Source organism: Tachypleus tridentatus, unplaced genomic scaffold, assembly GCF_004210375.1.
Source record: "Tachypleus tridentatus isolate NWPU-2018 unplaced genomic scaffold, ASM421037v1 Hic_cluster_2, whole genome shotgun sequence".
Lineage (NCBI taxonomy): Eukaryota > Metazoa > Arthropoda > Merostomata > Xiphosura > Limulidae > Tachypleus > Tachypleus tridentatus.
The window spans coordinates 42,814,667-42,886,755 of NW_027467782.1; the positions used below are offsets into that span (position 1 = coordinate 42,814,667).

The 72,089-nt window shown below is 33.6% G+C and overlaps 2 long non-coding RNA genes and 1 other non-coding gene across 4 annotated transcripts; all 3 read left to right on the forward strand.

The window, feature by feature from the left end:
• Positions 1-25,868: 25,868 nt before the first annotated feature.
• Positions 25,869-33,025, forward strand: LOC143242657 (uncharacterized). The gene is made up of 3 exons (XR_013023043.1): positions 25,869-26,003; positions 32,574-32,681; positions 32,833-33,025. It is a non-coding gene; the product is annotated as an uncharacterized LOC143242657 (long non-coding RNA).
• Positions 33,026-41,708: 8,683 nt separating this feature from the next.
• Positions 41,709-49,061, forward strand: LOC143242659 (uncharacterized). Of its 2 annotated transcripts, none has more exons than XR_013023044.1 (3): positions 41,709-41,934; positions 48,293-48,400; positions 48,552-49,061. It is a non-coding gene; the product is annotated as an uncharacterized LOC143242659 (long non-coding RNA). The 2 variants fall into 2 exon arrangements; XR_013023045.1 differs by lacking the exon at positions 41,709-41,934 and adding an exon at positions 41,945-42,103.
• On the forward strand, positions 43,128-43,213 carry TRNAY-GUA (transfer RNA tyrosine (anticodon GUA)). The gene is given in 2 exon segments: positions 43,128-43,164; positions 43,178-43,213. It is a non-coding gene; the product is annotated as a tRNA-Tyr (tRNA).
• Positions 49,062-72,089: the final 23,028 nt, after the last annotated feature.

Genomic DNA, 72,089 nt, shown 5'->3' on the forward strand with positions numbered 1-72,089 from the left:
GCCACAGTAATAGAATTACTAGATGAAGAGGATGAAGACGATTCATTGTCTTCTTTGTAAGATAACTCTTCTGTTTCCTATTTTGCTGGTGATGTTGCACCAGAAAACCATCCCTATGAGGTACTTGTTTTTTGCACATGCAATATCTGGATATTTCATCTATTATTTAGTTTTGCCTGAGTATCCGGAAACATTAGTCATGCAGAACTGAAAGTCATTTAGACGAGAACTGCAAATGGTATACTTATTATCTTCTTATTCAGCCACTGTGTCAAGCATCATATGTAAAAGTGTGCAACACACATGTGGAGCCCAATGTTTTTCTTGATCACCAATTACACGCAAAAAAACGGTAATAAGCTATCTTAACCTTGCATGTAATTGTTTTTTTTTTTGGTGAAGCTGTAATATATTTTCCACAAATTGCTCAAGTGATTTTTGCACTTTCGGACGTCACTTGAACTGGAAGCAGTTAACATTTCAAATGATTTTCTTAAAAAAATATGTTTACAGAACCAGAACTTATAAGATTTAAAAAAAAAAAACAAAGTTTTGTAGAATTTGATTTTATAGTGGGTAAGATGCGAGGAGCGAGACGAAGTGACCAATTAAGTGAATGAGAGGCGTTTTATTCCGCTCCTATTATGGTCAGCCGAGATACTTCTCAGATCTTATAGCAGACTGAGCACACGAGGGTTTGATTACAGATTGGAACAGATGAGGGTGGGAATGAAGTAAAAGTGATGCATTCGCTTCAGAAGTATCGAGAACAAATAACACACATGAATTATACATTTGTAATTTTACACCAAAACAGTACAGTTAATATTTAAAGCTGTCAAAACCGTTTGTTTTTTTACACATTAAACTGGGAAAATAAACTTAATTTCACAGCATAAATGTGTTATGCTGCGTTGTTTGTATGGTGTTTCAGATAGTGTTAACAAAATATTGAGATGTTACATTAATTCAAAATCAAAAGGGGATGCATAAATTCTGATTCAATGAGCTCCATCAAATAACCCAAAATCACTCGATTTTCCTCTAGTTCCAAATGTTTCGTTGTTTAGTGATACAGATAGTGATCACGACCACACTTCATTCAGTTTCACCTTGCAGAAAGGTGCTGACACTACTCCCAACAAATTCTACGTATTTATTAACACTGATTGGCGACACTGTAACAGTAAACTACAGTTATCTCTTGGAAATAAGTATCAGCGGACACCATTGTTAAACATACTACAGTCATAAACGAAGCTATAACAAGAACCGCAACAGGCTCTCACAGATTAAACAAACCACACCGGAGCACATGAAAACTCTTTCCCTAAAGCCCCTCAATTATTAAGCAAAAAGGAAACCTAAGACCATAGCCACTTGTGATATATACATGAAAACTTTCATCAGTAGTTCCAAGTCCAGTATCAACAAACTTATTAAAGTACAATAAAATATCCCACTGGAGAAACACAAACAGCTCACCATTATTCTGAGGGAAAATTAAATAACGTATGTAAAGAAAGTACTCACACCCTAACCTATAATAACTCAATCGCTGTAACCGATGTCGATAAGACAAACTCCTCGCCGATTAGTATTAGTTACCTTCACTGCTCCATCCTGACATTCATTAAACTCAAGTAATCAAAACAATGTTAACGAATACACAAATTTAAGTAAGTTAAGTTTAACATACAATTCCTAGTTTCACTCAACGAAGCTCACCGTCCGACATGCAACAACATAGCCAAACCGATTTCACCTACTGTAATTAAAAAAAAAAGTCCTCACCTAAAGAACAATGTACCAGTTAGCAACCAGGTAAATAATCTAATTCTTAAAAAAAAAAACTCGTTCCCATTACTACTGCTCCACTTATCGCATCTATATGATTTATGTTTACTCTCCTTCTTTCTACAATGCTGGAAAATGGATATCGTTACAGTAATGCTCAAGAAAGGCTACAAGTCCAGCAACTCGAGCAACTAAGGACCCATGTGTTTGTTGAACTGTTTGGATAAATTATTCGAAAAAATAAATTGCATCATAGCTGATTTGGCATCTAGAGAATAACAATCTAATCAGTAAAGTATAAGATATAAATAGAAAACAGACAGACTGGAAACTACTAACATAATTGACATTCCATTGATCCAGTTGCAACCATGATATTGTAGCCGCGTGTCTTGATGTCAAAGAGAAGTTGATAATGTCTGGCATGATGGCCTTAAATTCAAACTTACAATATTCTATTTAATTTTATACAAGTTATTTTTCACAATTGCTCCGCTAGTGCTCGTGTAAACAAATCAATATTTCGAACATTTACATTGTACGAGTCAGTTCCCCAGTGTTTTATGCTAAGCCTTCTAATATGTGTACTATACGTAAACGAGTTATCTGAACCAGATAACTTATTCACATATATTTCACGACTTGCTGGCGATATCGCCGTCTGAAGCATCTTAAGCGTCCTGTAGAGTCTAAAAGCTACACCATAAAATATTAACCTTGTGTAATAAATAGTGCATCAAACTAAACTCGCTAAATTTGCAGGTCATTCATTATCTTTCACAAGCGACTCAACAAAAAAATACCACAAGATTAAAAATGTACCCCTCAAGATGAATCAGTCTTAAATAACTTTAACTGATAATATCAAGTTCCTTGATATTATTTTTAATTATAAGTTCTTCTGGAAACTGCATTTCCACAATATCCTACGTAAAGTTAGTATAGGATTCAACTATCTTCGCAAGAAATGTTACAGCGCATAAGGCTGCAGTTCCTATACTTTCCTATTGTACTATAAAGTATTCATCGTCCAATATCGGAAGCAACGGTAAAATGTACCATGGATAATGATTGACACGCACCACCGGATGTAAACACTCCAAAACCACGCCCTACGTTTCGCCATTTTCCTTCCCCAACACACACTTACACAACATGCCAAACGAAATAATGAACTATTTACGATTCAAACAAGAATCACTAAGGTCGCCCATATATTTTATAAGAAACACTGCGTTCGAAACTCTTTCACATCTTAATTATCTGCCTAAGTGGCCACACTTTCCTCGCGGAACAGATGTATTTCCTTATTTAACCTTATTAACCATAACTCACAAGTAATCACCTTTCCACATCTCATATTTCTGTAAGTTGCTAACATCTGTTTATCAGTTTTTTTCTACATTTCTCCATCTCAGCATCTCTGGCATTACTTGGGTATTTAACTCAGACTTGGCTAAAATAAGTGGGTTTACTCGAGGCATTTCAACTCCAATACCACATCAACAGTAGCTTTGGATCTACTGATCAGCTGCCATTTGTTACAATATTGGCCGAAAACACACTCGTTGTTTCTCTCTTCCTTCAGTTACCTTTGGCCTGGCATGGCCAGGTGGTTAGTGTGCTCGACTCGCAATCCGAGAGTCCCAGATTTGAATCCCTGTCACAAAAAACATGCTCGCTCTTTCAGCCATGGTGGCATTATAAGTTACAATCAATCCCACTATTCGTTGGTAAAAGAGTATTTTAAGAGTTGGCGGTGGGTGGTGGATGGTTAGCGAAGATAACCCTCGTGTAGGTTTGCGCAAAATTCAAAAACAAACAAACAGTTACATTTATGCATGTATGTACGCATACGCACTTGAACGCCTTACACAATATACCGCGAGTGAAATCAATATTTGACGGTTATCCACAGAGCAGCTACAAAAAGATATGTCCAGATTTCACCTATTTCTTTTATTTTTCTATTTCAAAATCGAGTTATCTTTGTCTGTTAAGTCTTTCCTATGATTTATTTAAGTACTCTTTTTTATTTCCCTCGTATCTTCCTCCCCAGTATCTCAGCGGCATGTCTGCGGACTTACAACATTTGAAACCGGGTTTCGATATCCTTGATGGGCAGAGCACAGATAAAACTTTAAGTAGCTAAGTACTTACCTACAAGCATTCAGTCAGTCACTGGGTGGTTTCATAAACACGGGCAAATATAAACATAAACAAGATGTTACTTTTTGTTTTGTGCCATTCAGGAATTTTAAAGCAATAACACTTTGTTTCCATATCTAACATTTATAAAGCTATAAAAATATTAACAGATGTGTTTAGAATGAGTCATATCCACGGCTCAGGATAAAGCCAGAAGTTTTGTTCCAGTTAAATTGAATGAAAGTTAAAGATGTTTGTGAACTGTTTTGGTTGAATGAAATGTGGATGTAGAAATTTTTCGTGAGAAGAGGAAAAATAGGTATGTTATAATCTCCTTTATAAAATTCCAGTATGAAGAGTAACGAGGGAAATTGCAACGGCCAGGAGGTTTGGTGAGAACCTGAAACAAAGGAATGTCCATGAATCATTGCAGGATTACCCTTGACGCCATCACTAATTATCACAGGGTTATTTTTGACGTCATCACTAATCATTGCAAGGTTATCTTTGACATTATCATTGGAATCCTTTTTAAAATTGAGAATATATATTTAGCCTAGTCACGAAAACAAAAGGTTCAAGAGGTTAGAAATATATCTTAGTTCGACACCGGAAATATATTATGAGACAATAAAGTTAGCAAGCGTTCTTATAATTAATATTCCATAGCTTTTATCTATTCGATGCTGGTTACTGAGGTATTCGACTTGAAATTAATTTGGGCATTGTGTGAAACGCGAGAGTTTGTTTAAATTCTGAATCCATTGGTATCAGCAATACATTTATTTGCAGGATTGACAGAATCATCACTTAATTCATTAAAACATTTTAAATTACTTTTAGTGTATTTCACAGTAAAATCGAAAATTTAAAGCACGTGTAGTTCTATTTGTTAAAACAGTAATTTTATTAACATTTTTTTTTTAAATATTCAAGTTCAGTTTGTATTTATTTTTATAAAAGCACTTTCTTAATCAAAAGTTTCCGTTATAACCTTCAAACTCATACTTTTATATTCAGCTTAAATAAAATGCGCTTCTAGTTAATTCTCTGCCACTAAGTGTGAAACGAGGGAAATAAAAATAGTGCTCAAAATAAAATTTATCAGTTTGAACCTCTGTTCGATAACCAAATATATATATATATATGATAAAAAAGTAAAATGTGGAGGTTCAAGCCCACAACGTTCCACAGCCATCTCATTCTTCATTGTCTACATACAACTGTGTGAAAGAGAATGCTCTGAGAAAAACCTAAGTGATAAAAAATAAGGTCCTAGTTAGTATTAGGGTGTTGAGTGAAAAAACCTTACCTCCTGAAGTTGGCATTCCAGCTCCCCACTATGGTAAAAAAAAGTTCAAAGTTACCTCGTAATAGAACAGTGGACAAAAACAGTTTATATTTAAATAAAATAAAATTCCTACCGAATCATCTGAACAAGCATATAACACTTATTCCACATCCCTAAAGCTAAATATTAACTGTTTAAATAATGTTTATTTGTTAAATATATTTCAAAAAATATATATATAAAACACAATCCTTGTATCAACTTAATAAATTAAAGTGCACTAAAATGAAGGTTTTACTAGCAAGTTAAACTGGTTTTAATGAAATATTATTTAATTGGAACTTTTCAAGACATGTTTTATCATCTTATGGCATAATATAATTTAGAAACGTGTTTTACTGAGCTATTTTATTGTTTTTCTTTTTTTCCCACAGAGAATGTATAACAGTAATGTTAAATTAGCAGCTCAAAACATTTCCTATCAAGACTCCTGCAGAATCTTGTACATGAAACTCTTGACAAGAGAAGAGTAAACACTTTAACAACAGCAGATGATCGTAGGTATTTCTTATTAGGCCTAGCCCCCAGTTCGGTGAGGTACTTCTCTAGTTATGATGCACTCCGTTAGAATTTTTTTTTTTAACAGATAGCTTTGCAGAAGCAGTTGTAACCAGTTTGTGACGTCATTGAGATGTGATGCCCAGTAGTTATGCTTGACAAGTGACACTTCAACGACTGGAACTGCCTCAATGTTGGAAAAGTTTACTTAAACTAACTTTGTGAGATAAATATTAGTGGTCAACCGTAATACATGCTGTAACATAAATATGTCTGAATTCAGTTGTAGGTCTGTGCTAACACAAGTTTACGACCGAAACAAAATAAAGTAAAATAGTTAGTGATATCTAGTTATATTTAACTGTAAAATAGTTAGTGATATATAGTTATATTTAACTGCTTTGTGACTATGTTCGAACTCTTTAAATACTTTCTGCATACTATTCCTTACTTTGATCCTAAGTTCTTTAAAGAAGATATGTATTTATTGGTTGAAACTATCAGAATAGATTTGTTTAATATACTAACTAATCAAGTTATGACAAGACTATAAATAAATAAGCAACGAAATTATAGAGATTACGTAACTCTTAAGCTAATTGTGTCTTGTAATCGTTGTGACTTTTTAATAAACATGAACTTAAGTTACATCTGTAAAACAGCTTTTGTTGGATTCCAGCTAATTACTTTAAAATAATAGTAAATTTAAATAACAAATAAAAGTTAATAGCGTTTTCTAACAATGCTCCTAATAAGTACCGTATTTCCCGGCATCGAAGACGCACCCCTATTTTGATTAGCTAAATATCGATAAAAAACATAAACATAAGAATAAGGTCGCAGCACTTCCACCAATCTTATCAAGATGTTTCGTGGATTGTTTAGTGATTTACGGTACATAAATTCTCTTACCCACTTCTCGTTTTTTTGTGAGCCAATGCTTATCTTATATACCTTTGAAAGTGTATACCTTATATTACCACTGAAATATCTGATTATTACCACTAATAATGTTATTCCAAGCCTAGGGAGTTAAAAAGAGTGCCTGTATTATATGTACGGTGACCTGTTCTTGTTTATTTATTTGTTATTTAATACTAAGTAACATATACATTTCATTCTGGGTCATACAGAGAGGCTTGGATTACTGTCTAGTATCAAAATGCTTCCTCTGGCTTAGGTTTAGGCCTATGATCAACGTAACCTTCGGCCTGGAAGACACAGGGTAAGTTTTTGAGACTTATTTTCGGGAAAAAATAACGTCTTCAACGCCGGGAAATACGGTAATTTTTTTCCTGTGCTTACGTCTAAGAAAAGTTTAAGTTTAGCTTTCTTTGTACTAGGTAATAAATACACTGTTTCAAAATTAATTACTAACAAGAATGAGATTTTCATATTGATGAAATTAACAAGAATATTTAAGTTTCAGCCGTGGCATAGCGGCTCATAGAACGACTCTGAGGTTTTTTTACAAGTATGAACGTTTTGCTCATAACTCCGGCACCTCTTAACCGATCTGAGTTTTTGACTCAGGAAGTCAAACCCTTTCGACTGCTGTATTTGACTATACCCGAGGTCTCATAGATTAATTTACTTGACTATACCCGAGGTCTCATAGATTAATTTACTTGACTATACCCGAGGTCTCACAGATTAATTTACTGCAATCCTGCCTAAAATAATTTCAGTTTGAGACCCAAAAGAATGATGAAATCGAATCGGGTATTCAAGCTTCCTATTATTTGTATTGCTGGCTCTCAAAAGTATAGCTAATGAAAATGAAATAGATCAATTTACTCTAATCTTGCCTAAAGAAATTTCAAGTGCCGTGGCTATTGAGGATTCCTTCTTCTCTTTACTTAGCGATATTGTTTGTGTGACTCGACTGATGTAACAGTAAAAACATTATGGTTTGAATGTTAACATTGCCAATCAGGATCCAAGGGGGTCTTTACACTACAATTTATTGAATATTAAAACAAGCGAAACTTCCAATCAGAGTTGTTTTAAACATATCTTTTCGAGAAAACTTCAAGTCAAGTTTACATTTGTGAGTTGATATTTTTTGAACTAAAACATTTTGAAGTCCCCTTATTAACTGGGAGTAAATTTAATATCACATTTGTTAGTTTTATCTTTCAACTGAGATACAAATGATTTCATCTACGATTCGGTAAGGAAGATGAAAGCATCACAATAGTCAGCAGTAGGATGAGCAGATAGTAAGACTTTTAAAAGTAGCTACAGTCATAATACTGTACTCAACTTGCTGCACAATATCTTCCAAGGTGGATATAAACGGTTCCTGAATACCTCTGTGTGTCATTTGAAGTCTTCCATGACTTGTATGCTTGACTGTTAAGCTCGTGATGCACTTACAGACTACAGTCACCTTACCACTTTAAATCACTTTTCGCAGCCACGACGCTGAAATAGAACGGAAAAATGTCTTCTTTTAGCCAATGAGTTGTCAAGAATATATCACTTAAACTTAGAAAAATTGAATTGGATAGTTTTTTTTTTTCTGTTTTTTCCACCACTGGCTCGAGAGGGTGTTGTTATAACAAACATTTCTAATGTTAGGTTCATAACACATTGCACTTCAGTGTTTGTGAAAATTTTCATCTTTGCGTTAAGACATAATTTACATTATGTCTTAATACAAACGTATTAAGTAAAGTGTTTTTTTTTTTTACTTTTGTTAAAAATTGTTTTTAAACGCAAACACTAGAAGAAACAACAACGAACATTTTTCAATTATCCATAATGGATGTCTGACGTCTCCTTTTTCAATCTTATAGGGAGTTTGTCAGGGTTGTCTGTTATTCCCTTTGCTTTATGCGTTGGTAATCGAGTGGTTGCTCTATTGTCTGTATCAGTCTTTTCCAGTACGTGGCCTCCAATTGTTGGGGGTATGAGTGTCAAGTATACGAACTCAACATCTACAGGTTTGGCCTTGGCCATTGTTCACCATTACTTTCAGACCAGTGTTGCTCAGCTCAATTATGCCATGTCTTGGGCGCGGTGGTTGGGCAAATGGGGCTCGCTGCGGAATCCCCGTTTGCACTAGACTGGACCTCTTAACCAGTCACTTGCTTTCGTGTTCGTTCTCTCGCGTACCCAGAGATGGACAGGGGGAGGTGGTGTTGGTTCGACAGTGTAAGATTACCCTACTGCCCTGCTAAATTGTTTGGAAGGGCAGAGGTGGTGAAGAAGAGGATACTCCTCTTGGTCTTAAACCTTGGCTCTGGATGACTGCACTGCATGGGCTATTGAGTGCCATGTCTTCACCTTTCTCTAGAGTGGCAAGCCTGAGGCTGTGTCTCGGCTTTCATTGATCCTATGGCCTCACAGGGGAAGTCTGGGCATCTCGTGCTCAAATCCAGGACCATTTTTTATATCACGTGCCAGTCCCTGTTTCCAGCCATTTGACCTTTTCTTTCCGATATACGTTAACAGTATTTAAGTATGTCATGTTGCTTGTTCAGAACAATGTTGTTTTTGAGCAGGCACCAGAGTCATACTTTAAGATACTTGATAAGGCTAGGTATAAGTTGTTACTCTGTCTCGAGGCGGACTTTCAGCGGCGCATCTCTGTGGTACATTTCTCTTCCTTCACGGCTGTATGTGTTGTTTGTTTTGTTGGGGGTTCAGATTTAGATCGGGTTCTGTAACTCCTAACTCAGCTCTCGCTTTTCGTAGTTCTTATATATGTATGTTTTGTTTTCCTTTATTATTATCATTTTGTACATATGAGTGTATTTATGTTTCTTATTATTCTTTCTCTTATTTTCATTTTCTATATATTTGTATGATTATCATTTTCATTCATTGTTAATTTTTTCACTTTCTATATATATGTGATTAAGTTTGTTCTTGTTACTATTATTATTTTAACTCTGTATATATATGTACTTTGTTGTTATTATTCTAACGTTTCTAGTTTGTTTATATATGTAACTGAGTTTCCTATTCTTTATTATTTTGTGTATATATTTTGTACCAAACTATTTTTTATTTGTATTACTATTTTTACTCCCACATATACATATATGTACAGTGTATATACGTTGTTTGATATATATTTGTGTTATTACTATTTTTACTCCCACATGTATATATGCACAGTACATTTACGTTTTTGATATATAATTTTTTCACAGTACATATCGCGTTTTTCTTCTTCTTTTGTCATCATTCATTGTTCTAATATTTTTGCTGTAAATAAATTCAAAATTGTAAATGTGGATGTATTTTTCTGATTATTATTTACCTTAAGATGTACATACATGGTAATGAGTTGTATGGTTTGATTAATAAATATTTTTGTTCTTTTTGTCAGACTAGTTATGTCTAGATAATGATCTATAGATAGCTATATGCAAGTAAGGGTAATATATTAATTAACAAATAATTAAATGGAACTTGTCTAAGTTTTATTTAATATGGAAAATTATGAGTCTTATCAATCTAAACGTCTTTACGAATATTTATATTGTTTCTTCTAAACCTTTTCACAGTTAACTCTATCACTTACAATGACAGGGTGAACCTAATATATCTTTATATTTTAGCTTTAACAATAATATATTTTATTGAAGTGTAAGCTTCACTTAGCCTACTAGCCTTAAATGTTTTACCATATCATCACAACTGATTTACATACGACTTCTTTATACTGTAGTCTTGGACGTTCTCAACAAGTGTTATCGATATTATGTGTGATGCTGGTGTTTGGTTATGATATTCACGAAACGTTGTTGTTGCTCCAATGTCCTTGTTTGGCATTGTAGTATGTCTTCTCATACGGTTCTGTATGTGTTGGGTTCCGTGTGGCACAAAATATTTGTTTTTTACTGTGAATTCCCCAAATTAAAATAGTGAAAAACGGAACACAGGTAAACGACCACGTCTTCAAGATTCTGAGCAGCAGTCTTCAACATCTGTAACACCTGTACCTCTGACATTAGTCTTTGTATGATAAATACCTAGGACAAATGTTTTCCTGCTTATTGAAAATGGCTTTCCAATATACGTCAAACACTACGTTCTGGAGATATCTTGGTGGAAAATCTGCTACTAAACAGGTTGAACTCCTATTGCGTTCGAATATCATTGGGATATACCAGTTGCGGTTACTCTCCACGCTACTTTGAATTCGTTACGAGGAGTTATTTTTGGGAGGGATTTGGACAAAATCTCGGAGTCGGAGATTCTCGCGGGTTTCTCCACCCATGGAGTTTCTGCAGTGATAAATGTCCGTTTGCAAAGATGGAATTATGATGCCATACAGAGTTCTAATTTTGATGTTTACATCACTTCTACTTGTCAATATCAAAGTAAATTACTTAAATTCCAAAGAAATGCCATATATTCTGAACCCTCTAAGAAGTGTCAACGGTTCTGTAACTCAAAGACATCATGTCGCGGTTCCTTGACATGTAATCGTTGCAGAGGGAAGGACCATGATACCTACGAGTGTGAAACCGATCCTCATTGTGTTAACTCTAGTGACTTTCACCCAGCTGTTTTTCGTTCATACCCACGATGAGTCGGAGAAAAAGATGTCGAACGTTTTGAAACAGTTAACAATATTTCTTATCCTGAGGCTCCACCACTCCATCTTGGATGTATGCTGCTGAAATCTATTCCACTGTTACAATGAGTGTGCAAACAGAACTCTCTGTGCATCCAAAATAATCGTGTTTAAAAACGTGGAAAGTCTTTTGCACTCCATACTTAAGAAAGTTGATGAGTCAACATTAATATCTACCTCTGTCTTTACTATTCAGATCCACGGACCCACTTCCTTTTGTTCCAAGTTCGGGCGTCTTCCCACGTTCATTTCCTTTTCCATCCCCAAAATGCAGGAAGATTATTCGTAAATGCCCTGAGTCCCTGAAATATTCTTTCAGTGACAGACCTGCCCACTCCACCCAGGACAGAAGGCATGGAGGTCAAGAGACTTCTTTCTATTCAATAATGTAAAGAGAAAATACGTGGTCGTAAACAGAAGGGCTTTCCAACCAGTTATCCTCTAAGTAAATGTAAATGGCCACATTGATAGTGGAATTGACGACGTTTATATTGTAATTTAAATTATATTAAGGCACTGACTGATGACTATCATCCTGTGTTTTTTTAGAGGAAATATTTTTGAAACCTGCTGATACAGTCACCCTTCAGCAGTTTTTGTAAAGAAATGACAGATTGTGTACATAGAGAGTTGAAACTGCTGGTCAATCGACTTAGAGGTCCTAGACATCTGTGTTTCCATGGGTCATACCATTACTGTTTGTTCTTTTTACCTGTCTCTTGGAATCAAATCTTAATGCTTTCTGGGGGACTGTGTTGGACATAATCCCGTCTGGGGAGGTGCTCATATTGATGGCAGGGGGTGCTACATAGATCGTATACTTACCGATCACAACATTTCTCTCTTGAATAAAGGTGTTTATTCTTATTTTCATGGATCTAGTCAATCTTTTACTGCTATTGATCTGTCTTCTCTTCTTCACTTTTTCCTCAATTTTCTTTCACTGCTCTCTCGTAACTTGGCTTACTGAGTATATGTAGTTACTGACTGTATTGTCACACCAGCTGCGCAATATATACCTAAACCTAAAACATTTTTCACATTATATTCGTCTTTGGTGGAATCCTGCCAGTCACATGGCAGGGAAGGCTCAAAAACGGTCTTGGAATACCTTTCGTAGATATTCTACAACTTCGATCTGAATCACTTTTCATTAGACCTATGCACATGCTCGATGCTTAAGACGTCATAGCCAGATGAGATTTTGGATTAAATTCACAACCAAAACATTTTCTAACGCTAGTTCCAAAATCATATAATAATAAATAATAATAAATTTATTAAGCAATAAATTAGACACAAAAAATCAAATATCAATATAAAACCATCAACAAAGAGTTAACTCGTCCTGTGATGGTTAAACACATAATAAAGTAAAATCAAAACTTACAAAATCAATATAAAGTTCCCAGAATATTATCATCAGTATTTAAGATCCATTGTTTTAAGTATTTCTTTTGATTAACACGATTAATAGAAGATCTTATACTATAAGGAATAAAATTATGAATACGAGGTGCCAAATAAAGATATTGATGAAGTGTAACTGTTTTACGTGGTGTGGGTACATTAATTGGAAAAAAAGATTGAAGTCGTGTAAAATATGAAGTGACTTTAAAAGGCCTATTAAAAGAAACATGCAATGTAGATAAAGCTAAAAAATATAAATAAAGTTTATCATATGAAAGAGGGAGTTAAATTTACTGAAATCGGTATCAAGCCTATGAGTAAAAATAAGAGAGAAAACACTTTTTTGCAACTTGTGAATAGGAATTAAAAAAGTCTTATATGTGCCACCCCAAACTGAAATACAATATTGTAAGAAAGATTGAAAGAGAGCATAATATACACTTAACAAAATATGATAAGGAGCACAATGACTAAGTTCAAAATTAGCATAGAACTATATTTTAATTTATTAACTAAAGAATTAATATGAAATTGCCAATTTAATTTTCGATCTAAAATAATTCCTAAATATTTAACAGAGGAAACTTGAGTCAATTTGGGACACTTACAATTAGGGTAAGTATAACAATCACTAGAATGATAAAAAATAGAAGGAAAAGCTGGAATGACACCATAAAGGTTAAACTGAAGAAGAAAAGATTTAGATATATTTAAGGATAAGCCATTACAGAAAAGCCAATTTTAATTTTATTAAGATCACTAGAAATAATGGCTTCATTAATTAGATTTGGCTTACTATAAACAACAGCAATATCATCGGCATAGGCTTGGATATCTCCAAAAAACTGTTGGTAAAGAATATCATTTATATAAATGAGAAATAATAAAGGGCCCAGAACAGAACCTTGTGGTACTCCAACATTAATTGTAAGCCAATCACTATAATTATTATGGATACAAACCGATTGCTTTCTATTGTGAAAGTAAGAAAAAACCAATCAAAAACAATGCCTCTAAAACCATAATAAGATAATTTATTTAACAATATTTTATGATTAACAGAATCAAAAGCTTTGGCTAAGTCAAGAAAAACAGCAATTGGATGAAGATCAGAATCCAAAGCTTCTGTAATACTTCCCACAAGTTTAGCAACAGCAACCTCCGTTCCAAGCCCAGGCCGAAAGCCAAATTGAGAAGGAGACAAAACTGAATGTCTATCAAGAAATGATAAAATTCTAATCTTCATAGATTTTTCAAATAGTTTAGAGAAATGTATTAATAAGGAAATAGGTCTATAATTCGTAAAATCAGAAATATTACCAGATTTATAAATAGGAATGACCAATGATAACTTTAAAGCATTAGGAAACTTCCCTTGAGTAAAAGATAAATTAATTAAAAAAGTCAAAATTGGTGCAAAAGATTAGCATTAGCTTTCAAAATCTTAACCGAAACACCATCTACACCATTAGAAGCTGAATTTGATAAGGAGAAAATATTATTCATAGTTTCAGATACAGTAACAGGATATAGGTAACAAGAAGAAGAAGGAGCAGGAGGCATGCCCTGAGAACAAAATTTAGGATTGGAGCAAGTAGATTTAGCAACATTAACAAAAAAATAATTCAAATCAGATAAATCAGTAGTACCAAAATTACTAAATTTCTTTTTTTTTTTAACATCAATAATAGAGTTAACAATATTCCAATTCTGTTTAATAGTTTTAGCATTCTTAAACAGGTTATGATAATAAGTCCATTTAGTCTTACGGGTCAAACTAACAACATAATTCCTTAAACACTTAAATCTAATCTTTAGATAAATATCATCAGGAAATTGATGTACTTTCTTTTTTAACTTATCTCTTTTAATCATTAACAAAACCAATTCACTGGTAATCCATGGCTTAATTTTTCTAAACTTTCGTGACACAGAAACAGTAGTAGTACAACTTTGAATACAATCAGTTAACACTTCAGCAAAATTATCATAAGCAACATTAACATCAGAACAATTCATAACACAGGACCAATCTGAAAAATTCAAACAAGAACTCAATTCATTAAACTTAATCTTTTGAACATTTGAGACATGTTCTAGATCCGATAAAATGTCTATACATAAAACAATTGGAAAATGATCGGTCAAAAACTCTCAACAATATAAGAATAACAATTTTAACAGTATTTCCACTAATTAAAAAATGATCAATACAAGAATTAGTAACATTGGTTATCCGTGTAGGAGAAGAAATAATAATACGAAGATTGTTCTCAGACAAAAACTTAAAATATGCATTCTTATAACAAACATCATCAAATGTCAAAACATCTATATTAAAATCACCAGTATATTAATATCATATTTGTATAAATTCAATTCTAATGAAAGCTCATCAATAAATTTCAATACAGGCTATCTAGGAGATCGATAAACAACAAAGAGATTAAATTTCTTATTTTGAATCATACAAAATAAAATTAAAGCATCAGACTTAATGTACTGTACTTCTTTTATCATAGTCAGTATCTCAAATTTAACAAAAACTGCCACTCCACTAGCCTTATTTAGACCAGAAGATGAAGAATAAAAGGAGTAACCTGGAATCGAAAAGGAAACAAATCCATCCTCAACAAACCAAGTTTCAGAAAAAGCTATTATATGAAATTTAACAACGCTTGATTGTAAAAAAAACAAGAAATTGGTCAAAATTTTGAGTAAGACTTCGAATATTAACATGTATTAAATTTAAATGACCAACAGAAAAACATTTGGTAAATCAGAAAGAGAAGACAAAGTTGGTGTAACACCAACAATATCATCAAAATCATCAGCCATTGCAGTATTTATAAATTATTAAGATCAATCAAGCAACGTAAAACAATGGGCTGAGTAGTTTCTGATTTCTAATAAGAATATTACCATTCGATACCCAAAGAAATTTATAGCCAAGATCTTTCTGTTTTCGTTTTGCTTGCATGAAAATATCACGATAATATGGGGAGAGATGTTCGTTAACATAAACTGGATAAGATTCATTACAGACCTTAATATCATTAGTATTAAGAGAGCGAAATTTAGTTTTCTTAAGTTTAAGCAGATCAAATTTAATTTGCTTACGACAAAACTTAACAACAATCTGTCTCGGACTCTTATTTTCAGTTGTTTTCTTTCCTATACGATGAACAGTGTCAATATCTGTAGGAGCACAGTCAACCCCAAAAGTAGTTGTAATCTTCTCAACAACTTCTTGCAAATTCTCATTAGGCTTCTCTGGAATACCTCCAATCAAAACATTATAGTTATAAGAATATTGTTCCGCTTCACACATCTTCCTCCGAAAACTTGCCATCTCCTTCCACAATTCTTCATTTTCATGCTTTAATGTTTTATTTTCCTGTTTACACTCCTTAACTTCAGCTCTCAAAGTTGTGATATCCTCACTCATAGTTTCTACCTTCTCTGAATAAAATTGAAAGGAAGTCACTAATTCTTCGACCTTTACTTTAATTAAGTGAAAGTCATCAAGTCTTGACAAAATTTCAGTAACTTTTGTCTTAAGCCACTTCATATCTGCCTCCCCCCATATTTAAATCAAGCTCACTATTCTCAACAAGATTCACTGTCTCCCCCTCTAACGAAATGGACACAGTCCTTCTTAATGGAGTTTCACTATTTAGGCTTAACTTTCTTTTTCTCATACAAAAATCACATTCATAACTTTTCCCAATTTAATTTAAATATTCCAAATCCTGTTCAGTTAAGTTCTTACATCTTAAATGATACCATTTTTGACACTCACCAAAGCAATGAAGGGCTTTATCACCAACTTTAATATAAACTTTACATTGAGCACAAAATCTACGTGGCATACTAGTCAGCCATTTGTAAATACTGAATATGTGACAAGATTCGAAAGATCAGCAGGTAGTATACTTCTGTCCCATTTTGATCTTTCTTTCTAATGACCAAAAAGTTTCTGATGCCCAGATCATCGCCAATATTCGGTGAAAGGTTTTGATGGGTATCTAGCATTTCTCCATTATCCCCTACCTCTTTAGCCATCAAGACTTGGGCAGAGCAGTCGCTTCTTTTCTTTTGGGCTGATCATCTCTGTGACTATAACTGCCCCTTAACCCTGGCAGGTTTGCTCTTCATCAAGCTGGAAGTAAATCAGTCGGAACTGATCATATACATAGGAGATGTTGCGCCATATCTTTCCTGCTTCTCTTTCCATTCTTCTGATTGTTTTTTAACCAGATCTGGCAGGAGAATGCTTTTCTCGATTCTTGGCGCAGAGCTATTGTCCTGCGTTTTCTCTTAGCCTGGGAGGGATCCCAAGATTCCTTCAAACTACCGTACAATTGCTTTATATTTAATATATATTAAATATATATTTAGCTAAATATATTTAGTTACCCAAATATTTTTACATGGTTTCACCTATTAGAAGTTAGTAATATATAGAAGTGGTATCGTTCATTTCTTATTATAACTTTCTAAAGATTCATTCATGGAAATATGTCGTTTTGGAAACTGAGAAACAGATACATAATTATATATATGTATATATATATATCTTTCTGGTTTATCACATTCTTTAGAATTACAGGAATGTGGGTTAATGTTGTTTCTGCATTCTGGTTGTTTGTTATAATTTTTATGTGTATAGTTATTAATTTGGAACTGATTGACACACTGCCATCTGTTGAACTATTCTGGTGTAACTGAATAACTGAACTGTCGCTCTTATTGGTGCATCCACAGTCCCAAACGAGATCTATTAATTTATTACTTATTGAAGAATGAGACAAACCATCAGATTCACGGTCCACTCTAACGGATTTACTAATTTACTCTCATTTTAATATCTATGTTTGTATACGCTTAATATATATTTAGAAATGCATGCAATTTATAGGCTTAGATATGAGTTGAGAAAATTCCAACTATTCTGCAAATTTGAAGATTCTGGATTGTTATAATACAAAATGTACTGTGTGTATGTAAATACCAGTTATGTTGCGAACCGAACTTTGGAGAACCTCGTCTTGAAGTTTATCAGTTGCAAAACACGCGATGAGTCAGTTTCATATTGTTGGTTTGATACAGCGGATATACTGTAAATCTAGGAAGCTATAATTGTACCTTTATCAATAGGGAACGTGCAGATAATTGACCAGGAATGTTTATAGCTTTTTAACGTTACAAATCGGTTAACTCCAGTCAATTAACCTCGGACGTTAACATTCTTACGAGGACATTATATATCTTCATCTGTGAAAAGACTCGCATGTGAGCATTAAGAGATAGCTTACCGAACTGTACTGTTATCAACATAAATTCATTCGCTCAGCGTAAACCTTCGATAACATATTAAGTTCCAAACCAAATATAAACTCAGTATTGTTAATGAGTTTGGAAAACTATTGTATAAAAATCTATATTTGTAATAACTGTTATTAAAATGTCATTGTTCTTTGTGCAATAATACATGTATTTGTGTTAAAAATAAAATTCTATGTATCAATTTTGTTCGTTAAAATTAAAATTAAAGTTTTGAAGTTTGAAATCGTAATACGTAAAATGCGTAACATAATGATGAATTATACTACATAACGAAGCATTCAGAGTCCAGGCATTCCAGTGTAGGAAGCCACACAAGCTCTTGTATGTTCTGAGCCTTCAACAGAATTTTCAAGCATCTTTTATACTGCACACATATTTCTGCAAAATATGTTGGAGTATTTCAGAAACATTAGTGATAACTATGATAAAAACACAATCAGTGCTAGTTAAGTTCTGTAATGCTATTTGTAACAACAGTATAGTTCATCTGCTACTCCTGTGATGAGATGAAGAGTGTTTGTGGGATAGTGTCTCTGGTCTGAGTTTTCTCATAAATTCTTTCATTGTCTACGAGTTATACAACAATAAAAAACTTACGATCATATGTTTATGAAACTTAACACCTCTCTGATGTGAGAAAACTAGGTATTTATAAATCTTTTTTTTATACAAATAAAAATTAATTTACTGATTCTACTTTTCACTTTATCAATCTAATATTCGTATATACCAAAATAGCACGATTCTTATATGCACAAGTTTTTTGTTAGTTTATATGGTAAAATAATCGTCAGCCCAACAACACTCATATATTTATTCACTGTATATATAAACTATTAAAAGTGTCTTTTAACTAGTTAGCAATAAATTCAAAAATCATTGTTGTTGTTTTGAATTAAGCACAAAGCTATTCAATGGGCTATCTGTGCTTGCCCACCACGGTTATCGAAACCCGGTTTTTAGAGTTGTAAGTCCGCATACATACCGCTGATCCTCTGGGGGCTTCAAAAATCAACGAACAGTACTTAGTCTGATTAGTTTCAGAAAAAAATTTATATAACGAACTAGTTAAAAGTATGTCCAACAAATGTTTTACTATCTTGTTCTTTTCATTTTGCCAAATCTCCACTTAGGCCTATTCATTTACTTTAGAATTTCAGTTTACAAGTCAAGGTTTTTTTCTCCATTAGTATCGAAGTATAGTTCATTTATTTTAACGTCGAATTACCACGGTTGTTTCCTATATTTACATAATCATCTTTTTTTTTTGTATTCTGAAGAATCATCTGTCTATTTATCAATGTCTCTTGAAGATACTTCAATTGTTTTAGAATTGTCATTTACGAAATAAATTATTTTTCTTACCTCAACACCGTTAATCTCACTCTAATATATTAACAGTTAAGCCTATATTAATCATTGAGCTTCTGTTTGTACGACGTTAAAGTTTGCGTGTAACTTTTCTTTTGGAGAAATTGTTTCTCGTAACTTCTCACCTTCTCTCTCTTCGTCTGTTTATTTTTTGTGCTCATCTTAAGCTATTTGTATGCTTATTACTTAATCGTATGTCGTTTTATTTTCGGAATTAGTAAATTTTACGCGACAATCTATATTTCTGTGTGAATGACTTTTAAACTTAACGTACGACCCTTTCCAGTTCACGCAACTAAATTTGTCATATGACTTACTTTTAAAAACCTGCTTCAAACTTTCTCGAAGGGAAGCGTAAAATATTCATTCAGAAATGGAATAAATCGATAATACCTGATCAAACAGTCTCCCAAATTATGATATATTGAGATCAGTTTGATGAACTTTATTTACAATGTATATCATAAGAGCACATTTATTGAATTAAAGGAACTTCGAAAACAAAATAATTTAAGTCCAATAGAATATTTTAAAAACAACAAAATATATATGTAACGTAGCTATAATATTATTTTATATCAAACTTAAAAGCAGTTATTTTGAACGCTAATAGTAAATAATTAATAGTTCTGCAAGTTTAACAAGTAACAAAGAAATTAGATTAATGTTTATCTTTAGGAAGTAGCATCACAATTACGTACAATTTTGTTTGCGAAAGTATATTATTCTACAAAGTAATTATTTACCCCATAGTAAATATGCAAGCAGTAACATTAATTGCGCAGTTCATGCCAAACATAAGTTGATCTATGAATTAAATATTTACTTTTTTATAAAATTATACCTCCAAACAAGCTGGAATTTTTAATATAATGTATCCACACATTTTTTTTTCTAAATAATTTATTATTTCTACAAATTAATTTAATGAACCTAAATGTATCAAGTGTTTCACTATTCTTAAAACCATGTTTATATTGTTGCTTTTGTTGACAGTATGGTTGAGAAATGTGTTTGTCAAAATTAATTTAACAAGAAATACTTGTAGCTCATATGTTGATACACAAAATAAAAATGTAAAATTATATATAAAAATGAATTAGATTTGTACTATTTTATAGAAATAAATACAAAAATATTTAATTCTTCAAACACAATGGTTAAACTAACGAATTAAATGTTATAATTCACGTGAAAGAAGCTATAATAAAATCAAAGCTATGTTAAATATAGAAATACATGGTGTCTGGCACAGTGATCCTTTATTTACAAGGTCCGGTATTGCCAGGTGGGTTTAGGCGTTCGACTCGAAATCTGAGGGTCGCGGGTTCGAATCTCCGTCGCACCAAACATGGACGCCCTTTCAGTCTTGGGGGCGTTATAATGTGACGGACAATCTCACTAGTTGTTGGTAAAAGCGTGGCCCAAGAGTTGGAGGTTGAGTGGTGATGACTAGCTACCTTCCCTCTCGTCTTACACTTCAAAATTAGGAATAGCTAGCGAAGATAGCCCTCGTGTAGCTTTGCGCGGAATTCAAAAACAAACAAACAATCCTGCTACTGTCTAAATACTAAGAAACACTCGGAATATCTGTCACGATGAGGAAAATATGAATTTTTCGATTTCCAATTTTGAAAAAAAAACGTTTGTTATCTTTGTTTTGTTAATATGGATACAAATTCAGTATTCTTGTTATACACCCGTCAAAAGGTGAACATGAATCCTCTTTATTTCTTTTGATCCTTTTTCTCATCGTCAGTGAAAGATGTGATTCTATATTTCCAGTGTTGTAATAAAATGACCTACTAGTGATAGAACTCGTTGTAAATCTAAGTATTCTAAAATGGATTTAAAAGGGTTTTCTCGAAGTGTTTTAGAACTCGTAGTTACATAATGAGGAACGATATTTACTAAACTTTCTTCTTCTTGAACAGGAATAACAGGAGAATTCTTCACAAAATGATTTTAATAACCAAACAATGGCCACAAAGGATTCTGGACTGATGTCTTATTGTTAACTGGAAATATGGGTGAACTTTGAAATTCGTTGACAGTAAATTCAGACTTGTTAACTTTTAATTCCTATAAATATGACCTTTAGCGTGATCTTTTGATCGTTGCCCTGACAACATCAATAGAGACAGTGGACGAAATATCATTCATGTCTGGGACAGAAACTGTGTTCAATTGTTGATATTTGTTGGATTGAAGAATTGTCTACTTTCACTGTTGCTTTACTGTTACATCGGGTAATGAGTTGTGAACACGTTTCAAACTACTTTCTTTGATAAATATAGCAGCAGCATCTATCTGGGGTGCAGAAAGTGAGAGGCCATTTCACTTTGATAACCACTGCACCATCTTACTTATTTCAGAACATGTCACATCAACTTGCAAATTGGAAGAATGAACTAAAGGAATAGGGAAGCAGGGAAGTTGTTAACTCCACCCTCGACTCCATTAACCCTCACAACATCTTCCCTTACTACGGGTATGGACTCTGTAGACCCCTTCGACGTCGTGCTAGGTAGACTTGGAAGATTTTGAAAATGCTCTTTGTATTGTTGAGTAGACATATGAGAAAAGAAAAGACATTGGGAGGGCAAGTCTATCGCCCTTCCGTTTGCTTCGTCATGAGCATTAAAGAGAGTGCCTTCTACAGCATGTTGTTACTCATGTCGTAGGCTACACCTCCTTCTACACCATCACTTGTGGCGTGGGTTGTACCTCCATTGTAGAGTGGACCGTCGTCGTTATCTGGAAAGTGAGCTGAACCTCTGTCAGCATCAGTGTCACCGATGACTTGAGAAGACTTGGCTGTCCACCAAATTATCAAACCATCTCAAATCATGTACATAGTCCAACAATGTGCTGTTTGGTGCAGCACATGTTAAAGCCATACAGTTTGTTAAAACATTATATAAATAAATGACGTTTTAAATTTGTGAAGGTTATCTGAACCTATTCAGTCATTACGCTTAGGTGTTGTGGTGCTGCTCAGGGTTTCTTCATATGAAACTGCATAGATTGGGTTTAGACAACATAGTAGGAAAAGTGGGGACACTGGATTATTTTATGTCTGTAATACTCAGGCGAGTATCCAAAATGAAAGTAAGAGTCTCGCACAGATTTTCACTTACGTTCATCTCGAAATTTTGTTAATGTGCAGATAATTTTGGAAAGTTAAATTTCATGTGCTTATAATTTTTACACAAAACAAAACTATACCAACTTCTACTAACAATGATTGAGCAGTCCCATTATCATGTAAAACACGTATTAGTATGGTATTAGTAGTGTTATTAGTATGGTATTAGTAGTGTTATTAGTATGGTATTAGTAGTGTTATTAGTATGTATGTAGTGTTATTAGTATTAGTATGTATTAGTAGTGGTATTAGTATGGTATTAGTAGTGTTATTAGTATGATATTAGTAGTGTTATTAGTACGATATTAGTATGGTATTATCAGTGTTATTTGTCACAGACACAGAACATAAAAGACACTAAAAGTTTTAATTGTCACTAACTTCACAGTCTTTCAGTGATGTCGAGAAACCCACTTGTTGAGAAATTTATATGCAAAAACGTCTCGTTTGGGTTGAGAAAATATTTTACATAGAAGAGCTAACAACGTTTCGACCTTCTTCGGTCATCGTCAGGTTCACAAAGAAAGAGGTAACTGACCGGAAGCTGACCACATGTTTGAAAGGGGTTGTGTAACTGAGTGTCGGAACGTAGAGGGCGGTGTTAGATGTTTGAATATATAATTTTATTTATTTTATTATATTAATATAGGTGTAAAGGCGTTCCTTTATATTGGTTTATTTTGGGTTTATGTTGTTGTATAAGTAAGGCTTCTTTAATTTTGCATTTGTTTATGTTTGTTTCTTTATTTAGTATTTGAGTGTTTTCTATGGTTATGTTGTGTTTATTTGACTTGCAGTGTTCGAAAACGTGTGAAGGTGACTTTTTATGTTCTTTGAATCTGGTTTCCATTTTTCTACTTGTTTCTCCAATAAAGAAGTCGTGGCAGTTATCACATTGTATTTTGTAAAAAATGTTGGTGTGGTGTTTGTCAGTGTAGTTTTTACATAGTATAGACCTCAGTTTTGTGCCTGGTTTTTGAATAAATTTGGTATTAACTGGAATGTCATATTTTGTTACTAATTTTTGCCAAATGTTGGTTATTTGTTTGCTGATGTCAGGAATATATGTCAGGAAGAGCGTTGTTCGCTCTTCTATGTAAAATATTTTCTCAACCCAAACGAGCCGTTTTTACATATAAAAATTCATCAGTCTTTGTATATGTGACCAAATCAACAACATTAGGTGATCTGGTGAAACTACGTCCATATGTGGACACAAACACTGGGCGTTACCTGCGTTTCTTTTCCGTTCTTCAAAGGAAAACTATCGGACATAAAATGACCACGGTTTATTCCAAATGTTTAAATAAAGAAAAACACCTAAACCAATGATTCTAACAAAGAATGGCAGTCTTGTTTGATAAAGAGAAATGAGAACAGTTTGTCTGTTTAATATAAGTACAAACCTGGACACTAGAGGAATCAAACCTCAAACTTTAGTTTTTAAGATCTCGCACTTTTATGTGATAAAGTGGAAAGTGTGTGGGGAAACGTTATGATGTTAAAAGTGTGCAATGACAAGTCCACCAATTTTTAATACAGCCGATAAAGTCGGCATTTTGAGATTGCAATAATTTACTGATCTGAGTAACAAAATCAAAGAATGATTTTAATAAACTAGTCACCATTATATATAAACCAGTTTTATGTATCAATTATTAACAATAGAGCTTTTCTTACATCTTAGACTATCTGTATGTAACCAATTGATTGGATCTTGGTAACTGGAATATTGTTAATAAATTAAATTATAAATCTGACGTAAGACATTTAACACTTTATTAACATCAGTTGACACTTACATTGTACCTTTCATCCTTTTAATTTTGTGTTTTAGTTATTACATTATGTTTTGGGTTTGTTTGTATTCAAATCCGATTTTAAGCGTTTAGAGCCTACAATCTTACCACCGATGTTGTGGACATGAGGTATTACTATAATGTTTAAGTTTAAACACCAGAAGATAGAAAACATTAAGAAACCGTCACACCTAACTTGTGTAATTACTTGTGTTTTTATTACCAATAGTAGATATTACAGTGAACTAGTTTTAAACTTTATTTTTCAAGTTCAGACCAGTTATATGAGATATTTAGATACATTACTGTTTATAGTAATTAGAACATGTTTGTTCATGATAATTGGCTAGATATAACACACTACATTACTGTTTATAGTAATTAGAACATGTTTGTTCATGATAATTGGTTAGATATAACACACTACATTACTGTTTATAGTAATTAGAACATGTTTGTTCATGATAATTGGTTAGATATAACACACTACATTACTGTTTATAGTAATTAGAACATGTTTGTTCATGATAATTGGTTAGATATAACACACTACATTACTGTTTATAGTAATTAGAACATGTTTGTTCATGATAATTGGTTAGATATAACACACTACATTACTGTTTATAGTAATTAGAACATGTTTGTTCATGATAATTGGTTAGATATAACACACTACATTACTGTTTATAGTAATTAGAACATGTTTGTTCATGATAATTGGTTAGATATAACACACTACATTACTGTTTATAGTAATTAGAACATGTTTGTTCATGATAATTGGTTAGATATAACACACTACATTACTGTTTATAGTAATTAGAACATGTTTGTTCATGATAATTGGTTAGATATAACACACTACATTACTGTTTATAGTAATTAGAACATGTTTGTTCATGATAATTGGTTAGATATAACACACTACATTACTGTTTATAGTAATTAGAACATGTTTGTTCATGATAATTGGTTAGATATAACACACTACATTACTGTTTATAGTAATTAGAACATGTTTGTTCATGATAATTGGTTAGATATAACACACTACATTACTGTTTATAGTAATTAGAACATGTTTGTTCATGATAATTGGTTAGATATAACACACTACATTACTGTTTATAGTAATTAGAACATGTTTGTTCATGATAATTGGTTATAGATATATGATAATTGGTTACACACTACATTACTGTTTATAGTAATTAGAACATGTTTGTTCATGATAATTGGTTAGATATAACACACTACATTACTGTTTATAGTAATTAGAACATGTTTGTTCATGATAATTGGTTAGATATAACACACTACATTACTGTTTATAGTAATTAGAACATGTTTGTTCATGATAATTGGTTAGATATAACACACGGTTCGTTGTTGGTCATTTTGCACACGAATCTTTTTCTCGATGCAAATAAAAACTTCCACCACAGGCAGGTTAGACGGAAATTACAGTTAGAAGCAGAAGAGATAGTGTTTTACTAGTGACAATAATGACGGACACAACTTGTAAATGTGGAGGTGGGGTCTAGTTTATGTTGTGCTGTAAATAATAATCAGGATGTATATATTAGGTATTTGAGTGTATGTTAAATAATATTATAAACAAGTAGGGGGAGTTGAGGAACAAATTGTAGACATGAGTAAATAAATGTTGGTGATGTTGTGTATGTCAGACTGGTTTGGATAATGTTTGTGAAGTATTTTGGATATGTGAAGTAAGGGTGATGTAGTAATAAACAAAACTTTATAAATAGTACTTTAAAAGTTTATCGGTTTAGCTTTAATGTGAAATATCAACATAAATAGGCTTGGTTGGGTTTAAGCTTTTCTTACGATTCACTCGATTACTTGCAATGATAGTAAACCTACTATATCTATTTGTAACACTACCAATAATATATTTTATTGAAACTTGTATGTGTTTTCTCAAATCAAAGTCACATCAGGCTATCTGCCGATTCGGCTAGGGAATTGAACCCCTGATTTTACCGTTGTAAATCCGAAGACATACCGCTGTACTACCGGCGACCATTTATTGTACCTTTAAGCTAAACATAAACCTTAATTTTAACCAAACTTTTTAAAATGTAATTAAATGTTAAACTCCCAATTTTCACCACTTGCATTATTTATATTTAAATGTTTTATCTATTACATACAACCTGTTTCTTATTTTGCTTTTTGTGACAAGAGCTGGCTGTAAGTGTAGTGATTTACTTAACGAATTGTGGGTTAATATGTATTGTAACTACTACACAATAACAAGTGTTTACATGTATATTACTTGTAAACAGCGAACAAGAAAACGTTTCATTACATGAGTAATAATGAATTAACTTGTAGTTCTAATACTATAAATCTGTGTAGCATTCATACCTTACTTATGTTCTACTTGTCTTCTCTTCCATGAAGATCAAATGTGCACGTGCATCAAACAATGCACGTGTGGCAAAGAACACGGTTGTAAGTGCACCACGTGCAACAAGAAAGACGAAACTAAAAAGTTGCAAGTGTGAAGGTACGAAATGTTTTCTTAATACATGGGCAGCTATTAACAACCGTTTACGTAACTAGCACGAGCTATTTAAATTCTAATCTCTCTGGTTTATAACATTTTAATATTCTCTTGGGTTTTTAATTTCTTGTTTTTAAATGTAGCGGTTTTCACCTTTTACCCTCCTATAAAGGGTGAACCCCCTTACCTTGTATACGTCTACTGAACCTTCATTCTACTTCGTAACTAAAACTTATTTCAAGACTACAAGTGCTTTCGGTTAATATCGACTGCACACTTTAACATGTAACGTAACGCAAATCGATATTAAGTAACATGGTAACAACACTGCTAAAAATAGCAGTATCATTGCACCAACAATAATAGTGTAATACGCATAAAGTCTTGCCATACCTCTCCACTTGAGGGGTCTGTCCTGATGCCCCGTCCGGTTTATTACTTTGTGCCGGTTGACTCGGTCTTAGATCAAAGATTATAAATTCTAAAAATGATTCATGCAAAATGTAGATCTGCATACAGACCAAGCTTGTGTGTTCCCAATTCTTCATTTTAGTTAATGGGTAAATAAAGCGATATTGCTGTAACATTCAAATTGCAACTCGTTATCCGAAATTCGGATAACTTGAACCGTACTTATTTAAGTAACTGCCGCTGCAGAAGCTGTGATCGATACCTTTATGGAAATCTTTCTTTTCTGGAAGTGTATTTGCTCCACTTTCTTTACAGTATTTACCACATGTGTAAATTGGTACATGTTGAATTAATTTCGTTCTTTCATTTTAGAAATTCTAGTCAATGTCTAAAGCTGGTGCAAGAACTTGCACATTTAACAGTGAATTTCATACAAATATGAAATTTTGACGAGGAAGACAAAATCAAATGTTTGCATTATTTATCTATACTGTTTGTTTTCATTTATGGTGACCTCTCGAACAAAACCTTACTACTAAACATGCAGCTACTCACCCATAGTTCGACTTGATGTGTTCTTCAAACTGCCTGACGATGCTTTTGTTAAAAGCTACCAAAGAGCAACCTTCGCTTATCACAGTTCTATCAACATCAGCTTTCAAATGTTGACTGCTTTTCGTAACTATGTTTGAACCAAAGATCCGTTCTACCAAAACGAATAATGAAGGTTATTTGTAATTCGATTACTCCTTCCTTGAAGACATTAAATAGATGTAGTCATAATTCGTTTCACCTGCAGCCGATGCTTCAAATCGGTAACCTGCCAATTATACGTGTCTACGTGCAATTTTCCTTCCCAGAGTAAAATTGTATTTCTTCTACACTTCCAGTCGATTCCTTGAGTGACGTCAGAAATCTCGTCGAATTGCTTGGTGTCCACTTAAACAAACTAACATGACTTATCACGTTTTTTTCTTATTGTTGTGAGAACTAGTCCAAGCTTAGATGTATAAATAATAAAGGGGGACAACGTGTGTAGTTGATGTAACAAATAACCTTCCACAAATATTTCTCCTCGGTATGGATTTCTTCCCTTTAGTGAGAGGACCACCCAAGGAAAGTTCAGTATTTACACATCCACCCGCATGTTTCCCGTGCGTGGCAATTCGTGAAATGAAAAGATAAGATCCTCATGGTTGGTGTGTCCTCCTCTAACACACCTCGTTGGCCTTTACACCTATAGATGGGTGGCCTTGCGATATTTCCCCTTAGGACAGTCGGCTGGTCCACTTGGACTAGGGTCAACCAAGTACCAGTGTTGGATGTTTTTATAAGGTGAAGTAAACATTTTACCTGATACTGATGTTTGAGTATAGTGCTCACCAAACTCTGGCGTTGGTCAAGTGACGTTGTTTGACGTTGTAGTACGTCCCGTTACAGGGCTCCATGGTGGGTGGGTTCAGGGGCCACAGAAATTTCCCTCTATAATTGAATTTTCTAACTAAAAACTTCAAATAGTGGCACACTGTCTCAAGGTAAACGAACACATCTTGAAGATTCTGAGCAGCAATCCTTACCACCTGCTCTACCTCCATTTTCTATATCTACGTTCTCTTTCAGACGCCTTTAAGCCAAATGTCTTTTATTCAGAATGAACCTGACGGTCAGCAAGTCACTAAATAAGCTTCAATCTAGTGACATTAATGGTGGTAAGATCCCATTGCAACACGGTGAACTCCTCTTGCATTCAAAGGTAATTGAGGATATACCTATTGAGGTTACACCTCGTGCTACTTTAAATTCATCATGAAGAATTATTGTTGAAGAATTGAGAAACATCAAAGAGTCAAATTCTCGCCGGTGTCTCTGCTAAAGGAGTTTCTACAGTGAGGTCCATCTCCATTCGCAAAGATGGAATTATGATGCTGACAAATATCCTTGTTCTTGCACTTCCATCCCCACGTCCACCTGGCACTATCATAACAGGTTATCTTAATACCAGGGTACGACCATATATACCAAACCTTCTGTTTCCAATATCGGAGGTTCAGTCATTGAAAGACTTCATGTCGTGGTTCCCTGACTCGTGCTAGTTGTAGTAACAAGGACCATGATGCCTACTAACGTAAACTGTCCCTAATTGCCTCAATTGCACTGGCTCTCACTAATCCTACTTTTGTTCTTACCTCTGAACATCCATACGTATTCAAATCGAATGATCTTCAACACCGATCTTTAATTTACACACATTCCAACAAACTACAAACCCCACATTCTTTATTTGTGGATACATGCATTTCCTTCAATACATCTTCCACCCCAAGATGCAAAACAAGCATTCGTTCACTGGAATCTCCTAACAGCAAAGACTTGCCCAATAGAACTAAGGCAAAATCAATGAAGGTCTCCATACCTCCCTCGAATAAGAAAAATTACGTGGTGGTAAACGGAAGGGTTCTCCACCCAATTCCCAACACAGCCACCATAATACAATGGAACTATAGAAGGTTACATTCTAATCTGGATGACATAAAACACTAATTGCTTCCCACCATCCTCTCTCTCCTTATAGAATACATTTCTCAACCTGCCATTAGATTAGTCACCTTCAGGCATTTTTATTTGTACAGAAATGACAGTCTGTGTGAACGAATGCATGGAGGGGTGGCACTGTTGGTAAATCAGCACCTTTATCTTTACCACTCGACACACCCTTGGAGGTTGTAGCCCTACGTGTTTCCGTGGGTCTCACAATGGTCGTGGTCGATGCCACCCCGACCTTCGTGCCCTGGTAGAAGCTGGATCAAGCAAACTAGCTCTTTCACTATCCTTGTATCCTAAGATACAACATGGAAGTATGGCATTTTGCGAAAATGGCCGTTTGACCATGTTTGCTAAACTCTTAATGAACAGGATATTCAAAGTATACGAGGTGTCGCCACTCTAATTCTTCTCTAGAGGAACTTGGAGTCCCTCAGGTGTGTATCTTTGAGTGTCGCACTTTTCAGTTTAAAGATTAATGCTGTCGCTGAACAACTCGCTATTGCAAACGGGTTCTGTCGACGACTTTCGCACCTCATGTCAGTCGTCAAACACGAGGTACATTGACCAGCAGCTACGGACTACCCTCAATCGCTTTCTAAAGTGGACTACAGCAAACTGCTTTAACTTCTCTAAAACCGTCTGCATGTAATTTTGCTTCGATCAATACTAATTGTCTATTTCAATATGTTTATGGTTCATCCTTCTGGTGATCAACATCCGACAATTTGAAAGCAAAGGAAATAGCTTGTGAAGAAAAATGTGTAACTTTCTCAACAGTTTCAAAGATCAACGTACTTTCTTACCTAATCTCGGGAACGTTATATAATGTTGCTTGTTTACCTATCTTGTATAATAATACTTGGGAACGTTATAATAATGTACTTGTTTACCACTACTACTACTACTACTACTACTACGTTGTGAGTGAATAGCACTTGATTTATTCATTAGACCTTGAGATCAACAGTTACGACCACTGCATTATAAACGGAATGTGTTACTTCGGTGTAAGTGAATTCATTCGAAAAAATAAACTAACGTTTTCTTCGAAAAACGTGTATTTACGTGAACATATGAATGGTCAGTGAAATATTAAGTAAATTTTGATGTTCCTTGCCTTTCGTTTTCTAAATACACTATATAAATTACACGGTATTTTGTTTTGTTACGACATCATTATAACTCAGGGAAGTTGGTTAGTTTATCAAAGCACTTTATACCACTTTCATTACCTATAATCAAATTCGGAAACTGTCCCGCTTTGGAAGTAATGGTAAGCCTACGTATAAATAACTCCAGAGATAATCACTATCTTTACCATGTACTCAATGAAACTTAAAACATTGTTATTTCACCGAATTGTGTTTCCTACTTCTTCTATACTGGCCTAGCATGGCCAAGCGTGTTAAGGCGTTCGACTCGTAATCCGCGGGTTCGAATCCCAGTTGCACCAAACATTCATTTTCAGCCATGGGGACGTTATAATGTGACGATCAACCCTATTGTTCGTCAGTGAAAGAGTTGCTGAAGAGTTTGCGGTGGGTGGTGATGACTAGCTGCCTTCCCTCTTGTCTTACACTGCTAATTTTTTTATTGCTAGCGCAGATAGCCCTCGATCAACTTTGCGCGAAATTCAAAAACAAACGTACTCCTTCTATAAATAACTACTAGATATCTTTGAATTATATGAATCTAAATATTCATATTTAGCGGCTTAACTGTTTAACGATACTAAGATTTCCTTCCATGCGATTTCGTTGTTATAAAAATGGCGTTAATGAAATAGTATGAATCCATAACTCAAAATGCTTATCTGTTACCATTTACTGTAAGGTTTTATATGGAAGTAAAATCCAGAAATTTATAGGTGTTATCAAATATTACCTAAACCGCCTTTTAGAACATAACCAGCCCTAATTATCTAGGGGCTATGTCAGTTATTCTTAATATCTGGGTACGTCTTATGTAATATGGAAAGTGGTTTACAAAATCATCTAATACATTTTTTCACTTAGGTAAATAACTTTTATCAAACTACGTCAGTTACTTGTCAAACTATATACATAGAGAATTACCATTATTTCATATGCCTCTAACCAAATCTAACTCTTACCAACATGTATTAAGATAGCTCGTGGTTGAACAATAGTAATCCTCTTACTTTTGCGGAATTTCTCACCTTCTACTGACTTCCTAATTTACCACTGAAACTGATTTCGAAAGCTTAACACTACTTAAGCTGTCACGTTTATTTAAGTGTGATACTGGGACATAAGAGCTAAACCTATTGTCTGACATCTTTAATCTAAAAAAAAACAATGGAAGTTTCATTAGCAGTCTCAACATGGTTAAAACTTCCAGTTCAAACCACACCTTCACCTCTTATCTCAACAATATTTCGTAGCTTAATGACTTGTACTTTACGAAGTGTTATAACTAAACCACACTATATACACTTCATTATTGGATTTAATCTATTGTGGATTACAGAAGTTAAACTGTGTCAGTTGTTTAACTTAACGTCAACCACAAAGTAACGTTTCTGACATAATCAACTATTAATGTGAAGTTCAATGTATCATAACACCTAATTATTTTTTTCACATTCCTCTTTACAGATCCTACATGCACATGTATCGAGAAATGCACATGTGGTAAAGAAGACGGTTGTGAGTGCATCATGTGCAATAGAAAAGCGGAAACTGAGGATCGATGCCAGTGTACAGGTATGTATAATCTTCCTGTTTAGTCCATATTGTATAGAATTCAACTTTAACCCAAAACACTTATATAATTTCGTCATTCAGTACTAAACGTTTATCCCTTGTTTAAACTTCGATTTTTATCATACATGTAATCTCATTTATTTATTTCTAGAAGGAGAAACCTGCAGTTGCACATCATGCACTTGCATACAGTTGAATATCAGAAAGGCGGACTGAATTTCCCAAAACGTTTGCCAGGTTCATATTTAGGTTGCTATTTAATGTATTCTATTTGATTGTTTACTTTGGTATATTTTTTTACTTTTTATTATTCTATTTGCAAATTAATAAATTTTAAAATTTGATATTCCGGTGTAAATTATCAATCTAAAATCACTTAACTAAAGCTTCACGAACATTGACTGTACTTTTTATACTTGCAACTATTGTAGTTGAACCATAATTCTTAAATATCTTATTTCCTCTTGATCTATAAGCTACAACTGAAATGTGACTTAATCGTTCTATAAATACTACCCCTAATTACTGCAGTACCAGGGACTTTCATCCTCTCTTGTAGTATCTTTGTTTGTTTGTTTTGGAATTTCGCACAAAGCTACTCGAGGGCTATCTGTGCTAGCCGTCCCTAATTTAGCAGTGTAAGACTAGAGGGAAGGCAGCTAGTCATCACCACCCAGTGCCAACTTCTGATCTCCTCTTTTACCAACGAATAGTGGGATTGATCGTAAATTTATAACGCCCTCACGGCTAAAAGGGTGAGCATCTTTGGCGCGACCCTCAGATCACAACACACAGCTATATTGTTTATCATCCCCTTCGCGCCAAACATGCTCGCCCTTTCAGCCGTGGGGGCGTTATAATATGTCGGTTAATCCCAATATTCATTAGTAAAAGAGTAGCCCAAGAGTTGGAGGTGGGTGGTGATGACTAGTTGCCTTCCCTCTAGTCTTACACTGCTAAATTAGGGACGGCTAGCACAGATAGCTAGCTTTGTGCGAAATTCAAAAAACAAACAAACAAATTTATATCTAAACGCGTAATAATGAACGCATACCAAATTACGATTGACGATTTTAAAAGAACCCTTCTGCAGGGGGGCAGGTGAGAATAAGTTATATATCCCTGTAATAATAGCTAGAAGTGCAGAATTCTTTGTGATAAAAATAAGTGCAAAGATCAGGCCCGATCAATGCAAATAACGATAAACTAAAAAATTCGAATTTGCTGCCATCTATGGGATTTTACCTGAACTAAGCCTCAATGCATTTCTTAAGGCATTCTTTAATTCATCTCTCAGAAAATTGTATTGCTTAAAACGATTTATCATTTTAAGAGTAAATCATAAACATAATTCAAGTGATTTATCTTTTAGATGTGACTCTATTTAGAATTGTGTTAATTTTAAGACATCTTAAAATTACCACAAAATTGCATGTTCAAATAAAAAAAAATGTTTAAAAATATTACATTGTAAAACCAAAATCGAAAAAGATTAACCACTCGTATATGATGGTGAGTAACTATGTACAAAATGTGCACACTTTTATTTTCTTCTTATATATATTTTTTTTCATTATTATTATTTTATTTTTTAGTTTATATATATATTTAACGGAAAAAAGGGAAAGAAAGAAACAGAAAATAAAAAAAAAATAATAATAACATAAAAAAGCTATGTATATTATACCAGTTCTAGGTGTCTAGTGCTTTCTATTTCTTAAATATATATTCATATGAGAGAGATACTATGTTTATCATGTATGAAGATACACAATAAATCATTTTTATGTCGGTTTTTATAAAAATAGTTTAGTGCATTATGCAAGTGTCTATCAGATACTGTCTCTATTACATCCACTTTCTCTGAAATAATGGCCGAATACACTAATCGAAATAATGTAAACAGTTTAATAGACATAGTCATTAAAATAATTATGAAAAACATCCAAAAATACCTGCCATAGATCTTAACATATATCATGAACTCTATCAACCATGGATAAATTCACAGTACTACACATCAATATCCAGGATGCTATTGTTTCCAAGAAACATGAGATGGAAGACATAACCAACATCATAAAACCAGATGTCTTTGTAGTTAGTGAAACAACCCTCTATAACTACCACATATTTAAAATAAAAGGATAATCTATTATCAGACAAGATTGAAAGGGTAAGAGAGATTCAAACAGAGGAATTTTATTACGGTATAAAACTGAACTTATAGTTCAAGGAGTTTGAATACCTTCCTCTAATGAATCAGTAGTAATAGACGTATAAAATTCAGTAACAGTGGCGGGCATTTACTGCTCGTCTAGCAAAGTATTAGATGTCAGTCTATTACATTCCATATATAACCACAACCTTAATATAGTAATTATAAGAGATTTAAATAGTAAATATCACCTTCAACTGTACATGTACAAACCCTAATGGTAAAATACTTTAATTTCCAACTGAAACTAATATGATTTTGTTAAATGATGCAACACCGACACATATCTCGTACTCACATGGTCACAGTAAAATATTGCACTTACGCCTGTGTTCGTACAATATGTGTCGCAAATTCATAAACTTGTCTGTTGGTCACAATATAGGTAGTGACTACCTTCCAGTCTGGTGTATTTTCAATCTCACCCCCACTTAAACAAAATTAAAGTAAAATATAAATTAAATAAATAAAGCTAATTGGCCACTATTTCAATCAGTCATATCAAATTTTACCAACTGAAGAACTAAACTTTGACACGGACACATCAGATATAGATGTATATAGTCATATAATATCTGAGTGCCTAAAACGTGCAGCCAACAGCTCTATACCGAAACAAAAACACTTCACAACAACACACATATGGCAACCACATCAAGAAATAATACACTTGATAAAAGAAAGAAGAAAACTACGCAGACAGACAAACAAAATGGAAATACGACACTAAAAACACAAATAAACAGTATAAGAAATAAAATAAGACATCTAATCCAACAACAAAAACAAGACAGTTGGGACACAATTAAATCATAAAACAGATCCAAAACAATTCTGGACACACTTCTAAAAGATATACCAACACAGGAAAAACAAACGAAGAGTACCCACCATTCGAATCATATGACAAAACAGCTTACATTAACTATAAAAAGCAGAGATATTTAAAGGCCATCTACAAAACACGTTCAAAACACATCATGAACATCAAAAACACAAAAACAAAGCTCCTGGAGCACCTAACTTATCATTTTCAGCTGGATATTTCCCTGTTTCTTGGAAGGAAGCAGTAATTTTAATGTTCTAGAAAGAAGGAAAGCCAGCGAATAAACCAAACAATTACCGCCTGATTAGTCTAACCAGCTGCATCGGAAAAATTTTAGAAAAAATAATTATTAACCGACTATTTATATACTTAGAAGTAAATTTAAAATTACTCTAAATTCAAAACGGATTTAGAAAATATAGACAAACTACAGACTACCTAATCAGATTAACTGAAACAATTACAGACAGCTTTAACAAAACGAATGTACTTTAGCTTGCTTTGTCGACATTGAGAAAGCATTCGACACGATCTGGCATAACGGATTACGTCACCGGTTAACGGAAACGGATTTATTCCAGGGAATTATTCACTGGCTATCTAACTTTCTGGAACAATAGAACGTGTAAAGTAGATGTGAATGGGGCCCACTCAGGGTCCTTTTCACCTGAAGCAGGAGTCCCATAGGGAGGGGTAGTTACCCCTATCTTATCTATCATGTATGTGAGTAATATGCCATTGTCGGACCCAAATGTAGGTTTTGCATCACAATTTGCTGACGATGTAGCAGTCTGGAAAAGTACCCCCAATCCTTCAATAGTAGCAAGAAACCTCCAACCAGTTAGAACAATACTGCCAGAAATATAGAATAAAAATAAATATTCTGAAACACCAAGTAATACTATTCACCAGATTAAACAATTTGAAAAATATCCACCAAAGATATACATGAACGGATTACTACTACAGACTGGTACCTCGGCAAAAATTTTAGGATTAACCTACGATACCAAGTTAACGTGGATATAGCATAATAACAATATACTAGCTAGAATCTGGAAAAGAGCAAATTATGCAAGAAGCCTATCGGGTAAAAATCAAGGCACATCACCTGATAATATAATAAAAATCTACAAAACATACATTAGATCTATAATAGAATACGCATTACGTTCAAAGGTTTGGCTTGTTTGTTTTTGAATTTCGCGTAAAGCTAGCCGTCCCTAAGTTATCAGTATAAGACTGTAGGAAGACAACTGGTCATCATCACCCACGCAAGTTCTTGGGCTACTATATTACACCGTATAGTTTTTACTTTCAACAGAATTTATATACTAGTCGAAAGATTAACAAAACAGACTACAAACACTGAATATATACAATCATCTAGTGTATGACTTCTCTGAATTCTGATTCACTTCTACTCAAATGAATACTTCATTGTAAATTAATGAACTAATTGTTTAACTGTATGTATATCTATGTACCTAAATATATCTTAGTATAGTTTACTGAATCTTAACTTTATGTTCCCTCCAGCTAACACCTAAATTAAAACATTGAAAACATAATTTAAAACCATGTATGTTTGTGTATATTTGTATGAAATAACTTTTTAAACTCTGTTGTTTATTTTATGGTTTTCTATGAAAATCAAGAAAAGTTGAGCTGTTATGTTTGTTCGATTTCAGCTTCGATTCAAGTTGTTTTTTTATATTTTTCGATTCACATTCCTTTTTCGATTTCAGTTTTCCAGTTCAGATCAGTTTTGATTTTAATTCCAGTTTTCATATTTCTTTAAAATTGTTATTACTTTCTTCTGCACCATTATGCACTCTTTTGGTAACTTGTGACCTTATTATACATGTGCATTCACACCTTTTTTTGAAAGATATCTTTTTCATCTCTGTGTATAAGTTTTTATAGTTAATCTATATAAATTCCACACTTAGTAACTTTATCTATTTTTCCTTCTACTGTCCCGTTTCTTTTCTCTTTCTGAAGGATGAAGCACTGAGTTTGTCTCCTCCTATTTATTATTATTTTTACAGTTACAATATTTTTAACACACATTTAAGACAAGTATTAATAAAATCAACGTATTTAACAGAAAACCACTCATTCTTTCCGATACTGTTTTATTTAATTTTCATAGTGTATTTAAACTCTTTAGTACTTTTCAGCTCACAGTTTTAGAAACACATTAAGTTGTAAAAGAGAAATAGTAAAAAGGAGTTTCTACTGCAATTCCTTTATTATATAAAACATACAAGCATTATAAGCTTACAAGTTGAAATTAGAATGAACAACTAAGATATTCTCAATGTTTTCAGGCAACAAACTGTTTCTTTAGGAACTAAAGATCACTAAATATATAAAATAACCTTTCTACATTGTCTTGTATCACTGAAGCAGCATGCACAACTATAGTCAGTTTGTACAAGTCTTCATGTTCTATTTTCATTGAGTTACACCATGAAGTTAGACTGCTGTGTGCTGGAATTATTTCAGTATTCCCAAAGTTCTTCAGAGCCGAAGCAATGCCCTTTTTTGAAGTACTCGAGTTTTTCTTGCTTTTTATAGCCAATCTAAGCATCTTTTCCAACTCATCCCCTGATGTACTGGATGCCATCTGCTCTTCAGATTCTGAAGTTACTTGAAGTTCAAGTTTAGGATTCATTGCACATAATCTGACGTTAAGTTTGATCAAAGTTCAAGTTTAGGATTCATTGCACATAATCTGCCATTAAGTTTGATCAAATGATTTATGGCTTGTTGCTGTTCTGCTTCACATAACAAAACACTAAATCTATAATCTAGATATATCGATGCTCGTATTACTTCATTTTAAGACGTTTTTTCCTAGCTTTCATTAGTTCTGTGATGTTGTGAGCCAGCAGACGTTTGATTATAGATATTTCACTTTTACAAACAAGCCACACTTTATAGAAGTCTCCAGGAGTTAAATTTTCTTCTTGTAACTGTACTGTAGCTTTTAGCCGGTTCTAATACGAGTTTAATTTATTGTAATTTCTCTCAGGATTGAAGAGAATGTTTTCCACTAAACAGGAGATTATTTGAGCAATAAACGGTGGAAGTTCCACTAAACAGGAGATCACATCACATGTTGAGCACCAAGTTCCACTAAACGGGAGATCACATCACATGTTGAGCACCAAGTTCCACTAAACGGGAGATCACATCACATGTTGAGCACCAAGTTCCACTAGACACATGAGATCACATCACATGTTGAGCACCAAGTTCCACTAAACATGAGATCACATCACATGTTGAGCACCATCGCATCTCCCGTCCACAATAAGCATATGATATTTCTTTGTCTTTGAAATATTCTTTATAGCTGGAGTTCGCAGCTTTTTCGACAGCTTTTACGCCTGAGATATAGTAATTACACACAGTTCTTTATTTAACCTATCTATTACTGCAAGTTGCAAAGTGTAAGCAGCATATTTAACAGAAACAACACTGCCTAGTTTAATATAGTTCACTTTCATCACTAACAGTCACATTTCCGTCATCGGAAATTAATTCCACAACTTTAACCATATTTCTAGCATTATCAGTAGTGATAGAATACACTCAAGTTGTATTTCGATAACACATTTATATCTATTTCTATGATTTTTTTTTTTTTACCAAAATGTCCTGAATATAAGTTTGTAACAGCTAACGTTCTTATTTGAAGAGAGTCGCTATCAATGACTTGGACATTAATGGCTAGCACAGACCTATCCAGACAAGATGCGATGTTAATTTTCAATGAAAACATCTGTTTTGCAGCTCTTCACTTATTTGTTTTACAATTTCTATAGCTTTTTTATCAACTAAATCTACTATTGTGTTAAGAACATTTTTAATTGGATCGATTACTTTAAAACATACTCTCCTATACTGTAGGAAAATGTCTCAAATTTAGGGTTACCAACTCAATCATAGCATTATGAAACCTTTTATGTCCATTGGAATATTTATCGTTGAAAAAAACAACAACTCGTGAATAGTTTTTCTACGCTTGGTGTCGCTGTGGTCTTGAGTCTTCTCATATTGTGAATGTCGTCGGTGTTTGGGTACATAACCTGGAGGGTCAGGTTCTCTATGACCTCTTCCTCCTCCCCGTACTTGGCTGATTGATATTTATGACTGTGAACTGAATTTTATTTGGTCCTTTTCAGGACAATGTCCATGTATTTTGGCTCGTATACAGTTATTATTCTATTAGCAGAATGTCAAGTTTGCTGGTGGCATTTTTTTTTAAATACATAAATAAATAAACTATAAATATATATTTTTTAATTTTTATTTAAAGTTTATATATTTTCTTTTTTTATTTATTTTTATATTTGAAATATAAGTTAACTGGGGAGAGATATTTAGGACTAGCTTCATCATGTATGAGGTACCTGTCTAGTTCGCATAGTAATTCGTTTTTCATCCAATTCTTATTAAAGTACATTATTGTAATATGTAGGAGTCTATCTGGTATGGTTGGTATGTTCGAGTATTTGTGAATGAATTGAGATGATATTGTTCTTGGAACTCTGTATGCAGTTGTGAGGAGTGTGTTTTGGATTGTTTGTAGTTTGGGTTTAATTATTTTATTGCTTACAGTTATCCATGCTGGAGCTGCATAATCTATTACAGGTCTAATATATGTTTTATAGATTTTTAGTATGTTATCTGTAGATGCTCCATTGTTTTTACCAGTTAGACTCCTAGCATAGTTAGTTCTTCGCCAGACTTTATTTTAAATTCCGTTCACATAATTGATCCAAGTTAGTTTTGAATAATAGGTCAGACCTACAAATTTTATCGATGGGGCAATCTGGAGTAGAGTGCCATTCATATATAGTTCTGGCTGTTGTTTTTTGTGTTTTGTGGATTTCGTAAAGACTACGAGTTGTGTTTTTGCTGTGTTTATTCTCATATTGCAGGAGTGTTTTTGTTTGTTTTGAATTTCGCGCAAAGCTACTCGAGGGCTATCTGTGCTAGTTGTCCCTTATATAGCAGTGTAAGACTAGAGAGTAGGCAGCTAGTCATCACCACCCACCGCCAACTCGTGGGCTACTCTTTTACCAACGAATAGTGGGATTGACAGTGACATTATAACGCCTCCACGGCTGAAAGGGCGAGCATGTTTGGTGCGACCGGGATTCGAACCCGCGACCCTCGGATTACGCCTTAACCCACCTGGCCATGCCGGGTCCTTGAAGGAGTGATCTTTTCATAGTTGAAGCTTTGCGTCTTCTTACTAGATTTTCAAATTCTGCTTTATAGTGTCTCTCCATGTGTTATGTTAGATTAATAACACAAGGATTCTTTAAAACCTTAGTGCAACCAGTTACACTGCAAGTTGCTTTTTCGTGTTCGCGAGAACCAGCGATTATGAAATATTAATACAATTCATTAGTTTCGTAACACCCCATATTTGAAAAGAGTAGAAAAACGTAAAAAATAGTGACCAGACAAAATGTGCAGAGGAAAGATCTTCCTGAATACTATTTCTCTCTAACTTTATCTACAGCAGAGAAAACATGCAGATATTTCGGTTTAAGATCTAACTGGTCCCTAGCCGAGGTTATGAGTCAGAATCAACTCAGAAATTTATTTTCTCTCCTACCTACTCGTGACTGGATATTAGATAAAGCTACATGAGAAAAAACAACAAAAAGGACGTGCGAATTCACGTATGTAAATACTTACGTACATTACTGACACGTATAAACAAACAAACTGTGGTTATGGATAATAGGCAAGCAAGCAGCGGCGGAAAAACTGACGACAGGTACCGACTAGTAAGTATCACAAAGATAAACGACCGGTATGGGACTTAGGGTCCTTCAGAGTGGTGTGGGATCTATAGATCCTGTGTCAAGAATCTGGTGTAGGGAAAGTGGTTAGTACTCTATACACTACAAATATATTAAGGAGACTAGTGGGGCGCCACGTGTTGGGTGTTTCAGCTAAGTTTAAGAATTGTTTTTCTTGTTCTGGCTCTTTGATAATATCTTGCGGCTAAATTGTGGGTTATTTCACTAAGTTTAGGTAATATCCGTAGTGAATCTAAGTAGCCTTGGGGCGTATACCTTGGTAAACGATGTGCTACACGGGAAACTCGATATCGTAGTGTTTCTAACTTTTGCATGAGGTCATTGAGCATGCTGCACGCGACTATGTATCCATATTCAGTAAGTGGTCTAATATAAGCTTTGTAAATAGTTGTAGTGGTACTGGCCAAGCGTCCTTTGTGAGTACCTCCAATGCGTCTGAAAAAAAAGTATTACGTTGATTGACAAATTTACAAATTTTGCTAAAGTGACCCGTCTATTATACAGACCGATTGAAGGTGACTCCGAGGTATTTATAGAATTAGTTAATTTTATATCGGTGTCTAGTAGAGTAAGTTTTGGTTGGATTAATTTATTATTTTTCTTTTTACAACATGGGTGAAATACAATTGCCTGTATTTTGTTAGGATTTAAAGCTATACGTCTGCGATCACACAATTCGGTTATGTGATTGAGCGACGTTTGAGCTCTACTAGCTGCGACTAATTATTCTATTGACGTACTCGAAACAGCAGCGTTATTAGCATATTGTGACGCCTGAGTATACCCGAGTTTGAGTTACCGAACGTTGTTGAAGTATATTAAGTTCAAGAGTGAGCTGATAGCAGACCCTTGCGGTACGTCTGCCACCAGCCTGAATAAGCGGGAATGTATTTGATTGAATTGTGCTCTGGCCTGTATGTTGGGGAGAAAACTTGAGATACAGCGAATAATTGTGTGTGGAATTTTGAGTTGGTTCAGTTTGAACGGCAGTCTATGTAATTTTGAGTTGCTACAGTTTGAACGGCAGTTCGTTATGTAATTTTGAGTTGGTACAGTTTGAACGGCAGTCCGTTATGTAATTTTGAGTTGGTACAGTTTGAACGGCAGTCCGTTATGTAATTTTGAGTTGGTACAGTTTGAACGGCAGTCCGTTAGAATTTTGAGTTGGTACAGTTTGAACGGTAGTCCGTTATGTAATTTTGAGTTGGTACAGTTTGAACGGCAGTCCGTTATGCCAAACGAATGTTTTTTTTTAACATTCAGGAATGCTGCAACTGTCATATGTTTAGGGTTGAATGCTTGAAAGATAGTTTCAGTTAATGTAATCACTGGTCTGATGCCGGGCTGCATTTTGAATGTCATTGATAATATTATTAGTTTCTATATGAAATAAGAGTCTGTTATCTTTTCTATAAGTTCCCATCAGATGAGAGCTGAAGGGACTATATAGAGTTTACCGCTCAGTTTTTGAGAGTTCAGTCAGGTCTGGGCAGAGCTTACGACGTCAAGTAGGATTTTCAGTTAAAACTAGTTGGCTTAGTCTACAACATCCGACGATAGCTCAGTTGGTAGAGCGGTGGACTGTAGGAGGTTTATAGTTATCCATAGGTCGGTGGTTCAAATCCGCCTCGTCGGAGGTTATTTTAATCTATCATACAAGGATTTAATAAAAACCACACAAGCCTTTGACTCAGTCTGTAACCAGGACCTCAAGTTTATACTCCTTCAGTTTAACTTCCCGTCCACCTTAACAAGATGAATATCTAACTTTTTAGACAATAGAACAGCTGAAGTAAGAATTAACATTGGTCACCTCTCGACAGGCGTTCCCCAAGGTTCAGTACTCAGCCTTCTTTTATGTATATGTTAACGACATCCCTTTTCCTAAAGTTAAGTACACCTATGCGTCGCGATATGCTGACCTCATAGCAGTATGGAGTACGTCACGCGAACCCCTACTGGCCACCTCTAACGTTCAATTCACACTGAACAGTATAACCACTTGGTGTAACTAACACCTGGCGGGTCGTGCTTAATGCAACTAAAACTCAGGCTATAACCTTTAAACTCAAAATATCGAGAAAAAGCAAATCCATCCCTAAAGACAAACTGACTAAGTTTAAATTCTCCCCCACTATTAAATTTCTTGGTATCACGTTCAACAAGAAACTCACTTGGACTGATCACTTCAGAACCATACTCTCAAAAGTCTACAAACGAATCTTCAGAAGAATCAGTAGAATTGCCAAAGGCAGTAGAACTAAAACGATTCTTACCATTTACAAGATTTACATTCGGCCGATCATTGAATACGGCAACATGATTACTGCGAACGCGCTCCTCAACCACCTTAAAAAAATTGCAACAAGCCCAGAATCTTGCCATTCGACTGGCTTATCGACTTCCCAGTTACATGCCAACAGCTGAGCTAGCCGTCCCTAATTTTGCAGTGTAAGACTAGAGGGAAGGCAGCTAGTCATCACCACCCACCGCCAACTCTTGGGCTGCTCTTTTACCAACGAATAGTGGGATTGACCGTCACATTATAACACCCCACGGCTGGGAGGGCGAGCATGTTTTGGCACGACTCGGGCGCGAACCCGCGACCCTCAGATTACGAAGCACACGCCTTAACGCGCTAGGCCATGCCAGGCCTCGCCAACACAGAGCCACCATAATACAATGGAACTATAGAAGGTTACATTCTAATCTGGATGACATGAAAACTCTAATTGCTTCCCACCATCCTCTCTCTCCTTATAGAATACATTTCTCAACCTGCCATTAGTCACCTTCAGACATTTTTATTTGTACAGAAATGACAGTCTGTGTGAACGAATGCATGGAGGGGTGGCACTGTTGGTAAATCAGCACCTTTATCTTTACCACTCGACACACCCTTGGAGATTGTAGCCCTACGTGTTTCCGTGGGTCTCACAATGGTCGTGGTCGATGCCACCCCGACCTTCGTGCCCTGGTAGAAGCTGGATCAAACAAACCAGCTCTTTCACTATCCTTGCAGAACCTTAGCCCTGTCTTCGTCTGTAAGCTACCAACAGACCACTCCAGTAACAAACTGACTGTATAATACAAGCATTTGATCAATATATTCCTAGAATCTCAATATGCTTTCCACTATATTTTCGTCCGTGGTAGAATCCTACGTGTCACATGGCATGGAAGGCTCAAAAACGAGCAAAAATATTTCTGTAGATATCCTACTCTCGAACCACATCACTTTCCATGCTCAGTGGGTAAGAAATCAAAGCCATAAGGAATGTTGGATTCGGTTCATAACTAGTATATCTTGTACCACCAGTTTCAAAACTGTGGGACAATATTCGAAAGGTCTGTGAGCAATGTAATTTTGTCCCCCTCTTGTTCTTGCTCTGATGGCCAAGAAGTAGCTGATACCCAGACCATCACCTATACAGCAAGTGAAAGCTTTTGCTGGATATCTAGCTCTCCACCTTCCCTTCTTAGCCACCAAGACTCGAGTGAGCGATCACCTTTTCCTTCAAGCTGTTTACTTCTATGATTAATCCACACTCTTACATTGTTGGAACTCAAATTGGCCTTTACTCAATCTCTCAGTACATCTGTTGTGTCTGATGTACACTAACATGCTTCATCTCTCTCTCTCTCGCTTCTCTTGCAATTCTGATCTGGCAGTAGAATGTCTTTTCCTGATGCTAGATACTACCAAACAACTGTCCAATTGCTTTCACGAACTCTAATAAATCTACCTCCTCTCTCTCACCCAGTATGGGTTCCAACGAGAGTGCTCCACCAAAGACCACCTTATTCTGACATAACGTCAGAGAAGCCATTCTCAAACGACATCGTGTATCTATTCTTTGACACTGACAAGACTTGATACAACATGGAAGTATGGCATTTTGCGAAAATGGCCGTTTGACCATGTTTACTAAACTCTTAATGAACAGGATATTCAAAGTATACGAGGTTTCGCCACTCTAATTCTTCTCTAGAGGAACTTGGAGTCCCTCAGGTATGTATCTTTGAGTGTCACACTTTTCAGTTTAAAGATTAATGCTGTCGCTGAACAACTCGCTATTGCAAACGAGTTCTGTCGACGACTTTCGCACCTCATGTCAGTCGTCAAACACGAGGTACATTGACCAGCAGCTACGGACTACCCTCAATCGCTTTCTAAAGTGGACCACAGCAAACTGCTTTAACTTCTCTAAAACCGTCTGCATGTAATTTTGCTTCGATCAATACTAATTGTCTATTTCAATATGTTTATGGTTCATCCTTCTGGTGATCAACATCCGACAATTTGAAAGCAAAGGAAATAGCTTGTGAAGAAAAATGTGTAACTTTCTCAACAGTTTCAAAGATCAACGCACTTTCTTACCTAATATCGGGAACGTTGTATAATAATACTTGCTTTCTTACCTAATCTCGGAACGTTGTATAATAATACTTGCTTTCTTACCTAATCTCGGGAACGTTGTATAATAATACTTGCTTTCTTACCTAATCTCGGGAACGTTGTATAATAATACTTGCTTTTCTTACCTAATCTCGGGAACGTTGTATAATAATACTTGCTTTCTTACCTAATCTCGCTTTCTTACCTAATCTCGGAACGTTGTATAATAATACTTGCTTTCTTACCTAATCTCGGGAACGTTGTATAATAATACTTGCTTTCTTACCTAATCTCGGGAACGTTGTATAATAATACTTGCTTTCTTACCTAATCTCGGGAACGTTGTATAATAATACTTCTTACCTAATCTCGGGAACGTTGTATAATAATACTTTCTTACCTAATCTCGGGAACGTTGTATAATAATACTTGCTTTCTTACCTAATCTCGGGAACGTTGTATAATAATACTTGCTTTCTTACCTAATCTCGGGAACGTTGTATAATAATACTTGCTTTCTTACCTAATCTCGGGAACGTTGTATAATAATACTTGCTTTCTTACCTAATCTCGGGAACGTTGTATAATAATACTACTACTAAGAACGATGTGAGTGAATAGCACTTTATACCACTTTCAGTACCTATAATCAAATTCATAAACTGTCCCACTTTGGAAGTAATGGTAAGCCTACGTATAAATAACTCCAGAAATAATCGCTATCTATACCATGTACTCAATGAAACGTAAAGCATTGTTATTTCGTTCGGGCCTCACCTGGGAATTTCATTTTGGCCCGGCATGGCAAAGGCGTGCGACTCGTAATCCGAGGGTCGCGGGTTCGCGCCCGCGTCGCGCTAAACATGTCGCCCTCCCAGCCGTGGGGTGTATAATGTGACGGTCAATCCCACTATTCGTTGGTAAAAGAGTAGCCCAAGAGTTGGCGGTGGGTGGTGATGACTAGCTGCCTTCCCTCTAGTCTTACACTGCTAAATTAGGGACGGCTAGCACAGATAGCCCTCGAGTAGCTTTGTGAAATTCCCAAACAAAATTGTTATTTCACCGAATTGTGTTTCCTATACTGGCCTGGCATGGCAAAGCGTATTAAGGCGTTCGACTCGTAATCCGCGGGTTCGAATCCCAGTCGCACCAAACATTCATTTTCAGCCGTGGGGACGTTATAATGTGACGATCAACCCTATTGTTCGTCAGTGAAAGAGTTGCTGAAGAGTTGGCGGTGGGTGGTGATGACTAGCTGCCTTCCCTCTTGTCTTACACTGCTATTTTTTTTATTGCTAGCGCAGATAGCCCTCGATCAACTTTGCGCGAAATTCAAAAACAAACGTACTCCTTCTATAAATGACTACTAGAGATATCTTTGAATTATATGAATCTAAATATTCATATTTAGCGGCTTAACTGTTTAACGATACTAAGATTTCCTTCCATGCGATTTCGTTGTTATAAAAATGACGTTAATGAAATAGTATGAATCCATAACTCAAAATGCTCTGTTACCATTTACTGTAAGGTTTTATATGGAAGTAAAATCCAGAAATTTATAGGTGTTATCAAATATTACCTAAACTGCCTTTTAGAACATAACCAGCCCTAATTATCTAGGGGCTATGTCAGTTATTCTTAATATCTGGGTACGTCTTATGTAATATGGAAAGTGGTTTACAAAATCATCTAATACATTTTTTCACTTAGGTAAATAACTTTTATCAAACTACGTCAGTTACTTGTCAAACTATATACATAGAGAATTACCATTATTTCATATGCCTCTAACCAAATCTAACTCTTACCAACATGTATTAAGATAGCTCGTGGTTGAACAATAGTAATCCTCTTACTTTTGCGGAATTTCTCACCTTCTACTTACTTCCTAATTTACCACTGAAACTGATTTCGAAAGCTTAACACTACTTAAGCTGTCACGTTTATTTAAGTGTGATACTGGGACATAAGAGCTAAACCTATTGTCTGACATCTTTAATCTAAAAAAAACAATGGAAGTTTCATTAGCAGTCTCAACATGGTTAAAACTTCCAGTTCAAACCACACCTTCACCTCCTATCTCAACAATATTTCGTATCTTAATGACTTGTACTTTACGAAGTGTTATAACTAACCCACACTATATACACTTCATTATTAGATTTAATCTATTGTAGATTACACAAGTTAAACTGTGTCAGTTGTTTAACTTAACGTCAACCACAAAGTAACGTTTCTGACATAATCAACTATTAATGTGAACTTCAATGTATCATGACACCTAATTAATTTGTGCCACATTCCTCTTTACAGATCCTACATGCACATGTATCGAGAAGTGCACATGTGGTAAAGAAGACGGTTGTGAGTGTATCATGTGCAATAGAAAAGCGGAAACTGAGGATCGATGCCAGTGTACAGGTATGTATAATCTTCCTGTTTAGTCCATATTGTATAGAATTCAACTTTAACCCAAAACACTTATATAATTTCGTCATTCATTACTAAACGTTTATCCCTTGTTTAAACTTCGATTTTTATCATACATGTAATCTCATTTATTTATTTCTAGAAGGAGAAACCTGCAGTTGCACATCATGCACTTGCATACAGTTGAATATCAGAAAGGCGGACTGAATTTCCCAAAACGTTTGCCAGGTTCATATTTAGGTTGCTATTTAGGTTCATATTTAGGTTGCTATTTGATATTTGATATTCCGGTGTAAATTATCAATCTAAAATCACTTAACTAAAGCTTCACGAACATTGACTGTACTTTTTATACTTGCAACTATTGTAGTTGAACCATAATTCTTAAATATCTTATTTCCTCTTGATCTATAAGCTACAACTGAAATGTGACTTAATCGTTCTATAAATACTACCCCTAATTACTGCAGTACCAGGGACTTTCATCCTCTCTTGTAGTATCTTTGTTTGTTTGTTTTGGAATTTCGCACAAAGCTACTCGAGGGCTATCTGTGCTAGCCGTCCCTAATTTAGCAGTGTAAGACTAGAGGGAAGGCAGCTAGTCATCACCACCCACCGCCAACTCTTGGGCTACTCTTTCTGCTGTTTATCATGTTTCTCTTTGTTGTCCATTCAGTGATGATGTTTTCATCAAGAGTGAAGAGTAAAACTGATTCTGATGTAGTTCAATCTCCCTCTAGTGTGTTTACTGAACAGAGATGTTGATAAACTCCCTGGGCTCTTTTTAGATGTATTTTAAAAAGGGATAATTTTGGTAATGTTACACCACTCCATTCAACAGGTCAATGTATAGGATTCTAGTTTTTATATTAGTAAAGGTGAGGTATCATATTGGAACTTATCATTTTCTTACCAATAAAATATATTACTGATTGACACTTATCACACTTTACATCCAATTTAGTGTTTCTGTTTCTAGCATCTAATCTCCAAGTGAGGTTAGACACCAGGAAGAGGTAGTTGCATGAGGAGAGTAAGTCACATGCCTGTTGGTAGAGGATTGTTTATATGCTACAGTACAGCTGAACCACATTAAACATGCTTGGGTAGATAAAAGTATTTAGACTAATGGTGAGTGAAACCTGTAAGTATATAGAGGATATAATAATTGAGAAAAGTTTTATGTAAGGGTTGGTAAGTGTCTATAAGATGTATATTCTCTGTGCAGGAAAATTATAACATTAGACTGTTGGAGAAAAGATATTTTAAAGGAACTTGAGTTTTAATTTTCTTTTGTCATGTTTTGAAAAACTGCTTTTCTTTCAAGCTGGAAACAAAGTTGTTGGTTGATGATAAACTACTGTAGGACATTCTGAAGTACATAAGAACAGAATGTTACAGACAGAAACACAATAAATAATCCATATAGTAATGACAATATAACAGAGCTGAAGAATGTAGTGATGATACTAGTTTACTATTTATGTCACACATCACAAAACAAACCATATAGTAATGACAATATAACAGAGCTGAAGAATGTAGTGATGATACTAGTTTACTATTTATGTCACACATCACAAAACAAACCATATAGTAATGACAATATAACAGAGCTGAAGAATGTAGTGATGATACTAGTTTACTATTTATGTTCACAAAACAAACCATACTATTTATGTCACACACACATCACAAAACAAACCATATAGTAATGACAATATAACAGAGCTGAAGAATGTAGTGATGATACTAGTTTACTATTTATGTCACACATCACAAAACAAACCATATAGTAATGACAATATAACAGAGCTGAAGAATGTAGTGATGATACTAGTTTACTATTTATGTCACACATCACAAAACAAACCATATAGTAATGACAATATAACAGAGCTGAAGAATGTAGTGTAGTCATGATACTAGTTTACTATTTATGTCACACATCACAAAACAAACCATATAGTAATGACAATATAACAGAGCTGAAGAATGTAGTGATGATACTAGTTTACTATTTATGTCACACATCACAAAACAAACCATATAGTAATGACAATATAACAGAGCTGAAGAATGTAGTGATGATACTAGTTTACTATTTATGTCACATCACAAAACAAACCATATAGTAATGACACAAAAGAATGTAGTGATGATACAAACCATATAGTAATGACAATATAACAGAGCTGAAGAATGTAGTCATGATACTAGTTTACTATTTATGTCACACATCACAAAAACAAACCATATAGTAATGACAATATAACAGAGCTGAAGAATGTAGTGATGATACTAGTTTACTATTTATGTCACACATCACAAAAGACTTCCTCCATCAGTTAACACCACTGTCAACCTCTTTATAAATAAATAAGTGTTTATAGAGACTCAGCTATCTATACAATGATAGGAAGAATATAAATGTGTTCATCTGGAGATGAGTACTGATTTTAGTTCCATCTTTTATATTAGAAATATTAATTTCAGTTTAGTATGTTACCTCTAGATTAACAGACAGCTAAGATTCTCATATTAAATAAATGAAGAAAGAGCATTCTTCTTTAGCTAGGAAAGGAAACATTAGCCTTTAGAGGACCTTGGCCATGCTGGACTTGTCCTGACAAAACTGTGGGGTAATGAAATGCTGTATATAGTAAAAAAAGGAACTAAATGTAATAGTTGTGGTGTTTTAAAACGCACCTAGACACACTTCACTATCCTCTAACAATATGATGTACAGGAGAATATCGCTAACTATACTAACAACTTCATTAACTGGAGTACTGTAATAATGCAGTGGATAACATACTAGAACATAATACATAAACTAAGTAACAATACATATACAGTTATTGTATTTGTTTATATATAACACTTCAGGTCCTGTAAGATCACCACAGACCCAGGTACTAAACAAACAGTAACACTGAACAAGTAAAATGATATGGATCTACATGAAAGAGATATTTACACCAACTTAAACATTGTAATTCTGGGATACATACAAGTTATGAATCAGTTGTAATGTGATAACAGAATGACTCAATATAAATTTGTCATAAACTTTAATTCTTGTTCCACAGTATAGTAATAGTAGCAAGTGGAATATATCTGATATGAGGATACCACCCTTCCTGTGTATGAAGGGATATTTGTGTTGTCAATATAGTGACTCATTTGTGATAATAATGTATAATCCTAACTCAGTACAGAATCTGTACTTTATAATAAAAGTGGCAGTGGGAGTAAAAGAGAAACAATGTATCATTCTGTTTAGCTGTACAAGTTTTAGTCTTAAATGGCAAAAAAATTAAAAGCAGATGAATACTGAAGAAAATAGTCTAAGTAAAGTTTAAAATTAATTTTTCAAAGAATAGTCATTTAAAAGTACAAAATGTCAAAAGAAAAACAAAAAGCAAAGAAATCATTAGAGAACTGATATATACACTACATGGCCAAAAGTATATGGATGCATGACCATCACAACCATATGTGCTTGTTGAACATCTCATTCCAAAAGCATGGACATTAATATGGAGTTTGCCCTCCCCCCCTTTTGTCGCTATAACAGCTTCCACTCTTCTGGGAAGTCTTTTTACTAGAATTTGGAAAATGGCTGCAGGGATTCACTCCTATTCAGCCACAAGAGCATTGGTGAGGTCGGGGAGAAGGCCTGGCTTGCAGACGACGTTCCAATTCCAAAGGTGTTCGATGGGGTTGAGGTTAGGGCTCTGTGCAAGTCAGTCACGTTCTTCCACACCAATCTCAGCAAATGATGGCTTTATGGACCTCACTTTGTGCATGGAGGCATTTTCATGCTGAAACAAAAAAGGGCCTTCCCCAAATGTTTGCCACAAGGTTGGAAGCACACAATTCTCTAGAATGTCATTGTATGCTGTAGCATTAAGATTTTCCTTAACTGAAACGAAAGAGTCTAGCCCAAACCATGAGAAACAGCCCCAGACCATTATTCCTCCTCCACAAAACTTTACAGTCGGCACTGCATTCAGACAGTTAGTGTTCTCTTGACATTCACCAAACCCAGATTTGTCTGTCAGACTGCCAGATAGTGAAGTATGATTCATCACTCCAGAGAACACGTTTCCACTGCTCCAGAGTCCAATGGCAGTATGCTTTACATCACTCTAACTAACATTTAACATTGTGCATGGTGATCTTAGGCTTGTGTGTGGCTGCTCAGCCATGGAAACCCATTTCATGAAGCTCCTGATGAACAGTTCTTGTACTTTTGTTGCTTCCAGAGGCAGTTTGGAACTTGATAGTGAGTGATGCAACTGTGGACAGATGATTTTATGAGCTTCAGCACTTGGCAGTCCTGTTATGTGAGCTTGTGAGGCCTACCACTTCATGGCTGAGGTTTTGTTCCTCCTAGATGTTTCTACTTCACAATAGCAGCACTTAGAATTGATAGGGGTAGCTCTTGAAGGGCAGAAATTTGATGAACTGACTTGTTAGAAATGTGGCATCCTATGACAGTGCCATGTTGAAAGTCACTGAGTTCTTCAGAATGACCCATTGTACTACCAATGTTTGTCTATGGAGACTGCATGGCTGTGTGCTTTATTTTATGCACCTGTTAGCAATGTGTGTGGCTAAAATAGCCACACCAACTAATTAGAATGGGTGTTCACATACTTTCGGCCATGTAGTATATTTGAGATGTAGATAAGTTTCATAAACTGAGAAGTTGTCTGCAAATGAATGATATCTTAAAATACCAGAGAAAGGTATAAAACCTGGTTAAAGATTATTTAACAAGTTAATCACACATACCTTTACTGGTTGTAATATTAATTTGAATTCTATAACTAATTTTAAATGAAACAAATGCCATGGTTTTGGGTTGTTTTTTTCAGCTTTATTAACATGCCCAGAATTTTTAAGGGATTTAAAACAATCCTTGACATTCATATAAGGGTCACTGTCCAATTTAATGTCTAAATACAACACCATCAGTTTGGTGTTTTATGAATATAGAAACTTTTACTTTGTCACTGAGAATTCTGAGACTTTAAAATACCGATGTCATGAAAATATTTATTATGATCAAGATCATATGACAATGAGTAGTTTGTAAATAATAAACAATGTAAAATTACAGTATTTTAATGTTTATATCCAGATATAGATTAGTGGTAAAACTGAAGTAACAATATATCCATGAAGTTGAACATTATCATCTAATTTCAGAAAATCATTTACCTTTATCTTAACATGTGTGTGAATAGATTCATGTGATTAAACCATGGACAAAAGATCTGTAACTGAGAAATGTTTAGAGAAAGCAAAAATGGGAGAATCATTGTGGAACATGGTTAAAAATGTAATAAACTGATGGAAAACTTCTTTATATCCATATATCAGGTCATCCCTTAAGTAATGTCTGATTTTAAGTTCAGAAAAAGAGAAAGGATTTCAAACACTTTTAATGTTATATAATCAATAATGTATGTTCCATTATTATTAATTACTTCCTGCCAATGACTCACAAGCTTCTGAATGTCACTTACATAAAACTCTTGAGGTTTGGAGGATAAGAATGTAGAGAGGGTAGTTTTGACATCATGTGTTCCAAGCTCTTTTCCATCAAAATAGTTCTTCAAACTTTGGAATAGATGATAATCAGATGGGAAGTTTTTCCCAGTCTTGCTCTTCAATGGTAACAGGTGTGATCATTGCTGTATGGGTCCATGCATTATCCTGGTGTAACACAACACCTTTACAACTGATCAAAGACAAAAATGATGATGCACTTTCTGTATTAAATTTTTAGACATTACTTATGAGATGACCTGATACATTACAACCACCATCTTACTATATTTACAAAAAATACTTGTATATCTCAAATGCAATCTGATCCTTTTGTCCACTTTAAGACATTCAAAGTTTTTCCATTTCACAGGAAAATAGTTAGTCAGTACTATCTACTTATTATTAAACTGAAATTTAAACACTAACATTAAATTATATCTTAATCTAACTTCTAATAGTTAACAAAGTCCTTTGGATTCTTATTTGTTCATTATGTAGTTTATTTTATCCTACTTCTTGAGACCTGTAACAGTTTGATAATAACCTTCTTGGTACTGTACAACTAAGTGTATAAACTATGTGGACAAAACATAGTTCTTCAGAGATATAGTATTACAGAGAGGTTATGCAGTCATTGTTGCTTGTTTAAATGCCAGAACAATTCTCCAAGATGGTAAGAAAAACAAGATCACATTGGGTTAGCATTGATATAGCATGTTGCCTATAGAGATGTGTAATAATTGTTTCTGGATTCTTTACACAACCTTATAAATACATGTTGACTTCTGATAGTGTTGATTTATGTAGTTGTAAACATGTTTTGGTAAATTTTCATATACATTCACATCGTGTTTCGTCATTTTTATTATCCTTCATATTTTCAAGATATTCATCATAATTGTCATTATTAGGTAAGCTTTATTTTTATACAATGATCCAATATGTGTGTATAGTCTTCATTAAGTTTACAGAATAAAAAGTGATTTATTATATGATGTAACATATAATTTTTTAAACTAGTATTGAAATATCCGAACATCTCTGTACTATACATGGATCTGTAAAGTTATTAAATCATAACTTTTGTAAACAAGTATTGAAATATCCGAACATCTCTGTACTATACATGGATCTGTAAAGTTATTAAATCATAACTTTTGTAAACAAGTATTGAAATATCCGAACATCTCTGTACTATACATGGATCTGTAAAGTTATTAAATCATAACTTTTGTAAACTAGTATTGAAATATCCGAACATCTCTGTACTATACATGGATCTGTAAAGTTATTAAATCATAACTTTTGTAAACAAGTATTGAAATATCCGAACATCTCTGTACTATACATGGATCTGTAAAGTTATTAAATCATAACTTTTGTAAACAAGTATTGAAATATCCGAACATCTCTGTACTATACATGGATCTGTAAAGTTATTAAATCATAACTTTTGTAAACTAGTATTGAAATATCCGAACATCTCTGTACTATACATGGATCTGTAAAGTTATTAAATCATAACTTTTGTAAACTAGTATTGAAATATCCGAACATCTCTGTACTATACATGGATCTGTAAAGTTATTAAATCATAACTTTTAAACTAGTAAACTCCGAACATCTCTGTACTATACATGGATCTGTAAAGTTATTAAATCATAACTTTTGTAACTAGTATTGAAATATCCGAACATCTCTGTACTATACATGGATCTGTAAAGTTATTAAATCATAACTTTTGTAAACTAGTATTGAAATATCCGAACATCTCTGTACTATACATGGATCTGTAAAGTTATTAAATCATAACTTTTGTAAACTAGTATTGAAATATCAACATCTCTGTACTATACATGGATCTGTAAAGTTATTAAATCATAACTTTTGTAAACTAGTATTGAAATATCCGAACATCTCTGTACTATACATGGATCTGTAAAGTTATTAAATCATAACTTTTGTAAACTAGTATTGAAATATCCGAACATCTCTGTACTATACATGGATCTGTAAAGTTATTAAATCATAACTTTTGTAAACTAGTATTGAAATATCCGAACATCTCTGTACTATACATGGATCTGTAAAGTTATTAAATCATAACTTTTGTAAACTAGTATTGAAATATCCGAACATCTCTGTACTATACATGGATCTGTAAAGTTATTAAATCATAACTTTTGTAAACTAGTATTGAAATATCCGAACATCTCTGTACTATACATGGATCTGTAAAGTTATTAAATCATAACTTTTGTAAACTAGTATTGAAATATCCGAACATCTCTGTACTATACATGGATCTGTAAAGTTATTAAATCATAACTTTTGTAAACTAGTATTGAAATATCCGAACATCTCTGTACTATACATGGATCTGTAAAGTTATTAAATCATAACTTTTGTAAACTAGTATTGAAATATCCGAACATCTCTGTACTATACATGGATCTGTAAAGTTATTAAATCATAACTTTTGTAAACTAGTATTGAAATATCCGAACATCTCTGTACTATACATGGATCTGTAAAGTTATTAAATCATAACTTTTATTGTAAACTAGTATTGAAATATCCGAACATCTCTGTACTATACATGGATCTGTAAAGTTATTAAATCATAACTTTTGTAAACTAGTATTGAAATATCCGAACATCTCTGTACTATACATGGATCTGTAAAGTTATTAAATCATAACTTTTGTAAACTAGTATTGACTATACATGGATCTGTAAAGTTATTAAATCATAACTTTTGAAACATCTCTGTACTATACATGGATCTGTAAAGTTATTAAATCATAACTTTTGTAAACTAGTATTGAAATATCCGAACATCTCTGTACTATACATGGATCTGTAAAGTTATTAAATCATAACTTTGTAAACTAGTATTGAAATATCCGAACATCTCTGTACTATACATGGATCTGTAAAGTTATTAAATCATAACTTTTGTAAACTAGTATTGAAATATCCGAACATCTCTGTACTATACATGGATCTGTAAAGTTATTAAATCATAACTTTTGTAAACTAGTATTGAAATATCCGAACATCTCTGTACTATACATGGATCTGTAAAGTTATTAAATCATAACTTTTGTAAACTAGTATTGAAATATCCGAACATCTCTGTACTATACATGGATCTGTAAAGTTATTAAATCATAACTTTTGTAAACTAGTATTGAAATATCCGAACATCTCTGTACTATACATGGATCTGTAAAGTTATTAAATCATAACTTTTGTAAACTAGTATTGAAATATCCGAACATCTCTGTACTATACATGGATCTGTAAAGTTATTAAATCATAACTTTTGTAAACTAGTATTGAAATATCCGAACATCTCTGTACTATACATGGATCTGTAAAGTTATTAAATCATAACTTTTGTAAACTAGTATTGAAATATCCGAACATCTCTGTACTATACATGGATCTGTAAAGTTATTAAATCATAACTTTTGTAAACAAGTATTGAAATATCCGAACATCTCTGTACTATACATGGATCTGTAAAGTTATTAAATCATAACTTTTGTAAACTAGTATTGATCCGAACATCCGATACATGGATCTGTAAAGTATTAAATGGATCTGTAAAGTTATATAACATCTCTGTACTATACTTGGATCTGTAAAGTTATTAAACTAAACTAGTATTGAAATATCCGAACATCTCTGTACTATACATGGATCTGTAAAGTTATTAAATCATAACTTTTGTAAACTAGTATTGAAATATCCGAACATCTCTGTACTATACATGGATCTGTAAAGTTATTAAATCATAACTTTTGTAAACTAGTATTGAAATATCCGAACATCTCTGTACTATACATGGATCTGTAAAGTTATTAAATCATAACTTTTGTAAACAAGTATTGAAATATCCGAACATCTCTGTACTATACATGGATCTGTAAAGTTATTAAATCATAACTTTTGTAAACTAGTATTGAAATATCCGAACATCTCTGTACTATACATGGATCTGTAAAGTTATTAAATCATAACTTTTGTAAACAAGTATTGAAATATCCGAACATCTCTGTACTATACATGGATCTGTAAAGTTATTAAATCATAACTTTTGTAAACAAGTATTGAAATATCCGAACATCTCTGTACTATACATGGATCTGTAAAGTTATTAAATCATAACTTTTGTAAACTAGTATTGAAATATCCGAACATCTCTGTACTATACATGGATCTGTAAAGTTATTAAATCATAACTTTTGTAAACTAGTATTGAAATATCCGAACATCTCTGTACTATACATGGATCTGTAAAGTTATTAAATCATAACTTTTGTAAACTAGTATTGAAATATCCGAACATCTCTGTACTATACATGGATCTGTAAAGTTATTAAATCATAACTTTTGTAAACTAGTATTGAAATATCCGAACATCTCTGTACTATACATGGATCTGTAAAGTTATTAAATCATAACTTTTGTAAACTAGTATTGAAATATCCGAACATCTCTGTACTATACATGGATCTGTAAAGTTATTAAATCATAACTTTTGTAAACTAGTATTGAAATATCCGAACATCTCTGTACTATACATGGATCTGTAAAGTTATTAAATCATAACTTTTGTAAACTAGTATTGAAATATCCGAACATCTCTGTACTATACATGGATCTGTAAAGTTATTAAATCATAACTTTTGTAAACTAGTATTGAAATATCCGAACATCTCTGTACTATACATGGATCTGTAAAGTTATTAAATCATAACTTTTGTAAACTAGTATTGAAATATCCGAACATCTCTGTACTATACATGGATCTGTAAAGTTATTAAATCATAACTTTGTAAACTAGTATTGAAATATCCGAACATCTCTGTACTATACATGGATCTGTAAAGTTATTAAATCATAACTTTTGTAAACTAGTATTGAAATATCCGAACATCTCTGTACTATACATGGATCTGTAAAGTTATTAAATCATAACTTTTGTAAACTAGTATTGAAATATCCGAACATCTCTGTACTATACATGGATCTGTAAAGTTATTAAATCATAACTTTTGTAAACAAGTATTGAAATATCCGAACATCTCTGTACTATACATGGATCTGTAAAGTTATTAAATCATAACTTTTGTAAACTAGTATTGAAATATCCGAACATCTCTGTACTATACATGGATCTGTAAAGTTATTAAATCATAACTTTTGTAAACAAGTATTGAAATATCCGAACATCTCTGTACTATACATGGATCTGTAAAGTTATTAAATCATAACTTTTGTAAACTAGTATTGAAATATCCGAACATCTCTGTACTATACATGGATCTGTAAAGTTATTAAATCATAACTTTTGTAAACAAGTATTGAAATATCCGAACATCTCTGTACTATACATGGATCTGTAAAGTTATTAAATCATAACTTTTGTAAACTAGTATTGAAATATCCGAACATCTCTGTACTATACATGGATCTGTAAAGTTATTAAATCATAACTTTTGTAAACAAGTATTGAAATATCCGAACATCTCTGTACTATACATGGATCTGTAAAGTTATTAAATCATAACTTTTGTAAACTAGTATTGAAATATCCGAACATCTCTGTACTATACATGGATCTGTAAAGTTATTAAATCATAACTTTTGTAAACTAGTATTGAAATATCCGAACATCTCTGTACTATACATGGATCTGTAAAGTTATTAAATCATAACTTTTGTAAACTAGTATTGAAATATCCGAACATCTCTGTACTATACATGGATCTGTAAAGTTATTAAATCATAACTTTTGTAAACTAGTATTGAAATATCCGAACATCTCTGTACTATACATGGATCTGTAAAGTTATTAAATCATAACTTTTGTAAACAAGTATTGAAATATCCGAACATCTCTGTACTATACATGGATCTGTAAAGTTATTAAATCATAACTTTTGTAAACTAGTATTGAAATATCCGAACATCTCTGTACTATACATGGATCTGTAAAGTTATTAAATCATAACTTTTGTAAACTAGTATTGAAATATCCGAACATCTCTGTACTATACATGGATCTGTAAAGTTATTAAATCATAACTTTTGTAAACTAGTATTGAAATATCCGAACATCTCTGTACTATACATGGATCTGTAAAGTTATTAAACCATAACTTTTGTAAACTAGTATTGAAATATCCGAACATCTCTGTACTATACATGGATCTGTAAAGTTATTAAATCATAACTTTTGTAAACAAGTATTGCCAGTGTGTATTTATACTCACTATAAATTGTGATGTTATTTGAATAATTAATAACTAATAAAATACAATAAAAACACTAACACCTGGAGTCAGTTCACCATTTTAAGTTTAACAAACACTTCATATTTATGAACACTATAATCAGGAATTTATTAACCCTTTCATGATGGGCTTACACAAGTTTGGATACACATTGCAGACATTACGTATTTATATTAGAGCTTTTATTGCCATATGCATATCTTAACAAACATTAATAGATATTTACTAATGATTCCAATCTTTAGTACACAAAAATTCATATTTTTAATGAAGTAATTTTACTAAAGATTTGTTAATAAAAATGTAAAGTCTGTTTTGTTAATAGTCCGAGTGTGAAGTGATTTTCTTTTTATGATTAAAAACTATTCTTTGTTCAAAAATCTGACATATTTGTGTGATCCTTGAAACAACCAAAATACATTTCAAACACTTGTTTTCAATAAAATTATATATTTTATCTGTTATTTTCTCTACTCTAATTTTTTGTGTTCTGTCACTTTAATCAACTTCGTAACCACCACAATAAATTAGAAAATAAATATGAATCATGTTTAATTTTTGTTCTACAATGACTGCAGGTTATAATGTGAAAACAAACATGTTTATTGTAAGTAGCTTAAATCTCATAACATTATATAATTGTATATAGTTATTATTTTTATTATGTTGACCTTCCACTCTTGCCTGGCTAACAACACAGAAGATACACCAACCTTATATTAGATGGTAGTATGCAGTTGGGAATGGGACACACGAGTCACTAACTCTAGGAGATTTACGGTTACACTAAATAATGACTCCAAGACTGAGATTCCAATAAAACATGTCAATTTTATTTATTCTTTACTTAAACAAATACAGCACATCATATGTTTTATTATTACTTTTAATAATTCTTCCACAATACTCTTTAAATTACCTATTATTCTCAGTAAATTCTCAATCAACATACTATATAATTAAACTCAGACATATTATAATTGCTTATTTCTTTCATACAGTTCATTCTAATTCTTTAACTACATTAGTTAATTGAGAGAAACATCAACTTAGCTTACATCAAAGTTGAGGAAGTGTTCTGTCCTTGGTGTAAGTTGAACTATGTCAGCATTTTGAACTTGGAGAAAACTAACAAGAAAACATTTTTTTGGTTCTGGAGAACTTCCACTGCTAAAATAGCAATTACTTTCAGCCCAGAGAGAGACTTGTATTTAGCTTCAGACATGGCACATTATTTGATGTTGTACTACTTAATTAAACCTAAGCACATGTGACATGATGATATGTTACTCAATTTAAAATGAAACACAAGTTACATAGTGATATGATACTTATGTAAAGGCTAGGTACCTGATGTACAAGTTAATTACAAGCCAGTCACATGGTGTTACTTGACAGACTACTTAACTAAAAACTTCTCATACACTTGTGACACGGCTACAGTATTGATCAAGTAACTGACTATTGGTAGACACATTACTGTTTCAGTTTTGGGTATATTTATTAATATGAAAATATGCTTTCATTCAGAAGGGTTAATATTTGTTGCTAAAATGTCATATTGTGTCGATGATTTGTTACTTGTATTTTGTTTATAATGAACCATGTAGATATTTTTCACACATCCAACATATTTTGTTATTGAGCTGTTTGAAAGTTACTTGAGTTTCAAACCTCCCAAAAGAGAAATGTTGTTTTTTTTTTTTTTTCATATTTTTCTTCAGTTGATTTGCAAGTGGAACTTTGATTCAAAGCTTTATTAACCTATGTGATAGATATATAACTTGTGGAATTTTGATTCAAAGCTTTATTAACCTATGTGATAGATATATAACTTGTGGAACTTTGATTCAAAGCTTTATTAACCTATGTGATAGATATATAACTTTCTATTATCTACTGTTGTAAAATTTTCTCACCCTTGTTCTTTCTTATCCCATCTATTTGTCAGTGAAACAAACTAGTTTGGTTAGTCTTTGTCTTTCCTATTAGTTATGAGAGAAAAGTAAAACAGAGAGAATTATAACTTGTAATTGTTTTTAAAAAACGTCAACATTATGTTAGACATAAATGACGTTTTTAGCTGAATGTGAAGGTCATGAATTAGATAGCTGACATGGTGTGAATGTTAAATTTAATTATTTATAGAAACAATAGTTTATGGCAATCTTATTGACACAGCTGCTTATGAATCATACTTATGTTATGAACTGTCAGTTTTTATATTATAGCAACTTGTTACTAGAACCATTATAAGGTTTTCTTCTATCACTGAGTATTATTGAATCATAATAACTATTACTATGTGGAATGTTCCGGACTTCTATCAAGCATTAAAAATTTAGTTCAAATGATAGACCTAGTGTGTGATTGAGAGTTTAGTGATAAAGTGTATAGTGGCAATTTGAAGGTGAAATTATAACAGAGGAGGGAAAGGTAATTCATTATGAAATTCTTCCCAGCTGTTTTCTAAAGTAATTGAAGCCTGTGTGGACTTTGACAAAAACAAAAAAAGAGACAATTATTTAACTATCTTAATGCAGCTGTGGTAACCAACAGTTTTATGAAAATTTCTATAAACATTTGGCTTGTCTTAATGTAATATTTTATAGTAAATGGACTGTGGTGCTATTTGTTTATTTATTGCTCAGAATATAAACAGTTTTATCAGACAGAATTACAGCTGAATATGGATCTTTGAAAAAGTATAAAGACCATTGAAAAGTTTAACATAATGAATTATAGCTAAACATGGCTGACAAAAAGAGAAAACTAGCCCATAAAACTGTGTTACTGGATAGCATTATAAATAAAATAGTTCTGTGAAAAAGAACAGTGTGAAAACCTTTACAAGGAAATTACCTTGCATAGAAATGTTACCATGTAGAATTAGAACTAGATGTGACACAGTGAAAACAGAAAAATAAACTTCAGAAATGTTCAACAGACAGATTTATAGCAGGACATGGGTCAGTCAAAAACAGAAATGAAGATAACAAACAAAGTTTTAGGATTATAATTCGATATTTCTTACTTAGATCACTGGTGGCCCAGTGACATATTGACAGACATGCAATGCTAGAAACTGGGTGTTGATACCTGTGGTTAGCAGAATATAGATTGCTCAAATAACGAGGAAAACAAAAACAATTTCTCAATTAAAAAGAAAATTACACTGAGATTGTATTTTACTAGACAGAATTACAAAGTTACCTTACTTTAAACAAGTGAATAGGGATACATCAGCCAGTCAGCAGAACCTTGTTACCAAACTTAGGGTTTGACTCTAATTTTTACAACTTACAGTTAAATGTATGAGGTTAATTTTGTGATAATATGAATTTCAATGTGGTTGCTGATTCCAAAATCAAGAGTGCTTCCACAAGGTGAATCTACATCTTTTATAACTGGAAGTGAGTCAGTGGAAAAGAAAGCTAGACTCCACAAAGTTTTGTTATAACACAATGTATAGTTTAGTGTTTATATACAAACAACCAAGTTTTGTATTTGTGTTCCTAGTTCTCACTTTTAACTATGAAAAACGATGATACTTTATCGCTGTCATTTCCTTCAATCTCACATACTTTAGTCGTATCCACGCTATCTTTTATTTTTTCTCAAAAAAAAATCTGAGAAATTTCAGTCCCTCCTCATATGACAATCCTTCCATCCTAGGCACCATTCTAATAACCCTTCTTTGAACACTTTCTTAAATTTGATGTCTTTCCTAAGATAAAGAACATTAGACTGAACACAGTATTCCAGATGTGACCTAATTAGTAACAAGTACAATGAAACTGTTACTTCTTTAGACTTGTATTCAATATTTCTGTGCATACAACCCAACATCCTATTTGCTCCACCACTAACAATTGCACACTGCTAAGATGGCTTTAGAATATGATCAACTATTACACCATGATTCCTTTCTTTCATAACACTGTTAATCCATCCAAATTAAACATATTTTAAAATATAATAACCAACACGCATTTACTTGCATGTATTGTAATTAAAACTCAACACTTTCTAAATTATATAAATTCTTTCATAAATCAACAGCATCCTCTTGAAAATATGTTTCGCCTGACTCATAATTTACCTATATTTATAGGCTGGATCTACACTGATCGATCTTAAGTAATCAAGTTAATTCTTAATACACCGAAAGATAATAAAACGTTTAGAATAGGCTTGTTACAGTTACTTAAGTTCACTAATTTTTGCTACAATAATAAAGCACAAAGAGAAAAACAGTTTCAGTAAACTGTGTTTCATAGTATATTTACTTAATAAAAAATATTTATCCTGATTTTGAATTTATTTACAAGAAAAATGAACTGTACAAGAAATCGTGACAAAAACAGCACGCGGTATGAGTTATGAAAAAAATGTTATATATACAAAGTGAAAAGGAGGAATATATACAAAGCAAGGAAAAACAAAATAATTACACATATTACAAAGTGAAAAAGAATGGTGTATATACAAGACAAAACAACGAAATAGATGCAAAGCAAAAACAATAAAATAGATGCAAAGCAAAAACAATGAAATAGATGCAAAGCAAAAGTAATTAAATATAAACAAAGCAGAATTAATTAAATATAGACAAGGCAAAAAGGTAATACATTCAAAGCAAACAGAATTGAATATATGCAAAGCAAAAATAATTAAATATATACCAAAAAACAAAAATAATAAAAGAACAGACATATATATAAGAAGCGAGAGTGAAGACAGAATGGCTCAGAATCCACTCTCGACCCGGACCCCCACAAACGCAAAAAGAGGCGAGATACCCGGCCGCTATAGATGGAAGAAATCCCTGTAACCCAGCCATCGAAAGTCCGCCTCAAAGCGGAGTAACAGCCGATACCTGGCCTTGCTCAATATCTTAAAGTAGACACCAGTGTCTGCACGAAAACTAATTTGTTTCGAACAAGCCAGATGACATACGTAAAGATGGTTAAAGTATACTGGAAGGAAAAGGCCAGATGGACGGAAACAGGGACCGGCACGTGGTACAGGATGGTCTCCGCCAAGAGAGGCGGGACCTGAAAACCAGCAGGCAGTAGAGGGAACAGGAGTCTGTCGGAACGTCGGCTGACACAGCATGAAATCGCCGCAGCAGCGTCAACATACCAGGAAGGAGGGTCAAAAAACATAGAAGTTCGCAGGCTCAACAGAACACCAAAATGCCTGCGACCTTGCCAACCAAGAATCGAGTGAGGTGGCAACAGGGATGACCCTCCAAGGACAAACAGCGAAAGGCAGTAGACAGAAAGAGAGAGAGACACTGGATTCTGACACAAGTTATGCCCAGACCTCCCTTACGAGGCAGCAGTGTCGAGAAAAGCTGAGATACATCCTCAGACTTGCCACCCCACAGAACGGCAAAGACGTGGTGCTCAATGGCCCATGCAGTGCAGTCATACAGAGGAAGAACAGCCCCAAGGTACCAGACCAAGGGGAGTATCATCCTTCCCACCACCTCCACCCTGTCACACAAGTTAGTGGGGCAGTAGCAGTAATCGTGCACTGCTGAACCGATACATTGCACCACCCCGTCCCAAGCAACCCGGGGCTCGTGAGAAGATGAACATCAAAGCAAGTGACCTGGTAGGAGGTCCAGGCCATACCAAACAGGGAGTCGGCGGACGAGGCCCATTTGCCCAACCCCCAACACCGAGACATGAGATAATTGAGCTGGACAGCACTGACCAGAGAGTAATGGTGGACATTGACCAGTGCTGAACCCAACAGTGTCAGGTTCTTGAGGAAGAGGTTCACATCGTCTGCATGCAAGATGTATGTCACGCTCGTACCCCCCGGCAACTGGAGGCCACTCACCAAGACCAAGTGATACAGAGAAGAGAGCAGGCACTCGATCAACAATGCATAAAGCGAGGGGGACAATGGGCATCCTGACAAACTCCCTGCGACCTCTTGTTGGGCATTTCCTACCCTGTTTAGGACTTCATTTTGGTATGGATTTTAAACATTTAACCAGCTAGTATGTAGGTTAATTTCGTAGTGTTCATATTTTCCCTATTAAATGCTAAAAAAGTTTTTTTTTCCCATTTCTTATTGTCATCTTTCGAAGCTCTACTCAAATAAGTGGTTGAGTCTAACAGCGCAAAATGCATATTTTTTCTTTATGTTCATTGGCCTTAAAATTTTGGCCAGCAGTGTATTTCACAACACTAATTTTACTAAAGGTAATCACGATGGCTGTCTGGAAGAATTTAATTAACATTCTAACGATGCTTCTTCTGGAGTGTATAACTTATATATTGGTGATGCCTGTAATATACTGTTGGATTAATATCACCATGCTGGTTGTCTTTAGGTTTTTAATCACAGTGTCAATAATGGCTTCCTTATGCTTGTTAATTAAAGTAATGACAATTGCCAGGAGATATGGTGTTACTATGGAAGTTATGAAAGAAGCTTTCAAATATGTGACTAAAGAAATCTTTATGGATATCTTGAAACATTTAATTAAAGTACTGGTGATAGCTGTCCTAAAGCAGTTACTTACCGTATGTATCCATGATGGATATCACAAAATATCTGATTATCGTAATCTGTTTCATTATCTCAATCATGATAGTTACACTAAAACATTCAAATAACGTCTTTACAGTTGTTAACCTAAGTTGTTTAGTTAATATAATCTTGATAGTTCTCGTGAGCTGTTTGATTAACGTTGTCGTGATAGCCGTGTTAATATGTTTAACTTCGATAGTCATAATAGTTGTTTTGATGCATGTGACTGAAGTGGTAATGACGGATATCTTGAGATACGTAACTATAAAGGTGATGATGACTATCTTACAGAACCTGATTAATATAATAATAATGACTATACTCTGATTTATAATTGATGAAGACATGATAGCTGTTTCAAGTAACTTAGTTAATGTATTCATGATGGTTTTGTTGTTTAACACAATCAAAATGATTGTCAATGAGGAAGTTATTGTGTCACGAGTGAGAAAAATAAATTATCATATATATGTAAGAGAAATTGTTTGATAATTATCAAAACTATAGTCATGTAACCAGTCATGTAGAATAGTATATGGAACTGATATATGACAGAAAACTTGAGTGTTTAGTAAATATAAAAAGTATCACATAAGTAAAGAACAACATGGAAATGAAATCCCAAGAGCTCATGAAGTGTAAAATCTAAAATGCACAAACTATTCCTGTCTCATCTGACTGAGGTTAAACGTTTTATAAACTTAATTTATTAAACGATTAGGTGTGGCAGCATTGTTACAGTTAATTATCTAATTGATAGTTGTACAGATATGTCTGTTCATGCTGATTATTGAGTAAAGAAACATAAGTGAGTGAGTACAAGTTAATTTGTAACAAAGAGTTAAAAAACAGCAATGCATTTCAGAAAAAATTTAAATAATTTAGGTATGGGTTCAAAGCCAGAGTGTATTTAAAGTAATTATGACAATAAAAGTTATTTTTGCATTTATTTCTTTTATGCAGTAAGATTTTACAGCTTCTTTGAAGGGGAGAGAAAATCTGAAGGAAGTTTTGTGTTTGAATACAAATTATTTGGGTGAGTGGCTTGTGTTAACAGTTATTTTAGTTGAGTTAAAACTACAACACATAACCATGATTCTGTGTTATGATATCTAAAAGAAGAAAACTGTCAAACCAGTAGAACTAGTATGTATAATATTTATAATGAAGATCACACTAAAAGAGAAAAAAATAACCAGTACTGTGATTATTGTTATCACAGTTATTAGGGTGATAACCGTGATTTATTTTAACCACTGAATTGTGAAATACTTGTAAGGACTGTGGAGCACGTGGTGAAATACCAAATGGCAATTACTGTATCTTTGGTTTGAATAGTTTAGGAATGAAATTTATTGTAGATTGATAATGATATAAAATATAGTTAATGTTTAAAATCAACACTAAAGTATTTTTAAAGTAAACTATCATAAACTGATTACTACTTGATCCTAGTTATTTAAGAGATTGTGATATAAGTAAAATAGTTTTGTTGTAGAGATTGGTATTGTTTTTAATAAAGGAGGTTTTAGGGTTCTTCAAGAGTTCTTCTGGTTTACATGAATTTTACTTCAATGATTTTGATCTTTGTTTCTAATCAAAAACACCTTGGGTGTGAAAAATGAAATCACAATTGGCAAAGTGTTTGCTACACTTGAAGCGTTGATAAGAATTTTACAGCAAATATTCATTTATTGATTCACCAGTTTTGTTCAATTTGGAGCATGATGATGGGTAAAACAACAACAAAACAAAACATCATCACGTGGCTTAATTAATTAATACTGTAAGTGCAGGTACTAGTTTTGCCTCCAATTTTATTTTATTATTTTAAGCTAAGCTAAAAAACTTGATAGTTATTTTATGTTTATCAGAAACCTGTGGGTTCTCAGAAATTAATGATTTTCTATTTGAGCCCATTTTGGCTTTAAATAATTTTAATGGGTTAATAATTGTTTCTCTGAACAGTTGATTCATGGTTCAGACTTGAAAAAAAAAAAAAAGGTGAAGGAAGCCTGAAGGATAGTTGTCTTCTTGGTGGTGATTTGACAAGGGGTGTTTTGAAACTTCTAGCGTGAAGTTTATAAACTTATCACGAGCAGCAGATCCAGATAGTGGAGACCCATCCCATGTCGGCCAGCGCACCACGTCCCAGAGAAAACACAAAGCCAGAACAAGAGTTAATGCATCACAAAGGACACTTACATATTACAATTTCGGATACAATCATGTGCATGGTAATTAATATTAGATTTAACAGAATGTACAATTTACTATGTTTATACAGTTCATATATATAGAACACAAACTATATAATCACTAGACATTGAATATATTGGTAAAATAGAGAACATGACCACATATTGAATAATATAAACATGATACATATGATTATTAATGAATATATTTGGTCCATTGTTCATTATTGTCGGTAGCCTTAAGAAAGATGGGAGGTAGAGCCACAAGGTAAAATTCTCAAGTTGGTTGTTGGAGTGTTTGTTTTGTGACTGATGTGATTTGAAGAAGAGATCAATTTGCTCCATGAGGCTGGTGTTTGTGCAATATTGAATAGTTTATTTCTGGTTTTGGTCTTATTTTAGTATTTTTTAGCTGGTCATAAGAAACGTGTTTGTTATGATATTGAATTGCTTGATTTCTATAAGTAAGAGCCTATTGTATAGACGTGGATTTGGTTGGCTATTCGTACTGCTTTTAGTTGGGTAGGCTCAAGTTATAGCCCCACACTCTCTCAGTGGCACAGCACAATGTGTACTTACAATGCTAAAAACTGTAGTGGGCAGAGCACAGACAGCCCTTTGTGTAACTTTGTGCTTAATAACAAACAACAACCTCAATTCAAGTTTTACATAGATGTGAGGCATGCTGTATGTCACTGACATCCATATTCCACAATAGGTCTTATATAGGTATTTTATATTATCATTAATGTAGAATAATAACCTATGGATAGTTTGGCTTGGTCTTCGTAGTGTCGTAATTGTTGTATATATTTAAGTAGATTTGTCATTGGAAATTGTTTTGAATTTTTTCTAGAACTTTGTAGGATCCTGTCTATGGTTATCTATTGACTGGCAGAAAGAAGCTTTATCACTTTTCGTAATGCTGGGTTACGATTAATTTTTAATGCGGTTCTTTGTGTCATTTATTAAGGTTTGGAGGCTAGTGTTTCTTGTAAAAATTATTTCTCTGTGCAAGCACCTTCTGATTTTTATGAAGTTATGAATTTCTGTGGTTAGCTGCCAGTGACTGATATTAAGGATTTTCTGTGTGACTAAGATAGTATTTTCGATTACCTTGATGATAGCATTTGTGATTTTTTACAGTGTAAGTATCGGTATTTGTGAGCAGTTGGCTGATGTTTTAATGTCAGGTAAGGGTGACTCTATGATTAGTTTTACAGACGTGAGGTTGGTGCTGTGTTGCATGGGTTGATATTTACAGTAAATGAAATGGGTTGTGATATACTGTGAGAAGTAATAACTGTATATATTCGTGCTGAAGGTGATTGGGCATAGGATATTTTAGTGGAATTGTCTGATAGTTTTATAACAATCTACTCATGCTAGACATTCAGTAACATTTACCATCCATGAGTAAAACGATTTTATAAATATTTTAGTTTAAAATTCACCACATCATTACATCACAGAGAAGATTTTATTGAAGTATTTCTGTGTTGACACAGTCATCAAAGAAAGTGTCTTCCTTGCAACTCATGATATTTTCACTAAAGAAAAATAAATATTTATTTTAAGTTTGTTTTAATTATTTTATATTTAAAACTTGCTTCTGTTTTGTAAATTTTATTAATTACATCTGAAACATAATTTTTGTGCAAATTTCAATTTTGTTATTCATGGCTGAGCTGATTAAATAATTATGAAATTTTTAGAGTGGTTGTGGTAGTTTAATTAGTTCTGGACCTTTTAATTCAAAGTTAATCCATGTGTCAAAGCTTTTGTTAAAACAAACTGTGTTAAAATTATCAGTATGTGTGTGTGTTTTTATAGCAGAGCCACAACAGGCTATCTGCTTGGCCCACCGAGAAGAATCGAGCCCCTGATTTTACCATTGTAAATCCGTAGACTTACTGCTGTACTAGCGGGAGGCAAAATTATCAGTGACTTTTTAAGTTAAGCCAAAAGTTCATCAGAATGTCAGTCTTGGTGTCTTATTTATGAGTTGGAAAAGTTTTAGAAAAAACAAAACAAAAACGAAGCTGTTTCAGATCAAAATCAAACTATTCAGATTTAAATGTCAGTAAAACTGTAAAATATTTTATTGTGCAAGTATTGATATGTCTTATTACAAATTAAATTGAAAGACGAAGTAAAATATTATATGATAAACTTTTCACGGGCACCAACAAGTGTTCACTAGAAAGTAACCATATACTTTAGTTTTCTGTGACATCTCTAAAACCTCTTGATAATTTTGGTCCATCTGAAAGGAATTCATCTCTGCTTAACGAGGAAGCATACCCCACACCATGACTTAAATATCATCTATAATAAATGAGCCAAGATTAGCAAAGTTTGAAGGCAACCATAGTGGTGACTATATCAGTAACAACACATGAAAAACTTGTGGCTGTATTAGGAAGTCTAAACTTTGCGCTGACGTACCTACGCATATAGATGTTACAGTCTAGGTTAGATTATAATATTGAAAAACACTGGCATGCTTGGAAATCCTTGGAAACTCAGGGTGGTACAGCACTTATTCTACAGAATTACAACAATAAAATCAGAGTTTCCATTCTTATAAGTGAAGACGTCAGATAGCTCGACATGGCTAAAATACAAAATAACAGACCATAATATAATTTAATGTTATATAATGTTATACTTGCAAAAATATTTATTCCTCTACATATTTCTTCAATAAATTAATCAACATTTTTATTTATAAATTTTGTGTTTGATATAAAGATATTATTCCTGATTTTATTTATATATTAATTTTAAATATTACGTACATTATCATTTGCCATGTGTTATGTTCAGTTTTATTTGTCTGGTTATATTTATAACTAATGGTTTATTTTCATTTTCAGCTTTCTTCCGCATATGCTACAGCATAATGAGGTGAGATAACTTTAATTTTATTGGCTGAGGTGTGAATGGAGACTTCATAACATAAGATGAGGGAGAAAATATATTTCTGTTCATCTACCTCTTTTATTGGATAAATTAAGAATACTGGAAATGTTTTTAAATAAATGTGTGTTTGAA